Here is a 63,275-nt window from a genome sequence, read left to right as displayed (position 1 = left end):
CAATTGATGAGTTTATGTCTGTAAAATGGAGGCAGCCTAAAAGGCTTAATAAATAAGCTCCTTACTACAAAGACACCAAGCTGTAGGACAGTGGGTTGCTCTCACTGATATTTCCCCATTAGAGGCCACTTTTTCCCATAAGCACCTAGTCTAAGCTTGAATGCAGAAAAATAGCAGCTGCTTCTTTCCTCAGTCCTGTGGATCTGGGAGAGGCTAATGGGTAAGGACAGAGTCTAGGGGAGCCTTGGCTGATGTCTACCCAGCTGTAAGACAGAAGACAATATATTGGAACATCTTCCAGACTTTCCTTATCTTCCTCTCCAGAGCATCCTATGGAGACTTTCCTAGACCTTGATTCTTTGTTAAAGAGACAAGGGGTCACCTATGGTATTAGTGACCTCTTTTACCCACTTGGTCCTGGACACCTTAATCCTCTGCTTCCTCATTAGCATCCATAAAGGAGGGGGCCTGCTTGAATTATTCATCTTTACTTATATGACTCTTTAATAACCTGCGCCTTTAGTGAATTCTTTCTGCATTCAGTCTAGCTGAAGATGGATTCTCTCTGCATTTTGCCTGGTCAGTCATCTCCTGTCTACTCAGGATCCATTATTGAAAAAAGTCCTCTGGAGTAAATAAGTCTCGCATATCATCTGACTTCTAATAATTATGTAAGTTCGGTGTTCCCAATCCCAAGTCATAGCAAGGCGTACGGACTGCTCTGCTTTAGGTGGAGACCACTTAATCATTTTTCTGTCTCTTTGTTCATCTTCCTCGTAACTTGAGCCTCCAATATCCCCTTAAACATTCTCTTTGACCCTTGCCCTCCAGTTTATAATTTGTCAGTCCCTACTGTGTTTGCCAGTCTAAGTAAAAAGCAAACACAATAAGAACTCAGAGTGAATTCTCCATTTGAAAGGGCTGTCGGGATGCGTTGGATTGGGGGTGGGGTCATATTACAATTTACTTCATGTAGCTTTGGATTAAGTACCCATAATCTAGAGAATACAGAACATAGAAAAACAATAACATCTAAAAGGACTTGGAAAGAGATGATATCAACCTCTTCTTCTTCTTTTTTTTTTTTTCCTTAGCCCAATTTCTCTGTAATTGGGAAGTAAAAATAAAAACAGGGTTACCCTGTGCTCAGTGGGGCAGAAATAAGAACAGGCAGCAGTGAAAGAAAGAATATTGCATCTCAGCTAGAGAAAAGCAGGCTTGGAGACAACAGACTGAAGTGGCAGGCATTAGGACCCAGAGGAGCCACACCCCAGCCTCCAGCCTAAGCAGCCAGACTCTGCCTGCTGGCCACAGCTTGTCTAGCAATGTACACTTCAGGTTTGGGTTTTGTGTTCTCCCGAGATTTGGCCTCAGCAGCTACACACTGACATGAGCTTCGGGGTCTACCCAGCCCAGAGTACTAGCTCCCACTGGTTGCTGTCTAGTGTTGATGGCAGGAGGCTGGGGAAAATCTTAGTCACCTTTAGAAACCAGTAAACATACCATGCAAAACAATGTGTCGACTTTTTTTTTTTTTAATCCACAATTGAGGTCTGATATTAGGTCCCTAGTGATAAAGGAAATGCAGTGACTTTATCATGGTCTGCCTGGGTCCCATGAGCATCCACAAGGGTGAAAACCAAAAAGATTAAAATAAGAACTGAGAGAGAGAGAGAGAGAGAGAGAGAGAGAGAGAGAGGGAGGAGAGAGACTGAATGCCCTTGGCACAGGAAATTCAAACGGTAAGAGGATCTGCAGAGGTCTCAGCGGTACCAGGAAGATTGATGGCCACCACCGTTTTAGCTTATGCCATGTGGTTGTATTAACTAACAGGCCAGTAAAAAATCACATGGTTGTCAACACCTCGATGATGTCACTACCTGAGGTAGTGGTCAAGTCATGCGGCCTGTTTTACTTAACAGGAGGGTCTTCAGTTCCATCCATTTTCCTGAAAATCCTACAGGTTTGCTCTTTATAGCTGAATAACACACTTTCTCTACCCATTCAGAAGTCGGCAGACACTGAGGCTGATTCCAGAGCCCCCAGTTGTGAGTGCTGTCAACAAGAAGCCTGGGGAAGCAAGCGTCTCTGTGTCTATGCCCTTGGTGTGTGCCCAGGGATGGGAGAGCTTGGCTGTGCGGTACTTGTGGTCTGGGGGGCACCTCTATACTGATTTCCATAACTGCTGTGCTGATTCGCGTTCCCGCCCACAATGTCTAAGCGTCCCCTTTCCCCCAGTCCTCACCAGCATTTGTTGTTTGAATTTTTTTTTTTAAATGAGAATCATTCCAACAGGGGCAAAATGGGCTCTCCACATAGGTTTAGTATTCTGTGTTTCTATTTCTCTGATGTCTAAGGATGCTGGACAGTTTTCCATGCACTTTTGACAATTCCTATTTCTTTCAGGAACTATTTGCTCAAATATTTTTGCCCATTCGTTGGCTGAGTGATTGGTGTTTGGTTGGGGGTGTGGGAGGAGTAATGATTTTACTTATTTGTATATGCAAGCTGCTAATCCCCTGTCAGGTTTGCATCTGGCAAAAAAAAAAAAAAAAAAAAAAAAAAAACCCTTCTCTCTATAGAGACTTTCTCTTAAGTGTAACTGTCTCTTTTGACATATGAACACTTTCTTACTTACGCCCTCATGTTTTCCGATTCTTGCGAATATTCCTGGGCTTGACTCAACTCTTATCCCAAAAGTCTTAGCCTTGCCCAGGTCTACAAATGTTTCTCTATAGTTCCCTCCAATAGTTACAATGTTTTATGTCTTGTGTATGAGATAAGATATAGTTTCTGTCTCTACATGAAGATATTCAAGAGTTTGGGTTTTTTTTTTTTCTCTTATTGCTTTATTTTGAGAAAAGATCTCACTCTTTAGGTCCCCCTGGCCAGGGACTGACTAGGGTAGAGTATGCTGGCCTTAAACTCATAGATAATCCACCTGCCTCTGCCTCCTCAATGCTGGGATTAAAAGCATGAAGCACTATACCCAACAAGATTGTAGTTTTATCAGCAACATTTGTGGAGAGGTTGGCTTTTCTTTCATTCTTTTAACACAATTGCCAAAACTTCGATGGTTCTACCCGTGTGGGTTTATGTCCAGGTCCTGGGTCCCTCTGGTCTGTGTCTCTTCTTCCATGTTACTATTTTAGTCGTTCTGTTACTCTGGCTCTGTAGTGCAAATTGCCAGTAGGCATTATGACAGCTCAAGCATTGCTCTCTCTACCTAAGGTTTCTCTGCCTCTTCTGCATCTTTGGAGCTTCACATAAAATTTGGTTTGTTTTTGTTTTTGTTTTTCTCCTTCTGTGAAGAACGTCATTGGTGTTATGATGAGTCTTGTGTTGAATGCGTCGGCCACTTTGGCTACTAAAGTCATTTTTCACAATACCAACTCTGACGATCTGTAAGCATGAAATATTGTCTGTCTTTGAATGTCTTCATTTTTCCTCCCTGCAAGGTTTAAAAGCTCTCGTTGTTGAGGTTTTTGTTTTTGTTTTTGTTTTTATTTTTGTCCTCCTTGGTTGCATTTATCCCTTGGCCTCTTGTGACTCTATTGTAAGTGGAATTGTGTTCCTCCTTTATCTCCTGGCATGTTCATTATTTGTATGCAGAAAAGGAATTTGCATACTGACTTCATATCTTATTATGAAGAACTCATCTATCCGAATGAGGAGTTTATTGGTGAAGTCCTTTTTAAGTATAGAATCATATCCTCTGCAAATGGGAGTAATTTAAATTCTGCCTTCCTATTTTTCTTCCTTTATTTCTTTTGTTATCGTGAAACACGAATGTTGACTAAGAAAGTGAAGGGTGGGTGTCCTTTCCCTCTTCCTGACCCATCCCATCTACTATGGTCACTGCGCGATGGCTGATATCCAGCGAACTTTTAATAGCAGCTCCCTTCTTGAAAGGGCAATTGGATATTTATTGAAAATGTGATTCTGAGCCCTTTATCTTGCCATTGCAAAGTCTCTGCAATAAAGGAGGACATATTGTCCCCTTCTTTATAATTATAGAGATTTAAGTTTGTTTGTAATTTTCCCAAAGTTGACTGGCCATCATGAAAAATTCTGAACGAAATTCAGGTCTTATAACTCAATCAGTGCGGCGACGGCCCATCTGTCTTTTCTCTTTTACGTCCTCTACTGATCGCTGATGAAGAAGAACACAAGCCCTGCATTGGGCAGAAGCTTGCATTTATTGGAATTACAGAAGAAGGTCCTGTGGTCTGTATAAAGTTGACCTTTATTTGCTGAAAGATACCATAGAGAATGTGGGAGTCTCTCTCGGTCCAGCCTGGATCTAAGGTTCTGGTTCTCTTCCTAACTCTATGCCTTTATTCCTCATCATTCTATAAAAAGATGACTATAATACCACCTATCTTCTGGAATGGTTGACACTGCATAAATTTCTCAAGGTCGCTCGTCAAGCAGGTTTGAGAAACGTGTGACGTCCGTGGGGAGCTTCTTTAGGAATAAGATGCGGAACAAGCGACTGGAGAGTCAGGAGCTAGAGATTCAGCGACAGAACTGGGCTCTGTCTTGCGTAGCTCAGCTCTGCCCAATCACTGACCCGTCTCCTCACGCGAAACCTCAGCACAAGTCTGCACTCTCTCTTGTCAAATTGTCCCCTTCCCTCTGTTTCTTCTTTTGAAACATATCTTGACTCAGGAACTGTTCCACATTTTTTTCAGACAAAAAGCATCACGTTTTCTTGTGGTGCTAGGAGCCATGGTTACATCTCCAGTCTTTTATTCTTTTTCTTTTGGACAATAAATATCCACCAATGTTTTCCATTTTAGAGTGCCGCTACAAGTAGGTTGCTGTTTAAAATTACCCCAGAGATATTTGAAATGTACCTTTCTCAAATCCAGACTATATTTTAAATATGTGTGTGTGTGTGTGTGTGTGTGTGTGTGTGTGTGTGTGTACATATATATATAAAATCTCCATGAGGAAAAACGAAACAAAGCAGACACTCGGGCATGCACTTTGCAAAGGAGATTGTCTGACAAACATAGGTAAAGAGGTTTATTTAATCAGCACAAGGAAATGTAAAGTCAAAAGCTACACACCTTGGCTGGGGGAGTGACTCACTTGGTAGAATTCTGTTCTACAAAGCAACAAACCTGATGCAGTGGTACATGCCTATAATCTCAGAAGTGGACGAAAGAGGATCAAAAATTCAAGGTCACCCTTGGCCACATAGCAAGTTCAAGGCCAGCCTGGACCATTACATGATACCAAGTCTCAAAATAAATAGAAAGAAAGAAGCCATTCACCAGGGTCACTTATTAAAATGATATTTGCAGGTATCATAGAAAATGAAACTGTAACAAGTCCTTTGTTACCACCTCTCTCTCTTTTATTGATCGATTGATTGATTGAATTTTATAATAATTAGTTTCTGGCAAGTGGAAATATTGTTGTTTTTCATTAATTTTTAAAAGTTTTTATTTATTCTCTCTCAAACAGTACATCCTTTCAGATACTGTTTTGCAGCAGATTCTGAAGCAGTGCAGATATGAGACACAAAACCTGTGACTCAGCTATGCCATTTCTAGCCACACACTCAACAAAAATGAACTTGCATACCAAGAGCACATACATACAACGTGCGCACACGACCGTTATTCCTAATCACGTTAAACTGAAACCACTGAAACAGACAAAGCATCATGTGATGGAATATTAGAATATCACACGGCAATGAATGTATTCTGTTTCTCCATGCAAGGATAGAGATGGGTGTCCTAAACCGATGTTGAACAAAAATGTCAAATAGAAAAATACAAGCCTGGCAATGGAGTTCGTGTAACATTCCAAAAAGAAGAAGGAGAAGGAGAAGGAGAAGGAGAAGGAGAAGGAGAAGGAGAAGGAGAAGGAGAAGGAGAAGGAGAAGGAGAAGGAGAAGGAGAAGGAGAAGGAGAAGGAGAAGGAGAAGGAGAAGGAGAAAAGAAGAAGAAGAAGAAGAAGAAGAAGAAGAAGAAGAAGAAGAAGAAGAAGAAGAAGAAGAAGAAGAAGAAGAAGAAGAAGAAGAAGAAGAAGCAAGCAGGAAAAACTGATCTATTGAGGTGGTTAACTCTAGGTTAGGCAGAGCCAAGGACAGGAGAGGAGGGGCTCCTGGGAATTTTTTTTTTTTCAGTTGGCAGATTGTATGGGTGTGTTTAGTTTACCTAGCAAGAGAGTCATCAGACTGTGTGTTCATTTTTTTAAACTCTTCTCTGTGTTTCACACTTGAACATCTTTGAGGTGACCCCCAGAATCAATTGAGCGTCTTCAGCGGCCTCCTGCCCTCCTTTTCTCTAAACTAGGCTATAGCCCGGGGCTTTCTCTGCTCCCAGGAAGTGGTCTGAGTTGATCTTCACTGTGTGTTCAGGAGTCTCCTCTTAGGTCACTGCTAAACCAGAGTACATGGTACACTGGGAGTCTGCATGGCCCTCCTGGTACAGAACCTCACCTTAGCAAGCACGCTAGTTCTAACATTATATGCAGTATGTGCTACTGATGGGCACCTGCTGTGTCTGCAGTGCCGTCTTCAGCTTTGAGGCATATAAAATGGCTACTGTATAGCTCTTTGAAGACAAGGGGGAGAAGGGGGAAAGGAAAGAAGAGAAGACAAGCCTGAGAGGTTGTCTAAGCATGGAGGGACCAGGCAGCCACTGGCACCACGGCAGCAGCCACAAGGGTCCTTAGTACCATCACAGATGTGAGAGAAGTTGGCAATGCTCACTGCCCTACAAACACTTGAGCAAAATTTAGAGCTAACCCTAGCTTATGACGACCTATGACACAAAAAGCTTTTTCCTTAGCCTTAATTTGAGCAACCTGAAGAAATTTTAGGAACTATTTCCGTACCAGAGAGTGGGCATAACCATTTCAAGTGACCTAACATCTAACTAACATATCCAGATTGCACATGCGGCCCACGGAGGTCCCTGAGAAAGGAAAGAGCGCTTAGACAAAGACTCACGGGATAAAATCTGCTGGTGCTTAAGGGGGGTTGGCTCAATCTGAAAACAGACTCACAAGACTGACCACAGCTGCGCTAGTCCGGGATACTTTGCACTCACCTCTGCCTAGACTCACTGGATGCAGGAGGAATAAAGTCTCTGCACTTCTCTTCCTGCTTCCACTATGATGGTAGGTGGGGAGCCAGCCAGAGCAGAAGGAAGCCTGTACCATTCTCCCCACAGAATGGGGAGCGGGGCCAAAGGATGGAAATAAGAATATGGGGGCTGATGAGCCTCTGAGTTTGAGGAGGAAAAAAAGGCTTGCCTCTGGGATAGCCCCTGTGGATGTGGGCTACACACCTGAGCCTGACTCTGAGATAGCCCCTGCAGATGTGGGCTGTACACCTAAGCCTGACTCTGAGATAGCCCCCGTGAATGTGGGCCGCACACCTAAGCTTGAGAATGCTAGGATCTTTGGTTGGCAGAGAGTCTTGTTTTCAGCAACCTGTCTTGACAACGTCTTGACGGAGCCCGAGCAAGGTCACATGCAGAGTAAAATCAAAATCCCTCTATTTCTCAGCAGAGGCTGACAAGAGCCTCGTGAGTCACAGACACTGATTTCTGCCACTTCCGTGCCCGTTACTCCAGCTGCCCACACTGTCAACAGAGATAAACAAGGGGAGGGAATTCGTCGCCAACTTCACCTTAAGGTAAGACTTATCCACAGAAGAAGTCAGAAGAGCTGCGGCTGCCCCAGGGCAGCCTTTGGTCTGACATGGTTTTCTGTCTTATAAACAGCAGAGCTGCAGCCTTTGGTCAAACTCTTCCACACTCCCAACCCTCCAAGGGCAATAAAGTGCCTCTGTTCAGGCACCCTAAGGACTGCCCGCCTGTCTCCTCGCTGCTCAGGCTGTTCTCAGGCATCCATGAGCATGCTCTCCTGGGTGTGCTTGTGTAACCGCACACAGCCTTTGCATCTGAGCCACACATGCACACATACTAACTACATGAACTATGTCATAGTCACTCTTGGGAGGAAGACAGTGTGTATCTCTCATGACACTGGCTGGGCCACACACCTGGTCTTTCTTTCCATTTCTCCATGAACATTAGAAGCAATTGTCTGAATGTCTGCATGACTGTTATCTTTGATTAGAGCCCTCCGGAAGCAAAGCCACAGCATGACACAGGGACTTTGTGCCTGACCCTCCCCCAGATTCATTCATTTTGTCACCTGAAGCTTCCACCTCCTCTGTCCCCGAGTCATAAATCTGATTCTGTCATAAATCAACAGAATTCATCCAAGCCATAATTTTCAAGCAGCTCGCCCTAGATCTCATCTCGTTTGACCTTTATAATAACCTGTCAAATCATGTGGTTCTACTTCCGCAGGTAAGAAATATGAGGCTCAGAAAGACAAAATGGCTTCCTCCAGGTCGCACTGCTGCACAGTGATGGCTCCAGAGCCCTCTCTCTCAGGAGCATCCATGGTCTGCAAGGGAGACTCGCTGGAACTCATGAAAATATATACCACCCCCACTGTGTGCAGTATCCTGAACCTACTCCCATCGTACAGAGCACAGAACAATTGTAATTAAAATACTCTGACCCCCCTCTCTGTCTGTCAGGGCAGGAGGTATGGACAGGTCAATCTGTAACTGCTTCTTTCTGTAATTCCAGGAAGCCATCATCACCACTACCACCACCAGCATCGCCACCATCATCACCACCATCACCATCATCACCATCACATCATCATCCTCCACCACCACCACCATCATCACCACCACCATCATCATCCTTTCTTCCTCCTACTTCCCTTCTCCCTTCCTCTTGCTCTCATCTCTTTCCCCTTCATGCTTTGCCCGGAATGACTTGAAGAAAAACAAAGAGAAAAGAAAATGATAATATGACCAGTCTGCCAAACTTCCGATCATACAATTCCATAAATTATATGATTATTCAAATGATCACTGGGTCACTTTTTTTTTTTAATAGAAAAATCTCCCATGCATTAGAAACAGATGTGGACAGGGCGCCGAGACAGATAAACAGGGAATGGCGCATGCTCTCTGAGGCACCCGGAAGAGCCAGCTTTCCACTTCTCCATTTAGTGAGGGACTGCACTCACACAGGTGAGACAGCCTCCTGGGCCATGAATCCCCCAGACTCAGGGCCTGGGGGGACCCACTCCTGGATCAGGAAAGATGACATGTCTGCCTCAAGAAATGCTTCCAAATCTCCCTTATCTAAATGTGCGTGTTTGGCCATCAAGGAGACCAGAGTTCCCCACTGCTGTCTGGGAGTGTCACAGGTCTCCTCCAGGGTATTGTAGACACAAAACCAACTGACAACATACACAGCCTCTTCACAGGAAACCCCTCCCCCCTTTGCCTTCAACCAGCCCAGGTGCTGGAGCCCTGATCTCTAAGAGAATTCAGAGTCTCCCCCAGGGGAGGCACATGCCCAGCCCGACACCCTACGCTCTAGAGCAGTGTGCTTCACAACCTTTCTAACGCTAAGACCCTTTAACAGAGTTTCCTCATGCTGTGGTGACCTCCAGCCACAAAACTGTTTCCACTGCTACTTCAGATGTAATTCTGCTGCAGTTATGAATCGTGATGCACATATCTGTGTTTTCCGATGGTCTTGGGTGACCCCTGTGAAAGGGCATTTGACTCCCTCCCACAAAGGGATTGCGACCCACAGGTTGAGAACCACTGCTCTAGCTAGGCACTACATCCTATAAAGACTGTACATGACACCAGGTGCCAGAGGCTTTAATGACCCATGCCTGATTATAATAGCCAGGAAAAGTCAGGTGCAGGTAGTTTTGCAAGGTCCTTGGAGTCACAGCTCAAAGGAGCAAGGGACAGAAATGTGGACGAAAATGACAGGATTGGGATAAAGCTTAAACAGGTGTCAACTTTCTTCATCTCTTATTCTGACTACTAGGCTAAGCCCTAATCCTCTGACTCTCTCGTGGCATTTCTGTGACCTCTTTTGAAAAAGCTCTGTTTAAGTATACTAATTGACAATGGGTAGATATTCTTTGATATCCTAGAATAGGCAGCTGCATTTTGTGGGGAGCACCACACTGATTGTTGGGGAGCACCACACAGATTGCTGGGGAGCACCACACTGATTGCTGGGGAGCACCACACTGATTGCTGGGGAGCACCACACTGGTTTCAGAGACCTCATTATGTGCTTCCTACTGAGTTGTCATTGACTCCTCTACAATTTCCAGAAAAATCTCTTCCAGAGACTGCTCCAGGAATATGAGCTAATGTCACGGTCACTTGTGGGATTTTCCCCCTGTGTCACCTGGTGGTTTAGTATTCTCGACAATGACTTTAAGCTAAGGAGGGCTGAGGGAAAGAGCTGGAAACTAACATCACTCACCTCAAGAGCCACAAATGCTTCCTTCTTTCATATTTTGCACCCACAGATAGAACCCAAACTGCCTTGATCTTTGCAGATAATCCATCTTTCTAGAGATCTACATCGGCTACACAGTTGCAAGGTGATTTATTTCATGAATTAAGGAGAAAACAGTCAGACTGGCAAAAGATTGCTCACTGTAAGAAATTAGAAGCTCTCCCATGCTAAACAGGCCTTCTGCTCATATATCCCGGTCTATCTGCAAAGGCTTTCTTTCTATGTGTTTGCAAAAAGCCACACAAGCCAGTCTCTCTGTGGCCATTTACCGAGTGGCTGCTGTGTAACCACTCCTAGTTTAGACCCTATCATGTGGGAGGAAAAATCAAATTCTTTCTAGGTCTGCATGTGTGCGGTGTATGTGTTGTGTGTGCACGTGCAGGCAGGAATGATGTGTGCCCATCCTGTGGAGGCTAAAATCTGTCAAGTGCTTGCACATCCGTAATGTGCAAGCAGTGAGGCTACTTCAGCTCCAGGGTAAGGCTGGGGCATCTTCAACTGAGACAGGAATGGGGTCTTTGTCATTGCAGAATGGGTCACCCTGGGTGTCAGACAGAAGCTCAAATATCTCAGTTTGTGTAAGACTATTTATATCACATTGGTGACATGGTGACATGCCACCAACCCATTTAAAACTAACGATGGCTTCACCATGCCCTTAGAGACAAGAGCTCGCAGTGAGCCCCGAGTCTACGTGCTGGTCTTAGAGTACAAGAGGCCTGCTGATCTGTGGCTCTCTCACACTGGGATTATGGATACTGCCACCTGACTTTTTATGTGTGTGCTGGTGACCTAAACTGAGGCTCTCATGTTTGGCAAGCACTTAATCCATTAAAGCATTCCCCAGCCCGACATTCAAACTTTTCTTTAAAATTCCTCAATTCAGAATCAATACAATAGTATCATCAGACTGTTTGGTTACTATCTGGTTAAGCATTGGAATCATTTGAATGATAATCTTCCAGGCAGGCAAAGACTAAGCAATGCCTCCCTGCCCACCGCCCCCCCAAACACACACAAAGCTCAATCCAAGAGTATGCAAGCATCAGGCCTCAAATCATTTGAAATGGAAGAATTTGCCAGAAAAAGAAGGTAAATACAGCTTTGAGTTATTACCAATGAAGGATCGTAGAAAGCTTTTGATAAAAAGTAACAAGACTACATGTATTTGAAAAAAAATTACTCCTGAAAGGGTACAGTTTATGTAGATTTATTTATTTACTTGTGTTTTATTGGATATTTTATTTATTTACATTTTAAATGTTATCCCCTTTCCTGATTTCTGCCCCCCAGAAATCCCCTATCCCATCCCCCCTCCTCCGGCTTCTATGAGGGTGTGCCTCCACCCATCCATCCACTCCCACCTCCCCTCCCTGGCATTCCCCTACAATGGGCATGGAGCCTTCACACGACCAAGGGCCTCTTCTCCCATCCTCTACTATCTATGCAGCTGGAGCCATGGGTCCCTCCATGTGTACTCCTTGGTGGTGGTTTAGTCCCTGGGAGCTCTAGTTGCTTGATATTGTTGTTCTTCCTATGGGGTTGCAAATCTCACCAGACCTAATGAAAGGAAGGATTTAACTAGAATTCTCTCTTGTGTCCAACAATATCCATCTAATTGTGATTGAAAAACTGAAGTGTGTTCTACTCTCAGAGGGCACTTTACCTCCCCAGCTTCAAGACAAGATTTTTCTCTTGAACAGGATTGCTCAAGCATATAAGAGAAGAAGCTCTCTCACAAGGAAGTGGCTCCTGGTACATCTTCAGAGCTTGCTCTGCAAGGTGCTGCACACAGCCTGTTTATGAGCCTCACCATAATCCTCCAAGGGCGGTATTTCCAAGATGAGGAACTAGGATTCAGAAGGTGTGTGTGACTGCTATTGGAAGAACTTTGGTTCAAGCAGAAGCAGAGTAGCTTGTTGCATTTAGATATTCACTGAGTCCCTACCATGTGTTACCTGCTATTCTAGGGTCATGATGGGTATGTCCCTGTCCTTAGAGAAAGATTTATGCACAGGTCTTTCACAAAGACCTGCAGTGCACACTGTCTCAGATTTCATGATATGGAGCCTCGGGGGAACATGCAGGTAGTCTTACCCCCGATGGATGGATGGATGGATGGATGGATGGATGGATGGATGAGAATGGCTTTCTGTAGGAAGTGTATTAAGCAAGGACCTGAGAGATAAATGAGGAGCCAGTGTTGTGAGCAGAGCATGGTGGTGTGAAGAGGAAAGGAAGTATGAGTTTAGGCAAGAGAGATTAAGACATGAGACGGGTCTGAGTGAAGAAGGAAGTGGCACATCATCTCAACTGGGAAAAGGGTACCCCAGAGCAATAGGAAGCACAGCAAAGAATCTTCCCCTGTGTGTGTGCCTCACCTTCTTCAGGCACAGATCCCAGGACTCCTTCTCAGAGAGATTTTCCCTAAGCAGCCTGGCATCTGCCGACACTGTCCGCCATAGGCACAACTGGTTTCCTCTTGTACTAGTTACATAATACAACTACGTCACTGCAGGACCAAGTGACCCCCAAAACCTGTCACTTGAAACAGCAAATGCTTGTCATCTTCTTACATTTCTAAGGTTTCTTCTCTAGGTTGTGGTATGGTAGTTAAGATGTTGGCCAGGGCCTTATCTGAAGGCTTGAGTGGGCGGGAATTTCACTCCCATGACTACTGTTCAGGGTCTCAAGTCCTCCGCAGGTAGCACTCTCTATAGGGATGCTCATAACACAGTGGCTAACCCCTCCCGGGAGAAAGGTAAGGGAGAGAAAGAGAGTTACATTTTTATTGCTTTCTATCCCAAAGCAACACACCACAACGACTGCTCTCAGCTTTGAGCATCTGAAATGAGTAACTACATTCAGCTCATGCTGGGGGCAGGGGTGGGGAGTGGGGGGGCCAGTAGCCAAGCTTAACCTCTTAGAGAAAAGACAACCAGAGAACTCACACCCATTGGAAATCACCAGGTCTCTTTCCGCTGCATTCAGGGCTGTGACATCCATGACTGCCTTGCACAATCAATTTCATTAACCTGTTTACTGTTTGGGTGGCATCATTGGAATGCCAGCGCACAAGAATTTCATCGATTTTATTTGCTATTGAATAGTCCTGACTCTTCAAACAGTGCCTGGTACATAGTGCGAACCCGGTATTTGGTGAATAGATTGGAGAAAATGAATAGGTGGATTCATCAATGAATAGAACCAAGTTGGAGAGATGGACATGGCCAGATGAGGAAGGACTATGTCAAGGAATGCAGACTTGTCCCAAAGGGCATGGGAAGCTATCACAAGTTTTAAACAGGTTGGTGGCATGTCACCTTGTTACAAATGTGGTATGTCTTACACAGGTTGAGATACTTGAGCTTCTGTCTGACACCCAGGGTGACCCATTCTGCAATGACAAAGACCCCACCCATGTCACAGCTGAAGATGCCCCAGCCTTACCCTGGAGTTAAAGTAGCCTCACTGCTTGCACATTACGGTTTAAGTGCTTGGCAGATTTTAGCTTTTTAAGAAAATCATTATTGACTGAACTTCGAAGAGCTGAAACTTTTATATTACTATCATATTGTTCAAGAATTTCGTATTCCCAGATATTTAAGTAAAAGATGAGGTGATGCTCTGGGCTCCAACTCCAGGCTGTCCCACAGTCCCTTCTTAAGAATCAAAGTCACTCAGCTGGTTGTTAATTGGTTGTTTGAGACAACCCATATATTCAGAGGATGAAGACAGCTAAGGGCAATCCAAGACAAAGCTATAAACAAAAACGATTCTAGAACTTTCTGCAGATGTTTTGGTTGGCATGGCAAAACCAGATATGAGCAATGCTAAATGTAAAGGGTCCCTTTTAAGTCCCCACACCCACCATAGTTTTCCAAGATACGCTAACTAGATCATTCTTATTTAACAAGAATAAAGTCCTGCCGTGCATGTGATCTTAATGTCATGAACTCACTGTTTCTCCGGGGGAAAAAAAGTGACATAGAAATATTCTGTATTATTCAAATAATACAGAACTGGTTGCTGCTTTGTGCTATATGGAATTTCTTTAGTAAAACTCAGAAGGGGAGAGAAAGCATGGTGGAGCTTACAAGGGCGGCCCCAGGAAGGAAGAATGTCTACATTCTAGGAACGTGCTTTCCCGTCAACTGCAGCCCAGTATGGTCAAAAGGACTGGATACTCGAGTAACCTGCTTGCTGGTCAGACAGGTAAGGATTGAGTCAACAGTATCTGTGACCAACCACCTGAAACTCTTGGGCTAATGTCTTCATTCAGCAAATCACTATCTTATCCTCACCGTGCTGGCTACCAGGCTGTTCTTAGGGTGATAGACAGCTCCTACCTTCCAGGTATTTAAAGGATAGAACACAAAATATCAGAGGAGGAGTTTCTCTGACAGTAGAGGAGATGCCGGAGCTGAAGATCTGCTGGGTCAAAGCCACAGGTGGGAAATAATGCACTCAGTCCCAGAAGAATCGACAGGCACAAGTGCAGCTTGGTGATGCATGCGCAGGTAAGCAAGGCTGAACGCCTGTGCTGTGTCGGAGGGGTCGAGCAGAGAAAGAGAAGGCTTAAGAGAGAAAGCATAAAGGGATCTTCACACTTCATCTGTGGGGCCAGCCAGATGTCAATGGAGGACAATGGAGCGAACCAGTGAGGTCCCATCTGCCCCATTGAGACACCATTCTGGTAAGAACGAGGAAGAGATCTCTGGCTAGAGACCAGGCAGAAAAACTCATCAGCAGGCTGGTGCGATAGTATGGAGAGATGGTAGCCTGGGGTAGGTCATTGGGATGGAAGGAATGCAAAGGATGGAGAGGATTGGACTGAGCTAAACAGATTGAGAGACAGGTGGATGTGAGGAGAGAGTTGACAGATCCAAACTTCCTGGCTCGAACATTGGGGGCTAAATCTGGTGGAAGAACAGGGTGAGGAAATAAAATTGCTAACTTGTTTAGTGTCATTCTGGTAAAAGAAAGGGGAAGGGCAAGAGCAGGGGTGAAGCAGAGGCCAGGGAACCACAGCCCTGAATCAGGGACCCGTCATCCTGATGGCCAGAGAGTCATGAGCAAGGGTGAGCTCATGTTGCGTGTAAAGAGACGGCCTAGAAAGAAAGGGAGATGTTCACGCCAAGTGTGGTAAAGCAAAGCTTTGAGAGATGCTCTGGAGGGAACAGTGGGGGCAACAGAGAGGCCATGGTCAGCTTTCCCTGGAAAGCCCGTACGTTTTCTTCGAGGAGATGATGTGTAAGCCAAGTGCGATCGGCTTGGTAAATACTCAACAGGCAGACCAGGGGAACAAGAGGGCAAGCAGGGACCACTCCAGAGAGCGGTGTGGAGGTGAGCAGAAACACAAGGTGCTTAGGGAACAGAGACATGAAGCTGGCCGAGTAGCCAGGGGCTGCATCATGAAGAATCGATGCCCCAGTACTTGGGAGCTAGGGTTTCGCTACCCATGAGTCTCTGTCTCCTTTGAGTCTCCTTTCTAATGTGTATAACTGTGCACAGGGTTACAAAATGCACTGATCTCTAACACAAGGTCTGGGCCATGGAGGCATGAAGTGTGGGTTTCCTAACAAGTTACTGGAATGCCTTCTCTGGCCTCCTAGTGCCAAATAGCAAAGGTGCAGAAGCCCTGGCTGCAGGTAAGACCTGGAACATCTTTTCTCCATAAGACATAGGACAGCTTCTTAGGTTTGTTTTTTTTTTTTTTCCAAATATGACTTGGGGGCCATCTTAAATAATAAAATCATAGCTAAAACAAAACAAACAAAAGAATCAAAGTGTGCAACATAGCTACTAAACATAGTGCAGTTTTAAAAAAGAAACTTACAAATACATTGTTTATAGTTTGAGAGATAAAACAAGAAGGCAGGAGATGAGTGTGGTGGTGGGTATTGTCAGCTTGACAGAATTTAGCATGGCCTGGGACATGGGCCTCTGAGGATGCCTGAGGGTGGAGCTACTCCCTACCTGTATCAGAGGAGAAAGGAAAGAGAGCCCCCTGAAAGCATTCATTGCTTTTAGCTCCAGGAGTATAGAATCAACACACAGCTGCCTCAGGTTCCTGGGGCCTTGGCTTTCCTGCCAAGGAGCCCTGAACCGTGAGGCAGAATAAACCCTTCCTCCTCTAAGTCGCCTCTGTCAGAGGATTTAATCGCAACAAAGAAACAAACTCAGCCCAGCTGTGAATGCTCACAGTTTTCATTGCTCCTCCTACTTCTACAAATAACCCCCAAAAGTCCCATCTATGTTGATTTTAGAGTTACAAATAAATGTTAGCAGAGATGAGTTCATACATAGAATCATAATGAGTTGACTGTATATACATTCAAAGGAAAGAGTGGGCATTCCCGAGACACGTAGGTTCAGGGGAGACTCTTAGTAAAAGGATAAAACGAACAATCGTGTTACATTTCACAGTCCAGTTACGCAAAAGGGAGTCTGGGTGGAATCCAGTGGACAGCACCATCCAAAAGCCTTTGTCTGCACTTGCTAAGTATCTTTCCTGGGAATGGTTGGAACAAAAGCTTAGTTGCTATGGTTGGAGACTAAAGTAGAGAAATGGAGGGAAAGAAGACAGGATTGTTTTAGGGAGCTCGGCTGTGCTGGCCATAGGGGAATCTGTTCAATCCGAGGAAGGGAACGTTCTCTCCTACTGGTTACACAGCTCCTAGAGCAGTGCCTGAAACATTGTAATTCATACCACGCCTCCATCAGCCTGATAGAACTGGGAGGGACTTTCGAAGTTACTAGCCAATGCTTTAATTGCAAAGGAAACTTGAGGGCAAGAAGGTTGAGGACCGTGTCTCCATCTCCCGGCCAGCTAGTGGCAGGACTACACTAGAAGCACGTGGTTCCTTCTTCCTACTTCAATGTCCCTTCCTCTGTATCACGTGGGTCGAAGCTAGGTGATAACTAGAAGTAATAGGGACCCAAAAGACCGTCTGCACCATTATGGCGGGGAGTTCAGTAAGAAGGGGCTGGGTAGACTTCCCGAATGAAGAAAGCAGCATACAAACATGATACATAGAGCGTAGCTCCATTTTTATAGAATAAAAATAGTCACCTGGCATTGAAAATATTGAGAGCCACTCAACAGTTAAAGTGTTTTTCTCTGCAGGAGATCTTCACTTCAACGGCATATTTTTATTTTATTTCATTTTATTGTATGTCTTTATGTATTTCCTTTGTGAAGAGGAAGAGAAAAAGAGATTCCATCGCCATGAGTCATGGACCAAACAATATGTCTAATGAGGAAGTCTGAGGACCTCCAAACAGCAGGCTCGTCTGGACGATGAAGAGAGGATAGTTAAGCTAAGTGGCCAAAGAGAAGACAGTGAGAAAAAAAAGGGAAGTATTCCCACTGTGGGGGCACAAGGATGCCCGAAACAAACCACAGATAAGCTGGTGATTAATAAGCCAAGTCCCTGCTGAGAAAGAAAGTGACTCTGAGATTTGTAATATCAAGAGCAAAGGGTTTCCTGCCTCCCCCACCCCCGGGCACGGCTCACACTCCCTCAGGCACGCACTGGCAGCTGTAGTCCGCACCTACTGCATGCTCGGTTTGATATCACTGAGCCCGTCTGTGCTAACTTCCATGGGGCTTGATGGACTGGCATGCAGAGATAATTCAAACATGGCAGCAGGTACATGGAGCCACTACAGCATGGCCTGTGGAAAGGCACCTGGGGCACCCTCTCAAATCCATTTCATGCAGCTTGTATATTTCTCTCTTTTTAAAAAAAAATAGATTTATTCATTTTATTTATGTGTGTGAATGTTTTTTAATCTTGAACTATAAAATATTTTATTATCATTTTATTTTGTTTTTTCTTTATTAGTCATTTTATTCATTTACATTTCAAATGATATCCTCCTTCCCTGTTTCCCCTCCACAAACTCCTCATCCCATCTCCTTTATCCCCCTCCCCCTTTGCCTCTATGAGGGTGCTCCTCCACCCACTCACAGATTCCTGCCTCACCACTCTAGCATCCCCCTAGGCTGGGGCATCAAACCTCTACAGAACCAAGGGCCTCCCTTCCCATTGATGCCAGCACCTGACCAATACAGATGCAGATACTTACAGCCAACCATCGGACTGAGCCCAGGGTCCCCAATGGAAGAGCTAGGGGAAGGACTGAAGGAGCTGAAGAGGTTTGCAACCCCATAGGAAGAACAACAATATCAACCAACCAGACCACCCAGAGTTCCTAGGGACTAAACCACCAACCAAAGAGTACACATGGAGGGCCCCATGGCTCCAGGTAAGTATGTAGCAGAGTGTTTTGTTCGAATGCCTATGTACACATGTGTACTTGGTGCCCAAGGATGTCAGAAGAGGATGTTGGATCTATAAGAGGAGTTACAGGTGGTCGTGAGTGGAAATGGAATCTGGGTCTTCTGCAAGAGCAGCAAGGGCTGTTAACCTCTGAGCCATCTCTTCAGCTCCCGTGTGTATTTCTCTAAAGTAAGCTTCATTCCATAGCCATGTCTAGAAATGGGAACCATTGCATCTGCATATGTCCTGCTGGTGCAGCTGGTGCTGCTGGTCCTGCTGCTGCTGTGGCCAGCAACCCGCCTCCCCCTATCCCCCACGGCCATTTCTTGAGAACTTAGCAGACAAGAAGAAATGGTTCGGGGAGCTCGTTAGGCAAAACTAGGGGGCAAATTTACTTTTCTTTCTCAGACTTATGTTTTTTTAAATATCAGTGAAGAGTTTTACAGTTCTAAAAGATGACCATAAAGCATGAGACTTTCAACCTGGATATAGTTTGGTGGCATGGAGTTATAAATGTCCCCACCCCGCCCCTGTAAGGCTCCTTTCTAGGAGCTGTTCCAAATATCCTCAGAAAGCAAAAACGCCTCTGCTCACACACATCTCACCCACCGCTCGCCCTTCCAAGCGAGTTAGCCACCTTCCATCGCGTCCAGCTCACAGCCATTGCCATCTCCCTCACAAGGTCGTTGGTGATGCTGAAACCCTGGCACCGCAGTATATTGATGCCTAAAAAGCAATGTGTGGGTTTCGTAGGGCAGAGCATTGACAGAATGCACTTCCTTCTCGCTGGAAGGCCTGAGAGAAGGGCTTCTCCTCTTCTCTACACAAAATATCTGACACACATGGTGGCTCTAATCTGTAACTATAGCACTCATGAAAGGAAGATATGGGTGCTGTATAAGTTACAGACCAGCCTGGACTACAGTCAGGTCTAGGCCAGTCTAGACACTATCTCAAAACCGGCCCTCTCATAACTTATTAAACTATGCTGTTTTAATGAAACAGCCCATGGAAATAACTATAATAACCTTACCTTTGGTGATTCCGAGCTGCCACCTGTCTCCTGCTACCTCAGGGTCTAATTAAACACAATACATTTTAATTCATCCCTTGGAGTGGCAGCATTTCCAACCTAAGGTCCGGCACAAGGAAAACGGTGACAGCGACTGACGCTCTTCAAACATGCTGGTACCTCTCTCACCACTCTGTGCCTTTTAGGATTAGTGACGGTCACGTCTTCTGGGCCTTCCCTTTCAAAGAATTAGGTTTTTCCCATAGTACCCACTTGAATATTATTATTTCCCTGAGCCATAAAATCCCTTCATCAACGGTAAGCCAAGAGTTATCAGGCATCTTCAACTCCTTTTCAGTAGGCCATCTTTTGACCAAATGCTTCAGCCAACCACTCAAACATTTGATGCCCTTTTTACTGTGTGAGTTTCCATATTAGACCTAGAGTCTCCATTCAGAGGGCTCGTGTTGATAAACTCAGCCTGATCCAGTCTTCCGTTTCTTCCACCATTATCCTGCACCCTTAAAATTCATTCCTATAAATATTCCCCAGAGTTAGGCTTGAATAAATTAGCAACCTCATGAATCTCCTTAGTAGTAGAGAATGCCTTGTGGACCACACTTTCAACCTCCCTCTAGGAACCTGCTTTGCTTTAACTCTGGTTATACTAGAGGTGACTGACTATTGGTGGGCCCTAAGTGGCATCAGGAATGTCTTGCATGAAATCTCCCTCACAGAAAGTCACCAAGGGTTTTAGAGACAATTAAGGATTAATTTTCTCAGTCAATGGCAAAGAGGGCACTATTGCAGAGGGACTGGAGGGGGGTTATCCTCTGCTGAGGGTGGAGAGACTGCTTCCTCTGGTGAGATAAAAAACTTTTCGAATCTGAGGGTTCAAAGTCCTCACTCTCAGTAAGGTCCCCTGACACCACATCTTCATCCCAATTTGCGGAATTCCCTTCTTTACTAAGCAGTTTCCTTACTTTAACCACCCCTGATACCCTGGGGGTGGGGATAGGGGTGGGGCTAGGATTTGAGTTTTTGCTGTAACTAAGTCAACTTTAAAGTGAGGCCTTCAGTTTGACTTTCTACAGCCTGACCTCTAAGGATGCTGGGAAGAAGGTGCTTTCCCAGGGAACACTTAGAAACCTTTAGATTGTTTTGATGCTGGCCAGTCGTAGCACTGAGTTCTTTCTTCCCTTGTCCCAGTATCCTGAGAAGCCAGAAGCTGGGTAATTTTATCAACAGAGCTCATTCTTTTCCCTTGTCAGTTTATCCAGAAATGTTAAAAGCATCCAGCCAATGTCATTATTTCCCTTTTGTCCCCACAAACTATCAAAATTCTTATCTACAGTCACCAAGTTCCCTTTTCCCTGCACCAAGCCCTTCCTTTAATATGCCTTAGCTATGGGCTTTCAGCGTTCTCCGTACTACCAGAAGAGCGACTGTGTTGGTGAGCTGCAAAACCTGTTCCAGACACTTAATCAGTTTATCCTTAAGACCCTGGTTCTCTAGAACCATTCCTGGTACAGCAGATCTGTACTAGTCAGAGCTCTCTAAAGGAACAGAACTCAGGACAATATATAAGTACATTTATAATACACCTATTAAAGGAACAGAGCTCAGAAGGACAATATACACATTCAAAGGGTTTATTAGCATGGCCTACCTAGAGGCTGCGGGATGAGCAATTCAACAATGGCTGTCTCCTGACAGAAAGGTCAAGGATGTGGAAATGGTTCAATCCTTAGCAATCTCAATCTGGTGCTAGAGTCCTGGGGGGTAGGAGGCAGGGAAGGGGCAGCCCTGGAGAGCTGTGGGATTCCAGTCTACATTGAAATCCTGAAGTAGGTTCTAACACCAATGGAGGAACAACTCAGGAACAAAATGGATGAGCTTTCCAAGGAGTGTGAAGAGGAACAGGCCAAAAAAACCAAACCAAACCAAACCAAAAACACATACACAAAAAAACCTACCAAACAAACAACAACAAAAACAAACCCAAAAACAAAAATTCTCTTTCCACGACTTTTTACATAGGCTGCCGCCAACAGGTGTGGCCTAGATTCTGGGTGCTTCTTCTCACTTCAAATGATCCAACCAAGAAAACCCTTCACAGCTGTGCCCAGATGCTTGGGTTTGAGTTGGGTCCAGATGTGGTCAAGCGACCACCAAGATTAGCCATCATGTTTATGGATCACTGAGATCTCTGAGGTGGCTTAGGATTATTTAACCTACGGTTAGCACTCAGGCACTCAGGCACAAGAACTCAGAGAAGTTAAGTAACCTGCCCAGGATCACACAGCTAACATGGCAGAACCAAGATTCACACACTATTGTCTGATTATGGTCGTTTCTGCCCCCCTCCTCCCCATCCCCTGCCCCACCTCCTCCAATTTCTTGTGGTCTGTTGAAGAAAGCCTGCTAGAGTAACGGTTCTTAATCTTCCTAATACTGTGACCCCCCAAAGCTGGGACGTGAAGCATACAGTTCCTCATGTTGTGGTGACCCCCAACCATAAAATTATTTTAGTTGGTACTTCATAACTGCAGTCTTGGTAGTGTTATAAATCGTAATGTTAATAGCAGATATGCAGGATATCTGATATGCAACATCCTAAAGGGGTCAACCTCCTCCCCCCAGGTGAGAACCACTGTTCTATAGAAAGACTGTGGAGACTGGAGAAGAGGGAACGGCAAGTCAAAGCATTTCCAAATACATGGACTGTGTACCGTTGCCACGCCTGGCTTTTTGGGTCCTTTAGAAGACCAGGAAAGGTGATTTCTAGAGTCCTAAAGCAACTGATTGGTATCTCGAGACTCAGAAGGAGATGTGTCCCTGATGGGCAAAGGCAAAGTGTGTGTCCTTTAAAGCAGGTGTGCTACTGGCAGAGGAAAGTGAACGCACACGGCTATTGTCTTTTTAGCTTACTTCTGCATGTGTCTCTTAGGCAGAGCCATTGTGGCCGATGACAAAAGGAGTGTGTGTGAGTCACTAATACACACTCAAACAGGTTCTCACACACACTCAGACCGTGCCTAGATGCCTGCGGCTTAGACGAGCTTTTGTCAGCAGTGGGTAGGAAACCATTTAACAAAGGGAGTGAGTGAGACATGGGGAAAAGTAAGACTTTCCGGCTTTGCTATCCTTCGGGGACAGGGAGGAAATGGAAACTTCCTGTCACCAGAAATCCATGAAGTCTGAGCGGAAAATAGCCTTCCTCCTTAGACAGGATGGACAGAAAAATAGAAGCCGACATCTATGAGACCGTCAACTTGCCGCCAGGGTTTATTTAACTAACTGTTGTGCACAGTGGAGATGGTCTGTGGAACTTTTGCATGCAGTTTGAGTGAATGAATGAATGAATGAATGAGTGGGTGAATGAATGAATGAATGGAGTGCTTGAATGAGTGGATGAATGAATGAATGAGTGGGTGGGTGAATGAATGAATGGAGTGCTTGAATGAGTGGATGAATGAATGAATGAGTGGGTGAATGAATGAATGGAGTGCTTGAATGAGTGGATGAATGAATGAGTGAATGAATGTTGAATGAGTGGATGAATGAATGAATGAGTTAATGAGTGAAAACCCCCACTGAATCTGCTTAAGGAAGATATCCAGTCTTTCCAAACGCTTCTCCATCAGTTACCCCATTGCTGTCTTATGGCCCCTCCTGAGGTATGTGTGTGCACCTTCTGCCTCTACTGCTCTGAGCTTCAGCTGCTCCAAATTATAAAGTCAATGTGGGCAGATTTCTTCCCTTGGTCTCCTCACCTGGATCGTGACTGATCAGAGGAAATGGCATGGTCTTGGAACATGGATTCACCATATTTGTCAAGTCTCAGCCACAATCCACAGAAGCCAGCTTGAATGTTACTAATCCCGAGCATACATTCCATCTTGGCAAAACTACAAGGCAAACTCTCTCCCATATGGGTCCTTTTGCAGAACCAGACTAAGCATAGTTGCACAACCCATTTTCAATTTTGTGTTGGTTTCCCCATCAACTGTCTTGACCTGAATACATTTTTTAATGGGAACACCACACGCTAAGTTAGTCATTGTGGGCAACTTTCCTGAGTGAAGACAGGATCTGAACCAGGACTCTCACTGAAGTCTGAGAGTCATCTACATTTCCCATAATACATGACATTGAGGTTAGCTTTTAATTTCTTCTTGAAATTACAGAGCTTACTTTTTGGTTCTTTTGTCTTAGAAATAACTAGCAGCACACATGGGAAGCCTTTGATATTGGACATACAGTCATTCATAGAGCAAGCTTGCCAGTCTTTCATCAGCCGTCTCCAGGGCTCCTGCATCTCGTGTTTCCTGACTCGGGCCAGATAACATCTCCAATTCATGGTTACGCTAATGTGCTTTGCATACACCAGGTAATTGATTCTGCCCTGTGCAATCGCTGAGTCACAACACTGTAGTCAGAATCTTTTTTTTTTCTTTACCACATAACGGAAATAGACAAATCATTTCAGCATCTCTTCCCAAAACTGCCTCTCCGTGTGAGCTGAATGTAGGTCATAAAAGATAGGTCTGTGCAGAGAGATGTGCCATAGTTTCGTTTCAGGGCACTGTGTCCCCTGTTTACTAGCCTTATCCTGAGTGTCCCTAAAATGAGCCCCTTTTGTCTGCTCTTTTAATTTAAAAAGGTTGCCAATAAAATACTTTGAGCTGAACATTTGAACGCCATGTGTAAGACTCCTTTACAGGCATTACAGCATTTAACCTGAGGACTAAATGAGCTCATTGGCAAGATGAAGAACACAGGCTCACAGCTAAATAGACTTGCTCAAGGAGGAACTGAGATTAGGCTATGGGCTACTACAAGCCAAAGCCCGTGGTTCCCAAAGTATCTTAGCCTCGGAATGATCTAGAAGATCATACATACGGAACCTTAGGCCCATCTCTAGGCTGGACCACAGGTCTATCGTGGATGCTCCTGTGGAAGACCACACTGCCTTGTCACCTTTTGGTGGCTTAGTTTGTTTCTAGATGGATTTCTCCCAAGAAAGACAACTAGAGCAAGCAGTTGTGTTTGCCGAGAGATGTAGGGGGTGATTGACATTACAGCTGTTGCTTATCTCTTGAAATGGATGTTTTCTCCATCCCGGAAACGATACGGATGGAACAGCAGTGATGGACAGAGCACAGCAGGGCAGAGCTGGTGCACCCCTTCTCCGGGAGGGAGGTCAGAGTGCTCTGGTTTATATGGCTTGCTGATGGGGCAGTTTCAAACTGTTGATGGTTTATCAACCTGATCAGAGTTATTGAGTACTTAACCAGGGGCCCGTAAGCTAGCTCTAGCATACTATCAGACATAGAATATATGAAGAAATTTAACAGCATAATCTGAATATTCATTGTTTGTCTTGAATTGATGTGAGTCGCCCTCCCCCCAGTATCACTCTACCTGTTTGGGATCAGGACCCTACTCTCAAAGGTAGTTCCATGTCCCCCAAATCTTCATTTCTCACTGTTTCCAAGGAAATATTCTAACGGAGTCTGGGGTGTCATATACCTATGAATTAAACTAGTGGATGAGTCACTGGCAGAAAGAAAATGGAGGCCACCTTAAGGGTAGCTGCTTGCTACATGGAAAAAGCATCCTAGTATATTCCCGGATCCAATACGATCACCTCTAGGTCCATCCACCATTTTGGATTATTTGTCCCTGTGTTAAACATCCAGAAAAATCAACACATTTTGTAACTGCGCTGTGTCTGCTCTGTGTTCACAACCACAGCAAAAGTGCATACATAGTATATCCTTGAGCATCCCAGGAAAGGCTAGCTTTGACACTGCTCTACAGAAGGACAAACTGACTTTGTGAAATCAACTCGCTTTCATCCTGGCTGAGTCCACTCGCATGATAACCTGTGCCCACATTCTCTTGTTTTCCTGACTCGAAAAGAAAGGTATTTTATCTTCCAAGAAGCCAAGGAGAAAAACTAACTCCCAAATGAATCAACCAGAAAGATGATTCATAGTAGATATTAAATGTGAGCAAAACACTTCAGAGAAAGTATTGTGGGAGGAATTCAAGTAAGAAGGCCTAGATTTAACTCACTGGACAGCAGAATCTTGGACCAAGTTATTAAATTTGTTTTATTTATAAAGCAAACATGATTCTGCTCAAATTGCATGCTATTCCCTACTAATACACCAAACATACTTATTATGTTCTTAGTTGCTCTTCAAATGTTCTTGGAATTCAGACTCCCAAAGGGACCCAGAGGTGGACCAAAGATTAGCATGTAAACCATGTTTTATGTGTATGCACACATAGGCACTTGTCCTGGGTTCTCAACCAGGAGGACAGAGAGAAAGTCAGCTCCTGGAGTGGATGTGGGGCTGCAGAGAAGAGGAGAGTGTGCATCTGGGGGAAAGCTCTTACAGGGATTTAAATGTAAATGTTCACTCCTGAGTGTGGCTCATGAGATGCTAATTTAAACAAAAACACAAAGTCTCCAGGTTATTATTGTACCCATTTGGTCATATTGTACCTCTAACACATATGCTCAAAAATAAATAAATAAATAAATAAATAAATAAATAAATAAATAAATAAGGTATACTCAAGTCAGAGATGGTGGCACGTATCTAACACAAAGCAGAGGCCGGTTCCAGGCCAGCCAAGACTACAAAGAGAGACACTGTCACGGTGGGGAGAGAGTGTTTCTAAAGAGAGCAGAAAGCTCCACATAGGGACTCAAATGCAAACAGCAAATGTTTGGTATAGTCTCAAACTACAAGCCATCCAAAATGGCTTTGCCAGTGGTAAATTTAAAAGGAAATAGCCACACCAAAAGCACGAGGGATCTCAAAATTATAGGTGAAATCCAGAGAAACAGTTTCTGAACTCTGAGTCACTGCTGCCTTGAGGACCAGGAAACACCAGACAGACAGACCCATCCCTTGGTACCTGCACTGGTTTCAGATGTGGAAATCTGTCCAAACTCATCAACACAGAATAGCAACAGTATCCGCTTCTTAAAGCATGCCCAGATAAAAATTGATTTAAAGCAAATTCAAGCCCACAGCTCCTTCTGCATATCAGGAAACTTCATGGCCTGTTCTTGTTACTAAGACTCCAGGAAAAAGCCAGAGGCTATTTACCTCAGGTGAATTTTGTTCCCTGATTGTCCTTGGACATGATCTCACGCTACCGTGTTAAACATCTCCATTCAACTTATAAGATATGCTCCCTTTTGTTGGATGTCAGATCACAGCTACAGAGCACCATCTGGCGAAGGGACATGTTGAGTGTTGTCTTCAGGGTGTCCTGAGTCTGGATATGGCCCTCTGCCTTGATCTCGTGCTTTCCCAGATATAATCCATCGTGCCAGGCAATTGTGCTTCAATTGGTCTGCCCTGAGAAAGGGCGGCTGTGTTACTATTTAGTGTGTCTTCCTAGTGTTGATTTACACGGTTTTCTGAGCTCAACCTTCCTTGGAGCATCGCTTTCCTTGTTACGCTTGTGTACTGAAGTACACTGACCCTGAGGTTGTCTCAGCCTTAGACTGTAGTCAGCCTCATCCTTTAAGGTCTTCAGAGCCCCCACCCCCACCCCCACTCCCCGGTCTTGCAAATCGATCTGCATGGGTCAGCAAAGGTCAACACCTGCTAACAAAACATACCCTTCACAGGCACGACCCCAGTGAGCCGGCCTCCCTTCTGGTCTCCTCCTTCTCCGAATCCCCCGAATTCCGAATCGTTGGAGCTATTAAATGGCTCCAACCTTCCAACACACAGCATCTGGGGGACCTTCATCAGGCAGGATGGCACCTGCCTGTAATTCCGAGGCTCAGGAGGCTAACACAGACGGTCATACTGGATCGTGAGTGAGCTTGAGGGCAGTCTTAGACACGGAGAGACCCTCTCTTGATCAAAAAGAAGAAAACCCAAGCCATTTACAGGAACCACTACAGAGATTGTGTTTAACATGTTTATGAAACCCATTCTTATTAGAAACTTTAATTTATCCTGATTTGTAAACAACAGTTAAATATCTCCTGCAAAAGGAAAACAGAAGCATCAAGTTGGTGTTTAAATTTTTTAATGAATCTGTTTTTAAAACCTCGTATTTGTGAAAAAAAAAATACTGTAGACTCAGTTTCACTGCATTTAGCAGCTGCAATAGTAGTATAATTTTTGATTAAGCAGTTCTAATAGAATGCTTCTAGAAGATATTTATTCCACATGATAACTTCCTGAAGAAGCCAAGCACACTTAATTTTCATTTTTAAATGTCTACAAAATTTTAATTCTCCATTTCACAAATCATTTTTCAAAATCTAGACATTATTCAAATGTATGCCAGTTATTATACAAATAAAATACATAAAAAGATCAAAAATATACATATTCTCTCAGCAAATTTTGTTACATAAATAAGAAAAATATGTACAGCCAGCTTTTCAAAGTCCAATCATCTTAACACTGCACCTGTGTATACAGAAGGCGCTAATAAAACAGTGAGATTCTTTTCATGACACCTACAGCTATTAAAATGCCTAAGACCAATCTGAGGGGAAATTAAGTTGGAAGATCTTAATGTTGACTTCATTTTCTCCCTTTAGAATATTCTGTAGATGACCTTCAGGCTTCTACTAGCAACCCCCGAGACCTGACACAAAAGTCAAGAGTGTGTGAAGAAATACACAACCCCGCACCTTTGTACTCAGACAAGTGCAAAGGTGCTCTCAAAGAGTCAGACTTAGACACAGCTGCATGGCAATTTTCTGGCTAAGATGAGCCACTGAAAATTCAAATTATCTGAGTCAGAAGTGTTAGAAGAAACTCCAAACCCTCTGAAAACCTTAACACACTGAGTGAGTAAAGATGAGCCAGCTTGTCACTAGATAAGATGAGAGGTTTATGGCTTGCCCCAGAAATTCTCCTTTCTTTTCTGAGCTCGGGCTAGAGTCTGGAAAGCCCGGAGGCTGGAAACTGCAGAGCGAGCAGAGATCTCAGACAGTCTATCTGCATCTGTAATGAGAGAATCCCAGGATTACATCCATGTAAATCATCGTAAGAACAGGACTATGCGGAAAGTGCCACTGCCAGGGAATGCAGCCATCGAGACTTAATACTGATGCTGTCTATGAGGAAACAGGGAACCTGGGAGCTCATCATCTTTCGTGGCCGTTTCCCACGTTTATCAGAGGTCAACATGCCAATGGAATGGGAAATTTTTTACATCATTGGAATCCCATAATGTCATTAATTAAGCACAGCTTCTGATTGCCATATTATCAGGGAAGCCATCCTACTTTCATAAGTACAACTATTTGGAGCAAAAAAAAGGTTTTCAATTTAAAAAGCAAAATGCTGGGGCTGGGGAGATGGCTCAGAGGCTAAGGGCACATGCTGCTATCCCAGAGGACCTGAGTTCAACTCCTCGCATCCACGTTGGGTGGCTCACAACCACTTGCACCTCCAACTCCAGGGATTCCCTGCCTCTGGCCCAGGGCACCTGCATACATGTGCACATGCTCTCACACACATGTACACATGTGCACATGCTCTCACACACATGCACACATGTGCACATGCTCTCACACACATTATCAAAAGTAATAAAAATAAATCTTTTCAAAACGCTATATTTTAACATGGTTTGTTATATCATTTTTTTAAAATCTCCCTAAATGTAGGGGGAAAATATCTGGCACTATGCTACCCTTTTCAGTACTGAAATTCCATATGCTGAGTGAGCAAACCCACCACATAGGTATAAAAACTGTTATTTGTCATCCAGACCAAGCAGTAGTGGATTCAAAGTGGCCAGGTTTGTATTTCAAAACATAACTCGCTTTCTAGTTCTCTGAATAAAGAGCCACAAACTTACTAACTAAAAGAGAAAAACTTTCTAATGTACTTAGCATGCAATGGAAAGAGCATTAAATTTAAATTTATTTCCGAATTCAAAGTCAATAAATTCAGGAATGACTGGCACTTCCCAGATTACAGCCGTGCTTCTCAGGACGGGACAACAGTCACTGCGATGCTTTACCTCAAGACTTCAAAAGGCCTCCTGCCCAATCAAAAAATCTGACAGGATGAGGAATATACAGGAAGAAGTGTCTATTTTCATCAATTACACATATTTTTAGAGATGAAAAATGATAAGAATATACAGGCTACAGGTACATCAGGCCAGATTCTAGACAGACAGCAGACAGAGCACCTGCTGAAGGGGAAAGATGCCCCCAGCACACAGGGGACGCCTGTGTCACACAGGAAGGACTTCATCCTTATCTTGGGATCTCAAGGACCTAATGTGGGGCCACCTGCAGAAGCGCTCTGCGAGCTGGGAAGTGCCGATATGTTTCTTAAGTAACTACTAAAATACCTTCATCATTAAAGGCATCGTGTGGATGTAGCTGCAAATTGTTCGTCCTGGGTTTTCCCACTTGAAGAAAAAAGGCAGAAGGCATTATTCTTTAGCTACTAAACACCACGTTAGTGGAATGGTTTGCAGGTCTGACCCCTCCAAACATTCACAGGGAAACTGAATTGCTGCTGTGATCACATGAGGAGACTGGACCTTGAGAAGTGGACAGGCTGTGACCTAAAGCTGTATCAGGGAGGGTCTGTCCCTCCTTCTCTCCACTTCCTGCCAGGAGACGACGCAGCAAGGACACCTCCACTAGATGCCAGCCCCTCTGTCGGGCACTTCCCAGCTTCTAGTGCCATGAGACACTCATCTCTGTTCGTGATACACTGCCCAATCTCAGGTGATGTGACACAGCAAATCAGTAAACTAGTCACGAAAGTAAGTCATGAGAAAGTGTATCAGTTACGTTTGTATATTAATGGAAACTATGACATCACAGGGCCACTGGGTAAATGTCATATGTTTAGCAAGTACATATATTATGGCTAGGTGCCTAGAATTTTGTCCAATGAGAACATTGATGTAACTTCAAAGAGACAAAGTAAGCTTCTATTGAGAAGCGAAAACTCAATATACACATTTAGAGAGGCAGCAGAAGTTCACAGAACAAAGGAAACAAAAGCCTAGGAAAGAGTAACCAAGCTGGAGAATGGAAAGCAAGAGGGGGAGAGAAACACGGAACACCTGAGGGGCATAAGTCTTATGCCAGCAGAGTGGAGAAACTGAGAAGCAGCACCCTGTGTCTGGCCCCAGGTGATGGGGGTGTGGGTTGGGGGCTAAGGGGTGTTGGAGATCGCTCAGTCTCCTCTGGAGCTGTAGTGACGGTAAGATGAAGCAGGGAACTCTGGAAAGCTCTCTATGCACTGGCTAGAACACATCATCTTCTCCGAGTTTGCCCAGCTGGGTAACTGCCTCGCCCAGGAGTGCAACAACTACAAGCTTCTGAAATTACTGCTCAAGAAAGCGTCAGAGTCAGAGAGGAGCTGATCTGGTGGAAAGGCCCACGGGGCACCAGCAGAATGAGTGGGGAGACACCCACTTCCAAGAAGCAGCACTGTAAAGTGGCAGTAACGTTTGCATGATCATAAAGACAATCCCAAAGCCATCAGAGAGCAGCCACCACATACAAAAGTGACAGGGCAAAAGCTGCCGGAGAATTCCCAGCTGTGACAGAGGGAGACACCAAACAGCAGAGCAATGTCTAACAAAACCTAAGGAAACCAGAATTTCCTCGAATGTGCAAATCTTGAATTCCACATCCGAGCAACACCAGGCAATGTCCAGGGGCAGTTTTTGTTGTCCTGCCTGAAAAAGAAGCACCACTGGCACCTGGCTGTGACAGGATTTTCCCTGTCCAATTACATTAAAATATTAGTGCAGCAGGAGGCCTGTGATTGGACAGGGAAAAGGGAGGCGGTGCTAAGAGTTGCAGGGACAGAGCAGCGGCTTAAGAGAGGAAAAGCAAGATGGAGCATGGACAGGAAGAAGATCCTGAGCCAGCATGGCTTTAAACAGCCACAGGTGGATATGACATCATAAAGGATAGAGCAATTGGGATAACCTTCTAATCTAGGTGGGCAGCTTATACCATTATCACTTGGTTCTGAAATTACTGTGTGGGCATCTTGTGAACTGAGAATTTATTGATCTATAAATCTGACTTGTTAATTATAAGCGTCTAGAGTTTTGTTTCTAACCGGGTTGCTGGGTGCTGTGGCATCTGACTGCGGGATGGACGGTTGCTGTGTGGGGCTGGCGGGCAGGGAAGGGAACTCTGGTCCTGCAGAGCGTTGGAGGGCAAGAGAAGCTGGAGGGAGCGCAGGGGGGCTCGGTGGTTCTTCTTTACTGTTTCCCACAACACCCGGCCAGCCTCCTGCGTCCCTTGGTAAGACCCGGATGTGCCTTTCACTGCATGGAGTGAACTGTGAACCTGGGCGCAGCAGCACAGTCCAGTGAAATCTGCTCCACTCACAGAAACCCAGCACGGAAATTAAAAATAAAGGAGAAAGAGGGGAGAGAGGGAGGGAGAGGGGGAAGGAAGGGGAGTCTATTATAAATGAAAAAGACAAAAGAAAAGAGAAAAAGAAAAACACCTAACAGAGCTTGCCAGCAAGTGGTTCCTCTTATAGCACGGATCTATCAGTATAATACTTTTCTTTTTAAGAGATAAGAAATGAAAACCAAATACTTACTGTTGTGCTGAAACTCAGGGTCTCGCAGACGGCCCTGGATCCTGCTGGACGGATGACAGTAAGGCGGGGCACATGGAGGCAGCTGCCCAGGGGTGCTGGGCTGACGGTCCAAAATTTTCGAAACAGGAAGAGTATCAGCAAATCTGAGCACATTGGCTTCACAGTCTTCTCGCAGAGGCAGGGGATCAACTGTCTTCATGCCAGCAGCCGGAGAAGTCAACAGAGACATGGGACGGGGTTTTCCTTTCTGGATGACAAAAAAGACGCACACGTGTGTCCAAAAGTAAAGAACGGATCAACATTCAGATGTAACCAGTCACACGTCACAGAAGGTGTGGGGGAAGAGACAGTGTCCCTGGAGAGACGGCTTAACCACCGACAGAGAACAGCCCTGTGTACATTTTAGGACAGTAAAATGTACATTAACAGTGCACTGAATGACAATGTATGCGGAGACATCAACAGAGTTATGATTACACTAACAGAGACCCCTAGAGCAATAGCAGTAGGTCTCATTACGAAGCAGAAAGGGGCATATGGAAGTGATTCAGATGGATATAAATGGAGTGACAGTCTACCTCACTAGCCTTTTAAACCACAGAATAAAAGCACTGAAGTAGTAATGTTCACTTACCAGACTGTAGAAATTAACTAAATTGAATATAATATGCAGATATGACAAAGAAGAAGAAAGACAGGGTCCTTCCGGTCTTTCAAAGTCCAGCAAACCACAGCCTACGCTTCACAACTCTGCAACTGTGTCTACTTGAACTGTGTTAATACTTGGGAACGCTTAGATGAGATGATAACACTGAATGAACCAAAATGTAGCTTTAGATTGTTCAAATAAAAATGAAATGACACAAATCTGAAAATTGTATTTGAACAATAGCGTCTGGTTTAAAACTTCTGAACGATAGCTAGCATCCATTCTGCCATGAGAGTGAGTGATGCCTAAGGATGCAAAAGTGTGTGCACTGCGAGCGCAGTAAGAATCAAGCCAACAGAGAACGATGTACACGAGCTCAAACAGAGCTAGCATACAAGAAGCAAGAGGGGAAAACCGATTGTGAAGCCTTGCCTGTAGACTACCACTTATGTCCACACTGCCACAAGACCCTCAGGAGCCCACAGCGACCCTCGCCACAGCGTCTATGGGAGAACAGTCCTTTCTCTCTCGTCCATATTTTCAACTTTCCACAGCAACAATGCAGCTTGACCCTGAGCCCCCATGACTAAACTCCTTTCTCCTTTGTTGGATGGAGGGGTGGGGCTGGGGATGTTGAAACAGGGTTTCTCTGTGTAGCCCTGGCTATGCTGGAACAAGCTCCGTAGACCAGGCTGGCCTCGAAACTCAGAGAACCACCTGCCTCTGCCTCTGCCTCCCAAGTGCTGGGATTAAAGCCATGAACCACCACTGCCTGGCCAATGGTATTTTTTGATAGGTGGCAACGTAGCAAAGTCACACACAGGCACAACAGTCTTAGTCATTGCTTGGACTCCTATAGAGTCCTCATCTGAGCCCATGGATATGACATTGACAGTTTCCAAACACAAGAAGGCTCTGTGACCAAAGAGCTGAGCTGAGGGCTTCCTCCCAAGAGAATGTAAGGTCCAGGAAAAGAACAGAAATCTCCCATTTGCTTCCTCTTTCTCCTTTACACTTAATAAGTTACAAGTCACACTGAAAAGCGCTTTGTTTTTCTTCCCATATGGCTTGGACACTCTGCCATCTTGGTTTCACTCCTGTTAAAAGGAGCTGAATAAGACAAACATTTTAACTGAAGGGATCCTCAGGCTTAAGCAAACTGACTGGTCTAGCTCCGAACCTCAAGCCTTTGCTGGCACACTCTTCCAACGCTCCTTGAAGAAAGAGTTTCATGAGCAGCAGTGACTTGATTTTCTCTGAGTCAAACACACTGGCTTTTGCACTTCAGATCTCCGAGGGGCTGCCAACGACATCAGGACAACACACAAACTCCTCACCCTACCCACCTTTCCAGTCTTATTTCCTCCCACTCTTCCCTGTAGATCCACCCACACACTTTCTCCTTTTCCTCCTCCTCCTCTTCTTTCTCCTCTCTCTCTCTCTCTCTGTCTCTCTCTGTCTCTCTGTCTCTCTCTCTCTCTTACACACACACACACTCAGCACTCTCCCTTGGGGACTCACAAGTACACTGTGGTAGCTGTGGGGGATGTGTAAGCAGTCATGGACTCTGGGAAGGGAGAGACATTTTAGTTCAGTAAGCATGACTGGTAGGCAGCAGGGCTCCTGTACAAACTCTACTCAAACCCTAATAGAACACTGTGGGGCCTCACCAAAACAACAGGGGTAAGGAGGAGGAAAGGAGAGAGAAGGAAGGGCAGACTGGAAAGGACATTAGCTGGAGGAAGGAGGCGAGTAGGAGGTGAGCAGGAGAGGGCAATGAGGACTAAGTATGATAGAAATACACAGCATGTGTGTGAAACTTTTCTGTACGATTACCTTCATCAACAGATGAGCACTTGTAGGGGGTGGGTCTGATGTTAAAACAGAATTGGGTCTTGATCTATCAGTAAGGATGTCTCAGATGGGTGTCATTCGGATGGTGTTGGGAGCCCCTCAGAGAACTGAAGTGCAGGGACTGCTGGGAGGGAGGAAGGAAGGAAGTGGGACTTCCAGGTCCCTACAGGGGAGGTGAGGAACTTTTACAGTGTGTTGGGCGAGGAAAAGGTGAGCGGCCACGTGAGATCTTTCCGGGAGCGACCTTAGGCTGCTCCTCTAGGTGGGAGATTAGGGTGTTGAGCTGGGACTAAAAGTAACTGAGCAACTGAAGCTGAGGGTGGATTTAGGGTATTGCACTAAGAATATTGGGAAGGGCACACTAGCTGCAGTAGATTACAAGTGCCCAGCAATTAAGCCAATAAGACAGGTTGGCTTTGAACAATGTGGGGTGTGTGTGTGTTTCATCCTCAGATCTAAGGGAGCCTGGGCAGGGGCTGGCAGTGCAGCCCATTCTCAGAGCTTAAGTTAAGGTGGGGTAGCAAACACCACACACTACAGATGGCGCACGTCAGTCTCACCAGACACCCACTGCTCTTTGCTTCCTTTCTTGGACAGAGATCTTGAATGACTTGTATCTGGAGGCTGGGAATGCAGCCAATTGTGCAGCATTTGCCAACCACACCCACCACCATAGGATCAACTCCTACCACTACCAATTACAAACAAGCAAACCCACAGAGGTGTCCCTGACTCAGCCTGTCTTTTCTCTTCAATCTCTTGCATGCTTAGCTTTTACAAGATTCTGACAAAGTCTCATCCCTACTGACTTAGCACCAACACTCACTTTTCGTGTGTGTGTGTGTGTGTGTGTGTGTGTGTGTGTGTACTTATGAATGCCATTTATGGAAATAATACCAGAGGCCAGAAGAGGGCACTAGATCCCCAGGGGCTGGAGTTAGCCATTTCACTTGGGTGCTAGGAGCCAAAGTCTGGTCCTCTGAAAGAGCAGCAAGCACTCTTAGTAATTGAGCCTTCTCCAGAATGGAGATTCTATCTATCTATCTATCTATCTATCTATCTATCTATCTATCTATCTATCTATCTATCATCTATTATCTATTTTAGCTGGCAGTACTGAGGATTGAACCCAGGGCCCCATGCACAGTAGACATACACATTCCACCACCAAGTTATAGTGCAGCCTCTTGATGCTCCTTTCTCTCTGACGTCACTGCTGACTCTCACTACGTCACTGATATTCTCCTCCTTCTGGTTACTTCTCACTTCCCTAATACTAAATCCTCGGACCCAGATGTGTCTCCACCCATTCTCCATAAATATTTATTCCCTGGATTGCCCAAGTCTTCGAATACCTGTTTAATAGTGTGTGTGTGTGTGTGTATGTGTGTGTGCAAACATGTATATATATGCATATGTGTGTGCATATGTGTGTGTATATATGAGCCAAATCAAGTCACTGCTCTGCCCTTCCGAGCCTCCCGTCTCACTGGGAAAAACATGTGTGCTGTTCCCATGCTCTACGAAGCCCTACACAATTTAGCACAGCACTACGTCTCAAAACCCATCACCCAGACAAGTCTCTGTTCCTGACACAAGAACACATGACTGGTCCTCTCACCTCAGAGACTCTGCATCTCTGTTCTCTTTGTCCAAAACACCATCTCCCATGCCCAGATCAGTCCTGCATCTTTTCCAGATTCTATTCACACCCTTGCTGGTAAGGACCTCCCTGATCACTTCCTGCTCACCCCCTGCCTGTTTTTCTCATGGCACTGACACCTACCTGATGTGTTTTACCTCCAATATCATGACCGTGGCTTTGCCCCCTGCTAGGCTGATGGCTGGATGAGTCCTGGTCTTAGCTTTTATCTCCAGTGCTACACAGTGCCTGGAATGTGGCTGGAACACAACTAGCAGACAACAGACTGTATTGTTCTTCCTTCCTGACGAGTCACACTAAGAACCTGTGAATGCTTATCAGCAGCAACACAATGGCAAGAGCAACTAAATAAGCAAAGAAGTCCCAGTGCCTTGGTCTTGCCTTACTGAGAGCTAATAGGGATACTCCTCCATGCAACCGGTGGGGTCTTCTGAAGTCTGAGCCTACATGTCATTTATCACGAGACGATGGAGACGCAAGACGAGGTTTTCCTCTGAAATACAAATAGCTACCTTAGTAATGTCTTTCTTCAGAGTTTCTAAGCCATCTTGGGAGGACGCTCTCCTCCTCTGCTCGAGGCCTGGTGGCTTCACTTTAGATGGAGACACTAAGACTGCGCCACCTGGAAGACCCCATGGAAAGCACATGTCGGTCACACTAAGTGTCGGTCACACTAAGCTACATTCTAAAAGGGCGGATGACAGGTTGCAGGGTTTGTCCATTACCAACAGCTGGCGTCGTGAGATCATGGTGCGTCCGCTGGATACCGAGTTCTCTCAGCCTCGGTGTAGGAAGCCTGCCTCCCTTCCCTGAGGAAACAGAAGATGTCTCCGACCTAGAAAGTGAGACAATTTATTAGGAAGCCTTTCTTCCAGAAAATTTAATCAAAACTGTCTCGTTACCGTTAAGTAGCACAGTAAGAAAACATAAACCATCTAAGAGAAGTCTAGTTTTGTTTCTGAAGAAAAAAAAAATTCAGGCTCCCTCATGGAGGGAGCCTATGACCCAGTGTTTAGGACGCAGCCTCAGGAGAGTCATGAGTTCCAAGCCAGCTCTGGCTATATAGGGAAGTCTCGACTAAAAAACAATCCTTTTAAAACTTCTCAATCCATAAGGAGTTAGCGAAGCCAAGCCTAGAAAGGAGGGGAGATCACTGTACACCAGCCATCCATAAGGAAGACGGCGTCCAGTTAGTCAGCACGAGTTCCCATCGCCTGCATCCATGAACGAACAAAGGGCTTGGCTACAGACAAAGTGGACTGTCAACAAAGGCAAAGAGCCACTCCTCTAAAGCGGTCTGCACATGAAACCGCCCTTGTTGGCCATTTTCAGAAACCACTTTAAAAATATTACAAGGGAGTGGCCTTTCTTTCTTGACAGAAGCACCTGATATTCATGAATCCCAGCTTCCCCTGTGAAGTCATCCTACCTGACACGCTACAAATCTGGCGAATCCTCAGCACAGGACGCATGTGAGAACTGACTGCCCCTCGCAGAGCACAGTGCTCCAGTGCTCCATCGCACTCTGTGTGATCCCAGCACACTCCATGTGGCAGCACCTATGTCACTGCTCCTTGCTAGTCACAGAGCTGCCGGTGCAACCGTGTACCCAGTGACAGCACATACGCATCCGTCACGTACTAGAATGTCCTATACGCTGAGGAACTTAGGTCTCACCCTTCTGTCAGTCTGTCTGCCTTGGGTGTCTGTGTGTCCGGTTTCTCCAGCTCTACCGCACAGGTCTGCTTGTCCTGTCCTCTCTCCTCTCTCCCGTCCTCCTCCGCCCTGGGCTCCTCCTGGGTGTCTTCCTTCGTGCTCTCCTCAGCATCCCAAGCCAGCTTCCTCCTGACCGAGGCGGCAGGCTCTGGCATCTCCAGTCTCCTGGTGGAGTTTTTCAGGGGCTGCTCTCCCGAGGCAACTTTTCTTTCTTCTAGTTTGGTAGGAGGGTGTTTCTGGGGGGTCCTGTGGTTTGTAAGGTCTCTGCATTTCAAAAAAAAAAAAATTTATTGCAAATCTGCATTTGAGTGTCTCAGTTTATCCTGGGTTAGCGAGTGTGAGACTTCCTGTCTCTTCGTTTCCATACTGAAGGCCTTCTCTGGGTAGTGAAGTTATTGTGCAATAGAGCAAGAGAAAGCTCTACCCAAGTGTCCACTAAATATTCCAAAAAGTAATAGTTACCTACTTCACACACTTACACTTGCACTTCTGGTGACAAAAGGGTAAAACGTTACCCTCAAAATGATAAGGACTAACTCCAACGAGGCAAATTTGTCATAACTAAACTCATATTCATGCACAAGTACGCAGATTCAAATTTTTATGTTTTAGATTCATCTTTCCAAAATATTATTAAAGAGTATTTTGTGAACTTTTAAAGCAAGATCACATAGTAGAATTTATAAATGAATGAGGTATATGTGACTATATGAGAATGCTCTACTTTATTAGCTACAAATCAATGTATAATTTCCCTTACAAATAGTTAAATAGTGCTCAGTTTAAAATTTAAAACAGCAGAGAATTCTCTACATCTAGAGGCCCAGTTCCACAAGAGCCACAAAATTCATTAATGAATGATAATGGATATATATCACTCACTTATATTTTCATAAGTTTTTATGGCTGCTCATTACTTCTTAAAGTTCTTTTACATCTATCTTATCTAGTTCTGTTGTTACAAAGAATATTACAAAAGTTAGCTGCCCAGAGTTATTTATTAGTCATACAGAAACACAAAAAGCAAGTATAATATAGCTACATTTACCACAGAGAATAAGTTTTAAATAATGAAATAAGAGACCCATCTGGCTAAACAGCAGATTGTGAGTTAGCTGGGTCATTTTCCTACATCATCCTATGATGCACACAAGCTATAACACAGCCTTCTCACTTTCCACAAAGAACATCTCACCCAGCAAGATCCAGTGCTCGGATGTTGCTACTGACGGTGCCTTCCGAGCTTGTGACTGAGGAGACGTCCCAACAGCAGTTGCTGTCCGACATAATCTGGTTCAGATGGTCCCGAGAAAAATGTGTCCCCTGAACTCGCTTCCTGTAAGATTCGGCCTTTTCTCGGAGCTCCTTAACCTACGCAGAGAGTTCAGGTGCCTTCCTTTATTGCCAAGGATCTTTTATAAACACCGACAAGTACATAAGAAAGCCAAAGCAGGATACAGCCACAGTCCAATGAGAAAGGCAGGCAAAATAACAGCCACATACACTCATCAGACTATGCGTTTCAGCAGATATTAAAACAATTAAGCAAAAGCATAATGCAGCTAATTTATTCCAAACTACTAGGCAAGGAGACATTTGTAGTAGCTAAGAACAATTTTGACAAATACTTTTTTACTCCAACTGAAATTACACAAGTATTCTATGCATTATTATAGTTTTTAAGAACTCAAAAGCAACCAACCTCTGCATACCACATGGCATTTAGAGAACCCTAGGGGAGGAATACAGAGACACACTTAATGACAGGTTAATGCCATACATGAGTATTAATGGGAATCAATGAGATACTGAACCTTATTATTCTTCCTTCTAAATAGATACCAACTTGTCAATACAATTAAATTTCTTGTATCCTTAGTAATCGTGAACTCAGTAACCAAGACATCTTAGCACTGCTCGAGGACCAGCCACGCTCTTGCGAGGCTGTGGTGCTGGTGATAGGTAATTGATTGTCATCCCTCTCTCCCCATCTCTGGCTGTGATGGTGCTACTGATAGGTAACTGACTGCTATTCCTTGCTCTCCATCTCTAGAAGAGTGGCTCCATGCCAGTGACTCCTAGTCTAGCTTAATCCCCCAGCTCTCTGCCAGCCTCTCCTATTACACAAGACCCCACTAACTACTGTGAGATTCTTTCTCCAAATCTCTTGAAGTCAGCAAAACCTCAAGTTAAAAAAAAAAAAGACAAAAACAAGAACAAACAAAACAAACAAAAATACACTATATAAATGAAAATAAATACCTTCCAAATAATAGTGATATAGTCAACAAAAAAGATTTTTTTTAAATCATGAGGAACTATAAAATACTTTGAATTCTCTAATTTGCAAATCATGTACTTTTATATGAAAAGAACCCAACTACCATTGGAAACCTTTTTATTTTATACATAACACTGCCACCTGCTGGTTTCTCTAAATGCACCAATACAGTGCAAAAAAAAAAAAAAAAAAAAAGCTGACTTGTTACAATTCTGCTTTAAATGTTATTATATTTAGCCACATTTGTTGCTATTAATAACTATATTTTAAAAAACAGAGTTCCTACCCTTGTGTATAATCTTTTATCCCTCAACTATTTTAGTTAATAGTTTGGCCTTCACAGGGAGAGATGTTTTACGTATTCCATCAGGGCCTCATTCTTCAGCAGCAGTGTGTAAACTGCCACCCAGCACTGCCACAACCTGTGTCCTAGCAGACAAACAAGGACATGAACTGAAGGGCCGGTTCAAAGGGCTCCAATCAACACAGCCTTCCATGCTGAGCAGTGGAAAGACAGACAAGGAGGCTGCGTCCTGTTCACACAGGAGCTCCGTGTGCTTAAAGACTGAGAATGGGGGAAGAGCCCATAGCCATTTAGAAAGGACAGAGTGCAGGCACTTTCTGTATGCCTATTCAGTTCTATTTATTAATGACCTATGAACTCCAATGCTTTTACAAGTCTTCATTAGCCATCCTTCCTAAAAATGCTAACACTCAGTTTTATATTTAAGTGTCTATAATCCTAAACAAAGATAAAAAACTGTCTCTCAAAGTAAGGTCCTCTACTGGCAAGAGGGAGAATTTGAGTGTAGATTTCAGAAATGACCCCTAGGGCCAGTGACCAGGACTGCTATAAAGGATAAGAATGCATTATTCCCAACAACGTCACCCAATGATGGGATATTTTATAAGCCAAGGAGAGAGAGATGGCTCAGAGGCTAAAAGCACTTGCTGCTCCTACACAGAACCAGTTCAGCTCTCAGCGCCCACATTAAGTGACTTACAGCTGGCTATAACTCCAGTTCCTAGGGATACAATGCCCTCTTCTGGCCTCCATGGGCACAGGCACATGAACACACATGCAAACACACGCGCACAATCTAAACACTATAAGTAGAATGCTTTCATTACTGAATTCTTTTTCCCAATTTGAACTGAATCATTTAAAATTTACGTGCGGAAAAATCGAATTCAGAAAACAGCAAGAATGAATGAGGCGAAATCTTACACCTGGTCCTTACAGCATCTGTCAGGTTACAGGGTGGATCTCAAATGCAGCACTTTATCTAGAATCAAAGTCCTAACTGGCCTCAAGAGTCACATCAATAACCAAGCCAAAAAGACGTACATGCCAGCGAGCCATCCTGACACACACCTGTTAAGCCTGCATGGGAGAGGCTGAGGCAGGAGGACTGCTATGAGGCTAAGGTTAGACCCTTTTCAAAAACCAAATTAACTTAGAACAGATTCCATTATTAAAGGCAGTCTTATATGACCATTATAAAGCAGCAGTGTGTAACTGAAATGATGCAGGTGTGGGATACATAGCCACAATCAAAACCAGCTCACACAGGATGTCTATTCCACTAGTAAGTACACAGGACTTAAGACAGAACACCCAGTAGCTTTGCTAAAAACAGATTCCCAAAGTGTAGCATGTAGACAATTTAAAAGGAAATGAAGTTAGTATCTGAACTATGAGCAGAGAGTGTGTCAGTGATAGGATTGTGGCTGGAGAGACGGCTCAGTGGGTGACAGCGCTTGCCCTCTCACCCCCTGCATAATTCCAGCACTGGAAGGTAAAGGAGGCCATGGCTCAGTAGCCAGGCACACAGCCTATCAGTGAGATCTGGGTTCTGTGAGACATGCTGTCACAAAAAGTAAGCTAGCAAGCAGCTCCACCTGTGGCCTCCACGTGCACAGCCATGTATGCACACTGCACACACCACACATACATAAAACACATGCCAAAAAATGCTGGGGGCAGGGAGAAGATGGCAGAATACTTGATATTCAGGTCACTCAGTATCAGCCATATACCACAAACAGTAGTCCAGGGGAAAAAATCTAGTATTTAGCCAAAACATGGCCCCTATTAAATGTTTATAACTTGGTTAATAACTGATCACTGGGGCTGGAGAGATGGCTCAGAGGTAAAGAGCACTGACTGTTCTTCCGAAGGTCCTGAGTTCAAATCCCAGCAACCACATGGTGGCTCACAACCATCTGTAATGAGATCTGACGCCCTCTTCTGGAGTGTCTGAAGACAGCTACAGTGTACTTAGATATAATAATAAATAAATCTTTAAAAAAAAAACTGATCACTGGCTTCTCTGAGAATTGCTATGTCCTCCTTTTGCCAACTTAAGTTTTGGTTTTTTGATAAAAGGCTAATGCAAATTTCACCCTAATTTATAAACTTCCAGTAGCAACTAATACATCTATGAGAAGGTTACAGCATGGAGATATCACATCGGGTGAAACTGAGAACGCAGCCTCTACATTACAGCACAGCACCCTCCTCCCTGGGACAACAGAGCATTCCGCCTGACTTCAACATCTCCAGCCCTCCCTGGGCTAAACGGTGAGGCCTAAATACCAACTCACCTCAGTCTGAAGAGACCGTACACTAGCCAAGGCTCTTCCCAACGCAGCTTTCTCAGACCTGTCCACTGGCCCTCTTCAGCCACATGCTTCAGTGTTCCCGTTTTCTCCTGCCCTGCCCAATCCCCCAGAAATAATCTCTTTGCCAAGGCCTAGAATATTACTCAACTGTGCAAGAGCCTAGGGGATTCAGTCCTTTTTCCATTATGGCTGCTTGTGAAACTCAAACTTTTTACTTGATTTTACCAGAGTGAATGGACAAATGCCCAGATGACCAGGAGCTGCTCCTGTCCTGTGCAGCCTGGGCTGGGCTAGCTGCTCCTGTCCTGTGCAGTCTGGGCTGGGCTAGCTGCTCCTGTCCTGTGCAGCCTGGGCTGGGCTAGCTGCTCCTGTCCTGTGCAGCCTGGGCTGGGCTAGCTGCTCCTGCCCTGTGCAGCCTGGGCTGGGCTAGCTGCTCCTGTCCTGTGCAGTCTGGGCTGGGCTAGCTGCTCCTGTCCTGCGCAGCCTGGGCTGGGCTAGCTGCTCCTGTCCCGCACAGTCTGGGTGAGGCTTGGGTAGACAGTTCTGAGAGTAGCTGCAGTGGAAAAGTCTGGAAGCCCCCTGAAACAGAGCGCTGAGAAGGGTGTGGCTGCAGTGAGAAAAGTCAGAGAGCCCCTTGAGGCAGAGCGCTGAGGAGGGTGTAGCAAGGCTACTTGTCTCACGGAACCAGCAGCTCACAAAGACCAGACCCAATCTACCCTCTTTGGAAAGATAGACAGAAAAGAATATCTGTTATTATACAATCCAACCCCAAAAACGGTTTAATTTAGCTTGTGCACATGAGAAGGGCTGAAAAGTGTCCAGATAACAGTTTTAAGACACGAATTATACAGTAATATAGACTTTCTACCATTTATCCTTTGACTAGAAGCCCCGCTTCTCAGCAGGAGGCTATAACTGTCCTCTCCTCTGCCCAATCTTCAGAGCCCCAGCTTCTCTGCTACATCAGGACACCCCAAGAGTAGAACTTGAACCTCAAGCTGCACACACCCCTTTCCTACATGATGCAGGGGTGCACACTGTAGCAATCTTCCTGGAACATTCATTATTGATAGAGAGAACCTTCAGTTCAAAGTCTGAGGTCTGGATGGCATGAGGACCCAACCAAGAAGGCTATCATCCTGCAAACTGAACTCATTAGAACTATCAGATACTTCATGGCTTTAAAAAAATGACTTTAATAACCAATGTCAATCTCCACGGGGTCACTGCTATAAAAACAGTACACACACCGGTAAGGTGACAACTACGATTTTAAGATGGTGGGATTTGCGGTGCTACTATTGGACCATCCATCCTCACACTGTGAGTGAAACTCATGGTGCAGTGGCTGGCTCGGCCGGAAGAGCGTGTGCGATCAGACTCACCTGGTTTGACAGGTTCTCCTTCACCCGGGTCCAAGCTCCAGCTTTATAGAAATACTGGGCTGGGCTCAGGAACTTTGCTCTATATTCAGAATTCACTTTTCTAAGAGAGACAGAACGCAAGTAAGTATTTTAGCAAGCTGACCACCCAGACATGACCGTTTCCTGGTGAGCTACGTACCCAAGCCTTTGGTGTCTCCATGAAGCAGGCTTCTTTACAGACTGGTCTGAGTCTTCCGACGCCATGTCTACTTCTAAGTCTAAAGGCTCATCTGCCTTATTGTATTGAAATGGAAATAATTTGAGTGTTTATGCTTAGAGATGTCAGACATTCAAGTAAAAACATACATGTTATAAAGGTAGGCCTAGAAACTCTACTACATTTTTGCTTCTAGATGTTTAGCTACTAAAGCAAACAAACAAACAAACAAACAAACCCAAATCAACAAGTTTTGAAGCCAAGGAGTTTAGATCCCTGATTTTATGGGGTTTTTTTAAAGATGAATTTAAAAATTAACAAATACCATCAAAATATTAAACAATGCTACCACATATTGAACAGAGATTTTGAATTAGCCCTTAAATTTATATTCAAGGGTTGCAGTTATTGAAGCTTAGCTAATTAGCACATTGCTATACAAAATAAGACTCCCCTTCAAGAATGTCATAGGTCAATAAAAAACTGTATGTGTGTGCTGTGTGTACATGCATGTGTTATGTGTGCATACACATGCATACACACACACACACACACAGGTACATAATTTCACTTTTAGTCATACATTTTCTACACTCTGCGATGACTCTAGCCTAATGTCATAACTCAGAATACCTGTAAATTCACACACAAACTCAGGGGCTTATTTTCACTGAAGTAAATGATATGAATTATACTAACTATAATTTAGCATAGTAGAAATTTTCCCTTAAGATAAGTGTGTGCTCTGTTTAATGGCTACTACTTAGAATGCACGTCTCCATCCTCCTGCTGCCCTGCGGCTCACACTACTGTAAGCTCAGTCGTCTGACGTTGGACTTGGGGGACTTACCTGCTGCACTGCTAGGTACGGTCATGCTGCATCAATTTTAGTTATCTATGTATCTGTCTCCCAGCAGCCTAAGCGCTGCTGAGCCTTGGCATGTCTGCATCCTGTCCTCTCAGTCTACACAGGACCTGACTCCACGGAAGGAGTCAACGACCACCTGGCATCTACTGAACAAATGAATCAATGCTAGAAGAGAGAGAGCCTCAGGCGGAGACGAAGGCAGGCATGCAGAGGCTGAGACCTCGGGCAGGAGGTCAGAGCTGGTGGGTGGGTACCTTCTTTACTGGAGTCAGCATCTCCAGACTGCTGTTTCCTTTCAAATACTCTCTTGACTTTGGTTCCTTCACTGGAGTTAAACCCTTGAAATTTCGCTTGTATTCAGTCTCGTGGGTGAATGTATTGCCTTGGAACTGTGGAATAATTTGGCTTTTATTACGGAAAACCTTAAAACAAACAAAAAACAGTTACGTTTTTGGTTGGTTACTAAGTGGTACAGAACTTAGGTGTTTAATTGATCTTTTTTTTAATGTATGTGTATGTGTGTGTGTATGTGTATATGTGTGCGTGTGTGTGTATGTGTGTGTGTGTGTGTGTGCTATGACTTGTGTATAAAGGAAGGTCAGAGGATAACTCATACGAGTCTGTTCTTCCACCATGTGAGCTCTGAGGATCAAAGGCTATCATGACTGGCAGCAAGTGTGTTTTCCTATTGAGCTATTTCATAGGTCCTCAGTGTGTTCTTAAATTTCAGCTTTAGTATATAGTATGTCTTTAGTATAGTATGTCTTTAGTATAGTATGTCTTTAGGATATAGTATGTCTTTAGTATATAGTATGTCTTTAGTATATAGTATGTCTTTTGTGTTTTTTTTTAAATTGGGTATTTTCCTTATTTACATTTCAATCGTTTTCCCCTTTCTAGGTCTCCCTTTCAGAAACTCCCCTATCCCATCCCCCTCCCCCTGCCTCTATGAGGTTGCTCACCCACCCACCTACTTGCACCTTCCCACCCTGGCATTCCCCTACACTGGGGCATCCAACACCCTCAGGCCCAAGGGCCACTCCTCCCACTAATGTCCAACAAAAACCCATAAAAAGTTGAATTATAATACACAAAAAGGCAAATTGTATATGCCTGCATTTTGACTTCATGTGTGTCATTAGTAGCCAATGGTCAAATGTCTATACTTGTTACTATGTTTTGAGTAAACACTCAAATCATGATCAAACTATTACATAAGCAAAAATACCCTAAACTCCTTATCTGATTTCTCCTTCCCAGAGTTCCTCTACCTCCTCCCACCAGTTTAGTAATGAGATAAATGAAGTTAAGTGTATGTTCATAGTATGAACAGACATTAGTTTTATTAAAGTAATTGTTGTCAGCTCCACAAATTATCTTTTCCTTGTCTGAATTTCCCATTTTCTGAGAGAACCTAAGACGATGCTGAGATGTTCAAGCTGGGATTTGCTCTTCTTGCCTCGTGCCTGCTTATATTTAGCATTCTCATTGAGGCAAGAGAGAACACCCAAGAATTCCTATATTTCTCTTTTAGAAGTTCTCTTTCATCCACAATATTCAATATGGTTCCCATGTGCTGGTGTCGTGTCACTGCTGGCAGTGAAGTCACAAAGAAAGGGAGGGTGGCAGGTAAGACATCCATGACCCCTGCCTCGTAACACTGACTAGCACAGACCCAATCCAAACGGTACATCTTCTAGGGACAACACAACCTCCAGGGCTTTCCAGCCAAAACTGATCCAACTCCTTTAAATATTAATATGACAACCTTACCAGAAAAGGCCCCTGATTAAAAGCACACGGCTCCTTAGAGGGGCACTGAAAGCTTGTCAGCGAGCTTCCATGACCTCAAAGCAGATGTGCTTTGAATTCACAAAGAGCTCTTGCTCCAAAGCAGCCCTCTGAACGCCTCACTTACAGGAGCAATGGGCTCACAACTGAGAAGGTTGCAAGTAGTTTATTTTACACTGTGCTTCTCATCCTATGAAAGAAACATTTCTGCCAAATGCTCTCGCTGGCATGTAAATTTTGTCAAGCAGGCTTTGATTAAAATCAGCTCTAGCTTATAGCTCAAATGCTCTACAAAAACAAAACACAATTTTCAAGCAAGGCAAGAATATCTTGAGGAGCACTTGGTACCGAAGACCACTTGAGAGCAGGCAACAGAGGCACTGCTCGTACTTAGCAGGTCACAGAAAGAGGACACATCATTTTGCATTGCACCTCACGTGACCCTAAAATGTATTTTGATAACAAGTAAGCAAAGCTTCCACAATTGACATGGTCAGTGGAGTGTCTGCCGAGGCTCGCAGATGCTATCACCCCACTGCATCTAAATCTTCCTGTTAGATCTTAGGTACAGAGTATACAAGGAACATGCAATACAGGCAAAATGAATGGAGGGCACATGGAGGTATGTGTAGACTTATTTAAAAAAAAAAAATCAGGAAAAAGATGAAGCTGTCATGGGCTTCCGAAGCTGAAAGTATAGTCAAAAACATAAGAAAGAATTCAGTCTAAGAACACCCCAGAGGACAGCAGCAATTAACAGAATATTTATTAGCAAGATAATAAAATACTAAAATTGCACAAAATATAATGAAATTTGTCTCACAAATTAGTCCATTATGCCTTTTAAAATTTTGCAAATAAAAACTCAATTCCTGCCATCATTTAACTGACTCAAGGGGACAATTATATGCAGTGCTGCTTTCAATATATAAATGTCCAAAGCAGTTAGTCTTCCTTAAAAAATAGACATCATGCAAAAACGTTAATAACAATTTAGAACATAACCAATTGGATGATTAAGAAGATAGTGACATAAAACCATCCTCTGGCCTGTGAACTTGCCACTCCCCCTCGCTGTCACTGCCCCGCCTCCCACTTAGAGGGCCTGGCAATGCCGATCACCAATAGCACAGGACTGTGTAGTATCGCCACTGTAGATCAGAAGGGAGAGCAAGAGCCTAGCAAACCTCTCACTGTCTTCCAGAACTCAGAGCCAGGCCCAGGTCAGAACCGACTCTTTCCATGTAGCCTGTACTCACACACGAGTCAGGTGAGAACACTCAGAAACGCATCTCTTGAGCTACCTGATTGGATGCAAACACTGGAGCGCTTTCTTTAGAAGTCTTCCAAACAAACTGCCTTTGGTATTCAGAATTTCTCAAGGCATTATTCGTGGGAACAACGGCCAATCCAGCTTTCTTACGAAGATGCCTATCCAACTGTTGGGGGAAAAAACCCACTTAAAGCTATTAAAATTTGCTACACAAATTCCTTTTAAGTCTAAATTGCGCTGTAAAGCATGCAACAGGAACTTTATCCCTTTAAGTTTTAAGTGTACCTTACAGTTTTGCTAACTACATTCAGACAGTAGTATGGCAAACTTTTAAATCATCACTTTTAAACTGTCTAAATATTTAAGCCTGCTATTATGCTAATGCATCTCAAAAAAATAGAGTAGAGCCATGCTCAGTTCCTTTCTGCCAATCATTCACAAGTAAATCTACTATCAAATATAAATAAATAAATCATAGCACCTCACCCTGTCCACACACCTCTGTGGCCCCCTTCCCTCTGCCCACCAATCTCACACATCACCTTCCATGGACCCCTGTATGCCCTGGCTTTCTCAACAAGTCACAGATTCTCCTCCAGCACTCCTGGGTGGCTCCAGGCTTCCAGTCAGTGGCTGAAGTAGATTAGGAAGAGGGTGAGTGCCTGGAGAACGAACTGTGGGAGGCAGTGAGATGTCCCACACACGCCCCTGCCACCTCTGCTTATGTGCTTTTGGGGACCTGCTGCAAGCCAGCTGTGACATAAGAGGACAGAACGGCAAGATCTTTGAGAGCTAGCCAGAACTCTCTTCTTTTTGCCTCCTGACAGCTGAGATTGTTTGCTTTCTTGCTGGTACAATAGGAAAGTCAAACAAGGATAGGCACAGGTCAGTTGAGCTCCCGGCCAGAGAAACGGCCTACTGCCCTTCTGCCTCAGCGCGACCTCGTCCTGGGGACTCGGCTGCTAGTCTCTGATGAATAAAATCCAGAGGCAGACTGCCCATGTAGGGACGGTATGTCTTAGTACACTCAGTACACAATAGCAACCAGTAAGAACAGAGCCCTTCTCAGTAACGTTCAGCAGCCTGCTGGCGTCCATACCAGAGACACAAGACAAGACAAGAACCAATAAGAAACCTAAATATTCCTTTAAAAGAAACACGGTGGCTCTTCCTACCCTGGGATCTATGCTCTGGGAGAGAGGTTGTTTGCTGGAAGGTCTCAGCTCCACATCCGCGCTAACTGGCGCATGGCTTCTCGTGACACCCTGGTGCTTTTCCACAGTGTCTGAAACCCCTTCAGCTCTCGAGTCCGCAGAATGAGACCGAGTTCTCTTGGGAACCCTGGAGGCCTCTAGTGAGAGAACTGCTTCTTGATTGGCATCTTCTCCTTGCTCAGCCTCTTGTGGCTTTGGCGTTCCAAAGGCCTGGGGTTCTGGTGGGACAAGCGTATCCTTCTTTCTGACGGTTCCGTTCCACTCCAGGTATTTTGAAATCTGAGGGTCATGGTAGGGAACTCTTCTTTTTGAAATAAAACCTGGTTCTTTCGTGATCCCTACAAAACATAGAACATGAAAGTAGCTGCTACCAACGCGCATGGTCAAGAAGAGCTTTTTAAAAGGCCTGAGAGAGATGGAGTTTAACAGTCAGTTGAGAGAGCAAGATGGCACTTGCCACCAAGCCTGACAACCTGAGTTCAGGCCTCAGGACCCCCATGGGAGAAAGGAAAATCAACTCCCACAAGTTGTTCTGTGGCTTTTACACATGCCTGTGGTGCACACATGCATGCATGCATGCAGACAGACAGACAGACAGACACACACACACACACACACACACACACACACCCTCCTCCAAATTGTAGTACTTGTAAAAACCTAACAAGATATAGCTTTCAATATCAAATTATTTTTGCTTTAAAGAAGCATTAAAGTTGAATGCTGAGGCCAGTGTCCAAGTTGTTCTCACACAAGTCACAGGGGTCACAAGGCAAGAGACCTGGCGCCAGCAAGTGCGCGCTCCCTCCGTTTCTGGTTACCTGCGCTACTTAGCATAACAATAAGCCCTGGTCAGTCCACACTGGGACTTTTCCCAAAGCTTCTCTTAAGCAGAGCAGACCACGATGAAAGGGGATGAGGTGTCCCCATGCTAGACCTCGGTTCTCCTCTGCCTTGGTTTCCTGAGGATTAAAAAGAATGACCCCAAACAAGAGCGAACAAGAGCATGCAACACGAATGCCCTAGTTCTGGCCATTCTTTAAACAGGAGGAGAGCTGCTCCTGCCACAGTAAGAGCAAGGCCACCGAAGGGAAGAGGAGGCGACAGAAAAGCTGACATGAGGTAAAGCTATCACTCTCAAACCTCTCTCCGAGCTCTTTCTGCCACTGAAGCAAGAGTCCCAAGCTCACGGGCTTCCCAGACTAGTAACCTTCAATGGACGGGCACACAGAGACATCCTGGGGGCAGGGTGGGCAGAAAGGGGCAATTCTGAATTCCATGTGCGCTCTTGCTGGACCTGTCATCTGTGTTTCTATCTGCTACGGCCTACATGATCCTGCTTCCACTGCACAACAGACAGGCACGCATCTCAAGCAGCCTCAGACTACCTGTGACATAGTACAAGAACTCAGGGCTAGGGAGACAACAGGACAAGAAAGCACAAGTGTCCTAAGGGACACTGTCACGGGAAAGCAAAGACACAGACTAGAAGTAATAGAGGAGTGGTGGCCAGTTCCCGTTTGCCCCTCCGCCCACAAAGTTCAGGGTGGAGAGCCGGCATGGAAAGTACACGATGCACCTGAACACTGAATCAAGGCATAAAGTTAGACTTGTCTCACAGAAAGCCGAGCTAATTTGGCAAGCCTGTTTGCTGATTAGAGTGGCTTTGCAAATTATTCTATGAACATTTTCTATAACTGAATGAGCCGAGGTGGCAGCCCAAAAGTTTGAACAGATTATATATATGACACATATACACTCTCTATATATGACACATATACACTCTACCAAAATCTATATCCTTTGAAACTACTTGTAAAAGCTTAGAAAAAAGAAAAGATCAACTTTAAAGTGGGAGGACGGTTAACAAGATTTTCCTAACGTTGTGGGGAGCACTCCCGGCTCTCCTCTCCATTCTGTTAATCCTTAGCTTATGTGCATGAGGGTTTTGCCTGCCTGTGTGTGTATATACTACATACGTGCCTGGTGCCTGCAGGGTCCGGGAGAGGGAGTTAGAGCCCTGGGCATAGTTACAGAGAGTTGTGAGCTGCTACGTGAGGGCAGAAACTAACCCTGGGTCCTCTGCAGGAGTACTGCTGCTCTCAACCACCGAGCCATTGTCCCAGCCCCTCTTAAGTTCTTACAGGAAGCATGAAGAGAGGAAGACTCTCCAGCCAGTGGGCCCTCTGTCCTCCCAGCTCCAGCAAGTGCTCCAGGCAGTGAGGGATGCACTGCATTGCCAGAATGGCCGGCCAGCTCTAGGTAAGCCAGCTGTCCTCGTTAACCTCCTCCCTCCCGGGCTGATCAGCCTGAGACTCTGACACTATCACTTGTGCTTACTGAGAACTCCCAGTAGCCGTCCTCCCTTACACCATGACCTCCTTCACAATGTGCCCTGCTCCAGAGTGGCTTCACGTGCCCAGGCTCTTCTCACACTGGCCACCTGAATGCAGCTGGTCTCAGCTAAAATGCTGAAGGGCAGTTAATCAGGTTGACCAGTTGTCTGGTGTGCAGTTATCACTCCCTGCCCCAAAGCTTTCAGTGAAGTGGTTATGCCTGAAGACAGTTTATTTTGTATTCTCGATCTAACGAACTCTCCAAAGTACAGAACTTACAAGCAGAGAGATTTTCCAGGATACTGCCGGAGAATCAGGAAACATCTTGTCTCTGAAGTCCAGCACTATTTACGCAGCAGAGGAGCCCTAAAGAGCTACCCACACTCTGTTCTCCAAACCTGATATAAACACACTCTTTACTTTACTCCCTTCCCAGACACATGCCCTCATGGTAAGTCTTGTCTTTCCCTGGCTTCAAACACCTAACATTTGAGGGGTTTATACATCATTCTCACACATCATCCATAGAACACTAAGTACTGACCTATGTACACAAAATCCTTACCAAGCAAGGCCTCCTTCAACCCTGGATAGTGGAGCTTCCTACAGCCCACTTTGCAAGTTTGATTTGCTCAAAATTATAATTATTGTATATCTAAATTCAGATGTATTCATTAATTTAAAATCTGGTTTGAGGGCTGATAATATGATCAGTTGCCTTGTAAGCACAAAACCCTGAATTTAACCCCATAGGACCCATGCAAAAAGGCTAAGTGTGGCCGCATGCTCTTATAATCGAGCACTGGAGAGGCAGAGACAGGTGGACCCCGGGGGTTCTCTGGCCAGGAGGCCTAGTCTAACTGGTGAGCTCCAGGGCAGTGAGAGACCTTGTATTAAAATGAAGTGGGCGGCCTTCCTGAGGAGCAACACCCAGGATGGTTCTCTGGCCTCTGCATGCATACATGATATACACAGGTATACTTGCATTAATAAAAAATAAAAATAAGTTAAAGTAGGGTGTCTCAAAGCCTTGCGCCTCCACTGACAAACAAGGAGACAGAGGCCTACTCTCCAATATCCTAGCTGGTGAGAGAGAAACAGTAGATAGAACAGTCAGTCCACTCTTTCAATGTGCAGTAGGAAACCTTGGCCCGAGGGCTCAAATTCTCTGAGGTCAGGAGACGAAGCCTATGTAAGAGGAAGAACATGATTTCTGAACTCATGGCACTGACCAAAACCAGCAAGTTCCAGCCATGCCTCTGTTACCTACCCTTCCATTCTTCAAGTCTTTGAAAGTCCTCACCCTCAGGCTTGCTCCTCTCCGCTCAAACATTTCCAGAAAAGCCTCTTTCAGAACAACCAATCTCAGGCGTTTCCCCTTCAGTTTTACTATTCAACTTTTTTTGATATCATGCTATTTTATATACAACTCGATTTGATGAGTTTCTTTGTGTTTTTTGTTTGTTTGTTTGTTTTTGTTTGTTTGTACATAAGGGACTCTGGGATCGCAGTATAGCATCAATAAATATTTGCCAATTATACATGAGGCCAACACAGGTAGATTTTAATTGTTTTGTAAACAGAACCCAAGGTTTATTCAAGTTATGATAGCTATTGGTTTGCTCAACTTACCCAACTGATCCGATCTAAGTCCTGCCCATGAGTACTTTTGTCCCACTGAGGGATTATAAGACTCTGACAAATAGGACTTTTTCCACAGGAAGTTTCTCTGGTATTCACTCAGCCCCTATAATGAAAAGTGCAATTTGAGCACAGTGTAGTGAAGAGGTGTTTTAGCATCAGAAAGAAAAACAAAAACAAAAAAACCTCAACCTCTGAAGAGTGTTCTTGAAAGGCCCAAGAATGAGAATTAAACCCCAGTCAAGCTCCTTAATAATAGCTAATATTTACCCAGCCCTGGGCTAAGTAGCCCCTTAATCCTCACAACCACCCGAGCCAGACAAGCCGGAGTCCCTCAATGAGGCTGCGCTATAACTGGTTCTCTGATTCCAAAGTGTGGTAACAAACCTAAGTCCTCACTAGAGGTTTATCCTAAATTCATCGAGTGCATAATGTTATGGCTTTTAATAAAAGGCAATTAGAGAAAGACGTGTTCCCCTCCCACTCTGTCTGGCAAGCACTTTAGAATTAAAGAGTCCGGGATTACAGAAACACTGTGGCCACCTGTTGCGTGGAAAGGCGTTAGACACAGACAGCTATCTGGAACTGTGAGCAAAACCTAAAGCAAACGTGCAACTAGCAGGCTGCACACCTACCCACGCTCTCCTTTTACTGGGGCCCGCTTCCCAAGCGTTTAAAAGACCCGCGCGCTTTAAAGTTTTGCAGGAAAGGAGCTGAATGCTATCGGCAAGAGGAACCACAGGTGTCCTACACCGACAGCAGCCTTTCGTCCCACTGTCAAGGGCCCTCCTTCCGCCTCCGCTCCTGGCGACCCCAGACTGACGCCGTCAGGCCCCCATCGAACTCTCCCCACCCGCCCCTCCGCGCTGGGCCACCGGCCGGAGCATCCTCCGCCCCGCACAGGCTCCGGCCAGGAGGCTCGGTACGGCACAGGCGCGTCACGCACCCACCCCGCGGCGTCCCCGCCACCCGCCGCCCAGCCCCCGGCCTCACCTTGAAGCGCACCGGCATGTCGCCCTGCGCTGCGGAGCCTGCCCCGCCGACAGTTAACGGGAGCAAAAGCCCCGAGGGGGCGGGACGACGCGACAACACTGGTTCCCTAGCAAGATCCTGGACCCGGCGTCCCCGACGACGCGCCGGCGCACTCCGCGCCGCCCTCCCGCCCCGCCTCTCGGCCTTGCTCCGCCCATTTTGAGGCCTAAAGACCAATGGCAGCCCTCACCGTCATTACGATTAGACCAACCAGCACTCGTAAGGGCACGGCCCCGCTCCCTAATGGCGGGCGAAGAGCTGGCCAATGAGGATACCGGAGCTGCGGTGGGCGGAGCCCGCGGGAGCTTTGTTCAGGAGGCTGCAGGCAGAGTCCCCGCAGTGCGCGCACCGCAGCCTGTCTGTGTAGTGTGGCCGGGCTCGGCAAGAGCCTACCTCACTGGTTCCAGCTCCCTGACATCACAGAACGTGAAAGTGTGCCTGGCATTCCAGAATGCACGACAGAACCCACAGTCTCTTTGTCCATAAAGGAAATTGCCCCTAGAGTACCCGGCTGAAAAGAAGTTGCTAAGGAGAGAAGCGTTACACGAGCCTTGGGTCAAAAAGGATAGGTCCAAAAATACATACGACCTAGGATGATTCAAGTAAAGTTTATTAAGACCGCAAAGCCAACTCATCCTTTTTAAAAATAAAATTCCCTCTGTACACCAGGCTGGCCTGGAACTCAAAGATATCTACCTGGCTCTGTCTCCATAGTGCTGGGATTAAAGGCATGCACCACCAGTCCCAACATTGGGCAGGCAGAGCCAGGGAGATCTCTGCCTGGTCTACAGAGTGAGTTCCAGTATCGGGCTACACAGAAAAACTCGGTCTTGAAAGAATAAATAAAAATAAAATTCCATTTGACTTTTATAGGTTATTGCCCATCGTGAAACACTGCTAATTCTGAAAGTCCAGAAAAAAAATTACCCAGACATGCTAAATACATTATTTAGTCGATCATAATATACTATGTCCTGGGCTCGCTTTCCAAGTGAGAGGCATGAATGGGAAGTTTGAAGCAGAGTGGTCCCTGAGGGTAGAGATGATTAGAAGAGGCTCAGGGGTAATTTTCAGACTTGGCCTTGAAAATTACAACTGCAAGAAGAGGAAGATAAGATGATCAAGGCAGACATATGTCTGGAGAGAAGGTTGCCGGGGTTCTTCTAGGAATAATGAATTTACCTTTGTCCTGTGTTGGGATGTTCCCATCAACCCTTCCCAGTCCCTTCAAGTGCTTCCTGCAGACTCCTCTTCTTGGCTCCTAATTGATGTCTCCGATCTTCTTCATTATCATGGAGATAATTTAAAAATTCATTTGAAGAAGCCACCTGATATCTAAAACAGAGAGAATATTAAATAAGACCCTGTGCTGCCATGCATCCAGGAGACCTTTCGTTAATGTTAATCGGTGAGGACAGAACCCCAGTCCTGTGAATTAAAAATGACACAGGCAAGACACAGTGGAACATGAAATGAAACCCCCTGCAGGAAGCCAGCCAGGACCTTACAGGATAGGACAGAGCCGGTTCTGATTGTACACAAAGCTTTGTCACCACACAGTCTCAGGGGAAGTAGGTAGAAGAACATAGCCTGTCTGCTTAAAAAGGAACAAAGGCGATTGGGATAAAGCTCTGCTGGGCAGGGAATCAATGACAAGAAACGCATGTGGCCGTTGGTAAAGATGACTTGGTGACACCCAGCTTTGCTAGAGATGTATTGCAGGGACTCAAGGGAGAAATGTTTACTTTGTCACGGTTAAGCAAAAATCAACTCCCCCCACCCCCCACCCTGGGGAAATGAATCAAAGATATGGAATAAAAAAAAAAGGTTTGAACACTGAATAAATTATGTAGTCTCTGTGTTACCAACAACTCTTGCCAAAAAAAAAACCACAAGGATGGAGTGGATTCCAAAATCCCACACACATTTTTCAAGATTCAATGTGAACTGCCTCACTGGCATGTACAGCCATGCACAGTATGCCCAGCAGCATCACAGAGACTCTCTCCAACAGCCATATATCTATAGATGTGTTATTACTGCCGGCTACAACCATGGTAGCTGGCTACTAAGTCTCCACTAGAGAAAGACACTTTAGCCTGCAGCTATGTCACAGAGGACCCTCTCTCCTCTCATTCTCTCTACTAAGGAAATGGTAAAGCATCTTAGAGAGCTGTTTGGTTTGCTTTGCTTTGCTTTGCTTTGGTTTTCTTATCTCCAAAGGTCTCAGAGTGAAGCCCATTGGAAACTAATCCAGAAAGTGACTTCTCTTAGGATAGATTGCATGCTGTGCTTCCCACAGTGGGACAGGAAATGTACCGTACCTGCTTCCTGCTTCTCTATCTACGCTCCTCTGTTTCCCCTCCAAGTAGAATTCCTACAACCCCAAACAAGAGCAATTTGACCATCCTTTTGACACATCAATTCCTCTTCTAAAAATTTATCTTATGATATGGGAAAAAATATACACTTAATGTTGTTTGATGTTGACCTGATGGTGTGAGCACAGGAGAGCTGGCTAGCCCAGTGGTGTGGGCTGACCAACTCAGTTAACATCCAGGCCCAGATCCGGAGCATCAAGCTGGCTCACCCTAACACCCACCCTCTGTGCTGCTAGAGTGCTTGAGCTTGAAAAGGCAGGTCCTGCAGAACCAAAGCTACAGGATCTCCATGACTGGGGCAACAACCGGATATCTGAGAGGAGTCCCAGCGAGGGCCCAGTATTGATGGTATAGCAGAAACCAGAGGCCTCAAGTCAGACCAGTGATTTACAGCACTGAACATTTGCAAGTAAAGAGGTGTGGACCCAAGGGTATATACTATGACACATCCCAGCCTCTAGGAGAGATTGTTTTGTTTTTTAATTTCTAAGTTTTATTTTTTATTTTGGGAGAGGTTACAAGGGTTGAGGACAGATATGGAAGGACTGGGAGATGGGTGGAATCGGGTCGCATGATGCAAAATTCACAAAGAATCAATAAAATTATGGGAAAAAAAGATTGTTTGATGCATTGTTGCTGATCATGAAAAGTGAGTTAAAGACCACCTAGGCTGTACCTCTGAGCGAGTCTCTGTGTTTCCAGAGAAAGGAAGGAAAAAGACTCAGCCTGCACGTGGGCATGAAGTTCCATGGCTGGGACTTCAGGAAACAGCGTAAGAGGGCGGGATAAGGAAAAAAAAAAAAAAAAAAAAAAAGCCTGGACTTCAGCATCCATCTGCTCTTTGCTGCCTGCACGTGACCACGTGACCACGTGACCAGCTGCCTCATGTTCCCACCGCCATTTCTTCCCGCATTGACGGACTACATCCCTTATTAAACTGTGCACCAGCATAAATTCCTCCCTCCTTTAAGTTGCTTCTACCAACAGCAAAGAGGCACAGGCAGTAGAGCACCGTCTGTTTAAAGCAATGAGAGGTGTAACTCATACAGTAAGAGACAATCTAACTGTCCATCCATGGGGACAAGCTAAATACATATGGCTCATCTGAGGCCCGGGGAAAGAACAGGCTTTTCAGCAGATAGTGAAGTGTCAGGTGCTCTGCCACTTAGGGGCTCTGGTACAGCAGCCCTGAGTGTGTTGGGTCTTCCGGTATCGAATATGTATCTGTTAGAGTCCTGCAAGAAAACAGAAACTGCCCAGGCATTTCTGCCAAGAGAAAATTCATGGGCTTTATTTTCTTGGTTCCTGGAGAACTTTCAACGCAAAAAAGGAGAAAGAGGGGTTAGTAATTTAACAGGAAGCAGCTCACACCGCACCCGTGGCTAGGAGCGAGCGTGTTTTAGGTATGTCCATAAAGGATTCCTACCCGGAAGAGGTTTACAGGAGAAGCCAATGAAATGGGCCTCTGAGAAAGTATCACTGCCCACGTGATGCCAACACCCTGCGGGAACCGCAGGAGGCTACCAAGGAAAGGCCAAGTAGGGCAAAAAGAAAGCTGGAAGCTGGAGCCTTCAGTAGATTGCCACCAGGGGCTAGGAGGTCTCTGGGTACCACTGAGAGGGCCAGCAGCTCCATGCAGAGCATACCAGCCTCTCTCTGGGGTTCTTTCTTAGCAAACCTAACAGGGTGCTGGCCTTATGGTTTGCAGAGTCTGAACTGAGATGTCAGAAACTGGCAGGCAACTTGCCCACACCCATATAATCCTAAAAAAAAAAAAAAAAAAAAAAAAAAAAAGACAGCCCAGCCGGGCAGTGGTGGCCCACACTTTTAATCCCAGCACTCCAGAGGCAGAGGCAGATCTCTATGAGTTCAAACCCAGTCTGGTTTACAGAGCAAGTTCCAGGACTACAGAGAGTCTCTAGAGAAAACAAAGGAGGCAGGGGTGTCTCCATGAGTTAGTGTGCAAGAATCTCAGAGATTAAAAACAAGAAGCAGAGTACGAATATGATCTGCCAACAGTTGAAATAAAGGACAAATATAGGAAAAGATGTGTGTCATGATACGATGACACTCACCGAGTGACCGGAACCCTATTAGCAGCAGCAAGAGAGAGAGAGAGGTGTTTTACGAAACCCACTTATAAGAATATGCAAATTACTTTTAATGGCGGAGGCACACATGTGGCATTGCTGTATATGTGGAGGTCAGAGGACAGCTTTTTGGAGTCAGTATTAACAGTTGCCTTTAGGGTCGTTTTCCTTAAATAAATTAATTCCTTCCACAGGTCCCTCCTAGGGCCATTCTAATTTACATACACTACAACAATACTGCCGACTTTCTTAAAACACTAAAACAGTAACAGAAATCCTTTGAGGCAACTTTTTATTGCTCTTTATTTTACTTGCATATCATCCAATTAAACACAGGAGCTCATCGCCGTGCAAATGCATCATTTGTCTCTTCTCCTGGTAGCAATATTGGAGAACCTGTATTTGCTTCTGAATCTATTTGCTTTTATTTGACAACACAAAACCATACACGGTAAAGCACCAGATGACAAGGGATGGGGAAAGGTGTTGCAGAGATGACTGAGATGAGGCCCTGATGTCAAAGCCGATTACAGTCTCGCACGGGGAGGGACACGCAGACAAAGAGTGCAGGAAATAAACGGAAAGGCGAGAATGGGGCAAGGGCTGCCTGTGCGCACCTGGATATGCTAACGATGCTTTTAAATCTTCTGCCGGAAAGTTCCACGGAGGCGAGACTAAAGACTAGGTGGGACAAAGAAGCTGCTTTTAAATGCCACCCTCAGAAACACCTGATCTAGGTCCTTTCACTTTTTCTTTGTTCTGTCCCCAAGTAGCGCATCGGCCCGGATGCTATCTGGATCCTTCCTTGGGAAGATGTAACTAACATTCACTCCACCAAATGCAAATCGCTGTATCGCAATATCTCCCGCCCCCTCTCCTTGCTGCTTTGGAAATCACGGTGAAGCTGGTTTCAGAAGCCCACTGCACAGACAGAGTGAGCAGCCTCCTGTGTTCTCTGGGATGCCTTATGAAGTGACTGAAGCTGTAGGTGTCCCCGCTCCCAGTTCAATTTCCAGGGATTACTCTTAGTAAAATTTTTTATTAGATATTTCCTTCATTTACATTTCAAATGCTATCCTGAAAGTCCCCTATACCCTCCTGCTCCCCAACCCACCCACTCTTGCTTCCTGGCCCTGGCATTCCCCTGTACTGGGCCATATGATCTTCACAAGACCAGGGCCTCTCCTCCCATTGATGGCCAACTAGGCCATCCTCTACTAAATATGCAACTAGATACATAGTTCTGGGGGGTACTGGTTAGTTCATATTGTTGATCCTCCTATAGGGTTGCAGACCCCTTTAGCTCCTTGGGTACTTTCTCTAGCTTCTTCATTAGGGGCTCTGTGTTCATCTAATAGATGACTGTGAGCATCCACTTCTATATTTGCCAGGCACTGGCATAGCCTCACAAGAGATAGTTATATCAGGGTCCTGTCGGCAAAATTTTGTTGGCATATGCAATACTGTCTGGATTTGGTGGTTGTATATGGTATGGATCCCCGGGTGGAACGGTCTCTGGATGGTTCTTTCTTCCATCTCAGCTCCGAACTTGTCTCTGTAGGAAACAAAATACCCATGGAAGGAGTTACAGAGACAAAGTTCCTTAGTAAATTTTAAGCTCCACAATCTTCCAAAAAGAAATGGCTCAGCCAGGCGTGGTGGCACACGCCTTTAATCCCAGCACTAGGGAGGCAGAGGCAGGCAGATTTCTGAGTTCGAGGCCAGCCTGGTCTACAGAGTGAGTTCCAGAACAGCCAGGGCTATACAGAAAAACCCTGTCTTGAAAAAAAACAAAAAACAAAAAAACAAAACAAAAAAATAAGAAAGAAAGAAATGGCTCGAACACAATGGCTCTTCAATATTTTTCTGCAGGCACTAACCTTCAGTTTCCTCACACCAGTGAATTTCTGATTGTACAACTGGGAAAGAAACTGAACTAGCAAAGCAACTCGGGGTTCTCCGTCTGATACTTCACATTAGTGTCCCTCAGAACTGAATAGGTAGATCTGTGGTTAAGACTTGCTAATGAGTCAAGTTGAATTTGTCATGGGTTTTTAACTGTAGGAATAGTTTCTTGTCAGGGTGTGTGTGTGTGTGTGTGTGTGTGTGTGTGTCTTTTGTATCAAACGGAGCAGCTTTGGGGGACCTTGGAGAAATTCCAGGACTTTTGCCATTGGGTGAGGCTGTAGGACTCCTTACCATACAAGGCCATGGCTGAGAAAAGTAATTCTTAGGGAAGCAGAAAATACCCTAAGCCTCGCATAACAAAATAAAAATATGTCTCGGATGGTAGACACAAGGAAACAAAACTGGGGGCAGAGATGCCTTCAATCCTAACACCTACACTGTTGACGACTTTGCTTCCTTTTTCTTCCCTGATTCCGCATTGTCTTAAGTCACCATCCCTTTACAGAGCACCCACAGGAACATACATTTCTCTCCAGAATTGCTAACTGCAGATTAGGAAGCATTTTCTTGCCTCATAAAACAGGATGCCATTTCATATATTGAAAATGGCATCTGTGCAATATGTGTGTGTGTGTGTGTGTTATACATATAGTTTTATTAATCATTAGAGAATTTCAACAAATTTGTGTTTGGGTCATAGCCATCACCTGCCTCTTACTCCTCCTCCCAGACCGACTCCCAGTTCTCTCCCCACCTCCTCCTCTATTTCAATAAATCGATGAATCCAGTTGTTTTCCTATATGCTCTGTGTAGGGCCCAGGTGCCATATTTCTTTCAGTAATATGTTTTAAATTTTTATTGTATTTTGTATACATTTATAGGTATTTATATGTATTTAGGTCTTGCTAACTTGTATGTCTGTGCACCATGTGCGAGGAGAACTGAGGAAGCCAGAAGAGGGTGTTGGATCCTCTGGAAGTGGAGTTCCAGATGTCATTAGTTAGCATGGAGATGATAGGAGCCAAATCCAGGTCCTCTATCAGTAATGAGTACTCTTAACCACTGAGCCATCATTGCAGCCCCTGGATGCTATCATTCCAGCCTCTGGATGCTACCTCTTAAGGCATCATCCGAGGGTCCGATCCAAATCCCCCTAAGAACTGTGTAAATGTCTGCCCTTAGGCCAACATAAACTTAGAACTAATTCTTTGCCACGTAGTTAATGTATGTGCACTTCAGAATATAACATCAATTTCTTCTGCTTTGTGTGTGTGTGTGTGTGTGTGTGTGTGTGTGTGTGTGTGTGTGTGTTTTCATTGTTGATGATCCTAACAGATTTATTGCTGGAGGGATGAGCACAGAAAATCTCAGTACTATGTTGTTCACCCTCCAGTCTCTCAGTATGAGCCAACGGTGTGTGACAGTATAGAGAGTGAACACCCAGTTGTAAAACAGTGCACCTAAAAATTCAAAGAAATTGATTTAGTATCATTGATCACTGGCTATGGAATAAATTTTAGAAGTCGCCTGTTCATCTTGGCTAGTGGTAGATGTGGCAAACATTGAAACTAATTAGGTCCAAATCCATTACAACCACAGGATCTGGGAACTTTAAAATCCCTCTAGCCTCTTGGACTTAGATGGCTGCGCTGCAGACGAGCAGAACTCGGGCATCTGTTGTCAGTCACAGCGGCAGTGGCTGTGGCGTGGCACTTGAGCGGGAAGCTTCCTGTAGAGTGGGCATAACAGACTCTTTAAACAGACTCAAGCTAGGGCTTGTAGCCATGGCTTCTCAGTTAGCTTCTTGGTTCTACAACTTCCCAACTGTAGCTCTTCTCACGAGTGTTCAGCGATGGGACCCTAGAGCCTAGTTCCTTCCATTCTCCTATTGATTCCTTCCATCTAATGGTTCTTTCCGTCTCTTCTGCTAATCTTCCGTTGCTATAGTATAGCAAACCCCTCCGAAGGCCGTCGCTTAAGCTTATACCTGTGTATTCGCTACTATGAGTCTGGGTCAGCTCGCCATCTCTGATGCTCTCATTGTACTTTGGTTAATCTCAATAAATGTAT

At 45.0% G+C, this 63,275-nt stretch overlaps 1 protein-coding gene and 1 long non-coding RNA gene across 19 annotated transcripts; one reads left to right on the top strand and one right to left on the bottom strand.

Moving 5' to 3' along the window:
- The first annotated feature begins 7,539 nt into the window (after positions 1 to 7,539).
- Positions 7,540 to 8,663, top strand: Gm40775. The gene is made up of 3 exons (XR_872080.1): positions 7,540 to 7,663; positions 8,346 to 8,543; positions 8,634 to 8,663. It is a non-coding gene; the product is annotated as a predicted gene, 40775 (long non-coding RNA).
- A 19,087-nt stretch (positions 8,664 to 27,750) lies between these two features.
- Mdm1 (transformed mouse 3T3 cell double minute 1) lies at positions 27,751 to 55,210 on the bottom strand. 18 transcript variants are annotated; one of them, XM_006513305.3, is made up of 15 exons: positions 55,017 to 55,210; positions 53,786 to 53,900; positions 49,779 to 50,155; positions 48,635 to 48,769; positions 45,794 to 45,961; positions 44,654 to 44,748; positions 44,476 to 44,575; positions 39,887 to 39,916; positions 39,380 to 39,555; positions 38,146 to 38,448; positions 37,194 to 37,303; positions 36,981 to 37,090; positions 32,303 to 32,549; positions 30,066 to 30,125; positions 27,751 to 28,699 (listed from the first exon to the last, which is right to left on the bottom strand). In XM_006513305.3, exons 1-15 carry the CDS (start codon positions 55,020 to 55,022, stop codon positions 28,587 to 28,589), a joined length of 2,145 nt encoding a protein of 714 aa, XP_006513368.1. In that variant the 5' UTR covers positions 55,023 to 55,210; the 3' UTR covers positions 27,751 to 28,586. The 18 variants fall into 18 exon arrangements, with proteins under 18 accessions (XP_006513368.1, NP_001156376.1, XP_006513369.1 ...); NM_001162904.1 differs by lacking the exon at positions 55,017 to 55,210 and adding an exon at positions 54,788 to 54,963; XM_006513306.1 differs by lacking the exon at positions 55,017 to 55,210 and adding an exon at positions 54,788 to 54,958 and having other exon boundaries at positions 45,794 to 45,928.
- Positions 55,211 to 63,275: the final 8,065 nt, after the last annotated feature.

The sequence above is a fragment of the Mus musculus genome, chromosome 10 (assembly GCF_000001635.26).
Source record: "Mus musculus strain C57BL/6J chromosome 10, GRCm38.p6 C57BL/6J".
NCBI lineage: Eukaryota > Metazoa > Chordata > Mammalia > Rodentia > Muridae > Mus > Mus musculus.
This window is presented reverse-complemented; position numbering and strand designations above follow the sequence as displayed.

Bases quoted from the DNA above. Each gene is read 5' to 3' on its own strand.
- Mdm1 (NM_001162904.1), bottom strand. The intron at 44,576-44,653 runs GTACGTAGCTCA...TGTCTCTCTTAG, and splicing joins TGGAGACACCAAAGGCTTGG to AAAAGTGAATTCTGAATATA. The intron at 39,556-39,886 runs GTTGGTTGCTTT...CTCTCTGCGTAG, and splicing joins ATGCCATGTGGTATGCAGAG to GTTAAGGAGCTCCGAGAAAA.